The 72,089-nt window shown below is 40.4% G+C and overlaps 1 protein-coding gene across 1 annotated transcript; it reads left to right on the forward strand.

Moving 5' to 3' along the window:
• Positions 1-1,422: 1,422 nt before the first annotated feature.
• Positions 1,423-14,929, forward strand: Mettl11b (methyltransferase like 11B). The gene is made up of 4 exons (XM_041662335.1): positions 1,423-1,576; positions 8,664-8,839; positions 13,675-13,924; positions 14,658-14,929. The coding sequence occupies exons 1-4, from the start codon at positions 1,423-1,425 to the stop codon at positions 14,927-14,929; spliced, it is 852 nt and encodes a 283-aa protein (XP_041518269.1).
• Positions 14,930-72,089: the final 57,160 nt, after the last annotated feature.

The following is a 72,089-nucleotide window of genomic DNA, read 5'->3' on the forward strand; positions in this document are numbered from 1 at the left end:
ACTATGAGAAAGCCCCCCATTCTATGTAATGTTATAGCAGCTGGAAGTAACTAAGACAGAAGTCATCTTATAAGCTGTCTACTTTAATGTGGCCACTCTATATAGGGTTAGTGAGAGCACATGGTATAGATCCAATAGCATATGGAGTATGTATAATATGTATGCATATACATACACACACATAAATGTATGTATTTTTCTGTTAGGGATATACAAAGAGTAAAATAGTAGTCATGGTCTGTGTAGACAACAGGTGCCAGTCACAAGTTGGACTCAGCTGATTTTGAAGGGGACTATTTATAAAAATAAAGGTGAAATTGCAAGGAGTAGGGCTTGCACTAGCCTGACACACCGGTGTCCCTAGGTATCAAGCAATAAGTCAAAGGAGAGATGATGAGGACTAGGAGAGGATATTTAAATGAGAAGACAGATTTTTTTTAAAAGCATTTAGTGATCTTGTGGTATCTCCAGGGACGTGCTGGTGCCAGGAGATAGAATAAATACCTTGACTTCATCATTACTGTTTCTTACAGCTCTCTCTGCTGGCTGAATCAGAGGGTAATGGAGCCTGCTGCTATAGTCAGCATAGGTTGGCCTCTAGAACATATAGTATCATGCAGAAGGCAGAGAAATGAGTTGGAGAGACAATCAAAAGGTAGAACATAACAGAAATGTACTTAAAAGGAAAATCATATTCGTAGTAAACAGAAAGGAACAAACACATTTGCATGAATAGGCATTGCTCAGAATGAGTTAAGTCCAGGAGTTTGCTGATAGAGAAGGGTATTCAATTTCAAAACGGGCTTTCAAATAATTGCCCCTTTGGAAGATCCTTAAACTTTGGAAACACATATCCACCTCTATAAAATGATTTGGGGAAAAACTGTACTGATGAAAGGAATGTGAGTGGCTAAGATGACTTTGAAGGGTCCTTGTAATTTGAGGACTCAGTGTTCCAGGAGCAATGGAAATCAGGGAATAGGATCTCCTGCAAAATATTCACAACTCTTTGAAATGGAAATTAGGCTAGTCCAATTTCAGAACCAAATTAAAGCAAGTATTCAGGGTGTTAGCAGGCAGTGCTTGAGCCTGTTTGAAGCAGTCTATAAAGGAGGGAAGCGTGCTCTTCCCGGGATGAAGCAGGATCTCACTCAGCCTGTTTCCATCTTTACTTTTAGCACCTGCTGGCTTGGAGTAGTGTCGCGCAAGCAATCAGACGGTGGGTGGATGTGCCAAGAGCCTGACCTCCCCATGTCTGCTATCCCTCCCCCTACAACCCATGACAGCCTGTCCTGATATAGATGAACCTGGGACTGGTTTAAAATGACAGTCTCAAGTTCTTTGAGGAAGAGAAGAGTAATTCAAAGAAACAGCCAGACAAGCTTCCTTTCTCTGCAGGAATAATTATCAGCCCCCTTCCCCATGGCCCACCTGGGAGCCCATTTTGCCTTTAGATCCCGCTGGCAGAAGACCGATGATGAACTCTGTCGACATAGCATGTCCTTTATCCTTCACAAGGCCATTCGCAATGACTTCTTTCAGAGCTATCTCTACCTGCTGGAAAAAATTCCCCTGGGTAAGTGAGTCAGAGCTGCTAGACGAGGGAGAAGAAGGAACTGCATGGGTTGTATGAGGTTACAGGGCGCCTAGGAGAGAGGTTAGAGCAAGGGGACTTTTCAGCCATGGAGAATCCAGACCAGTGTCAGCGGGTGAGATGCATGCAATAACTTTCTTTTATGGAGAGGGGAAGATCAAGTGCTGTCTGGCAAGCTTGAGCTTTATTTTAGGGTTTTCACGCCCCCTCAGGCATAGTGACTAGCTGCTCCAGGTGTCAGCTGGGTGAGGCTTAGAGAAACTCAGTTCTTGAGTTGTCACTGGTGTGTTTCCTAACTGCTCAAGTCAGAAAATTAGGTAGCTCATTGTTAAGAACATTAGGTTAATAGTATGTTAAGCAAAAACTGAAAACAGAGATTGCATAAGAAGGGAACAAAGTATGCTTGGGACATGAATGTTTCTGTATGGGTGGTGTGTGTTGTGTGTGTGTGTGTACTATCTGTTCTGGCCTCCCTAACTTCCCTAAGTCACAAGTATCATAAGGGAACTTCAGAAATCGAGGGTAATAGTCTGCCTTCATCCCCCCCGCCACCATAGTTTCAGGGAAGTGGGACAAGAGAGCAATAGAAGCTTATCCTTTAAGCTTTCAGCACTGATTTAACCCGTGTAGAGGTAACAAACTTCGGGACACTCTAACTAGCACTAAAGAGGAAACGACATCTGATTAAAGAGTGAAGTGCCCCCTTCCTGTCTCTTTGATTTATATTTTCTCCAAGTGAAAACAAGAATGCTGTTTCTCAGCCTTGGTCTGTTTGCTTAAGGTTGTCTGAAAGCCCCATTGTGCACTTGAACTGGCCCCCGTTTCCTGCTGTGGAAAGAACGACATAGTTCTTAGTGTTTCATTCAAGAAACTGGATGTTAGCAGCTATCAAAGTCTCATTTCATAATTTACTTCTGAGGTTTCTTTAATTCGAGCCCCACAGATACTTTCATCTTATGTCTATACAGCTTTATATGAAAATGTTTCTCTTCTAAAATTTTGATGCTGATAGTTACACAACAGGTAAATATCACTATTTACCCTTCCAGTTTCCTACTTCTTCCAGACAATTTTAGTTTTTAAGTGAAAGAAAGAAGGTTCAGAGATGTGTTGGTTAATTTAGAGTGTAGCCAAGGCAAGTTGAAGAATTTCCCAGTAAAGCATATGCATCTCCTTTACCCTAAGAAAAAAACTGGGGTGATCTGTGGGAGGGTTATAATGCCCTGGTGGCTCCAGACTGCTGGGGGGGACAGTCTTTGCTCTAGTGCTCAGTATGAATCTTCAGGAACACTGTGTGATTTAGACTAGAGGAAGCTACCAGTGATGACAACTGAGAGGCAAGTCACTAGTGGGCAGATGACCGACAGCCTTTAAAGTGGTAGCCAGACAGAAAAGGGACTCGTTTCTGAACGTAGCTGTAAATCAGTTAGGGATAAAACAATCTTTGATCGAAATCAGATGACAATTAGTTTGAAACACGTTGCCTACAGTTATACTTGGTCATTTCTTAATCTAATGCCATCATTCTGATTTTATGGTGTTTTATTTTATCCATCTTCTCCTTTATGAGTGTGTGAATAGTTGATGAATCATTTGCAAAAATTGATGTTTTTAACAAAATAGTCCATGGAAGCCTAAAGTAAAATGAAGGGGAAGGTACAACTTTTCTGCTTTGGTTCAGAGCAGAGGTCCTGTTTCCAGTCTTTGCTCTTGCCTCACCAAGGGCTTCTAAGAGACTTGGTTCCTTTAGTGAGTGCAACTGGAATAAAGTCAGTCTTCTCCAGGCCAAAGTTGGACTTATCATTACTTAACTTTCCATAAAAGAACACTCTTTACTTTCTCTATCCTGAGAATTCAGCCTGGGCACTAGTTTTCCCCGAGAATCCACAAACCTGCATAACAACAGTAACTAAGAATAGTATCAGCTGGAATGGGTTAGGCTCTGCTGCAGTAACAAATGAATTCTGAAATAGTGTTGGTTGCACCCATGCATCTACCTTTGTTGTCATTTTTTTGAGATGCAATATTTATTATGATGAGGGCAGCTATATTCCTCATAGGCATAAAGGGATCCAGGATGATACAGTCTTCATCAGTCAGATAACACCGGTTGCTAAAGGACCATTTAGTAGCTTCAGGTACTTTAACCCAGAATGACATATATTATAATTCTTTTAGAGTTCATTGGCCAGAAATATAAGATAATGGGTGATATGAGTATATATATAGTCATAAAGTACTTCTTCTGTGAAAAAAATTGCTGCTTAGAGATGATTATTTCATACACTGATTTTCTGATCAAGATGGTCATATTCAGTGCAAGAAACAGTTATGGAATAACATTTGAATAAATATTATGGTCTTATATTACACGAAGAGTAGTAATCTTGCAAGTTATTAATACCTATGATCATCAGTTTCCTCAAAACTGTAACAAGGACCTGGAAGAATTACAAGCAGTATACATGTAAAAAAAAAAAAGTCAGTTTTCAGTAGGTGTTAGATTTTCCTTTACTTCCTCTGTGCCAGGCTTCTTCTAAAGTCACTATTTAAAGTTTTTTAGAGCAGGAATTACCAAAGACGATAAACTTAATATGTATGAGTTTTCAGGCTGTAGCGGATATTATTCCTTTTAGGTTGGAAATAAAACAGCCAGCAGAGACGCTGCCTCCCCAGCCCCACAGAAGTGTTTTAGTGTTTGGCTTCCCTTGTTCTTGATGCCTTTGAGACTTCATAAAAATGAAAATAAAGCCTCTCTTTTTAAAATGTTAGGGAATCCTGCCTGTAGGGTCTGCACAGAGGGCTGGTTGTTTAGGGGTAATTATGGAAGGCACCAGGGTAAACCAGTCTTTGATTCCCTCGTTTCTTTCCCCATCCCCAACCATCTGTGTAAGATGCCCAGCTTTATTCCAGTTCACTCTGTGGTAAGATCCGTGATGGAGAACTTCCCTCAAACATCCCTGACCAGCTCCGAAGATGCATCCAAGCGCTGAGACCCAGAGGACCGAAGTGTACAATGGTAGATGAAGCACTGCTGTTTGCCTTAGGAGATTTTTCAGGAGAGGGGAAACAAGCTCACAACTTTTAGTGTTTTACATTTTTTTAAAAAAACCTCAGCTCATTGTCCCAACATTCTATTGGGCACATTCTTATTCCCCATATCTTATATTTTGAAACTAGGCACAGAGGAACTAGAAGGTTCTGTCAATGGTTTAACAGTGGTGTGTGGCAGGGCAGGATTCCAGCCCAGGTATCCGTATCCCAGAATACTTTAGAACTGTTACATATCCTACCTACCAATGGGAATGGACACTCAGATAAAGTGGGCAACAATGCACAATTTTCCACATGTAATTTCCAGCTTGACAGCAAAAGAAAACATGACCTGTGATGAGAACTGAACCTCTGGGGATCAAGGTGGGTGGGTCACTGAGTAGGTTCATAGAATTCAGTGACATCGGTTCATTTGGAGATTTGGGTTCAAACATTTTCTAAAGGTGATTGTTTATGAACAAATAGGAACTAGTATAGAAAAAGATGTCAGTGTAAGTCTTTAGTCTGTCGGTTCTTAAAGGGCCCTGTAAAATAACACCTTTTCCTATAAGTGGAGATCAGTGACTATCTGTCAGTTGTTTTACTTGGATTCTATGGCTCCTGGACATTGTTACGTAAAAATGGTTTTGGGCGATTTGTTAGAAGAACAAAAACATTGTTCAAATGAACTTGACTTGAGGCCTCCTCTCATACGTCTTTTGCTAAGTAAAACTATACTCGATCCTATTCTCCCTGCACTCATTTGGGAAGTGACACTCTAACTCCAGTCTTCTAAAATATTAAGAACCAAGCTTAAGGGGTTAAAAAGAAGTACTATAAAATGCCTACCACAATGCCAGGCACATAAATACTTAGTAGGTACTATTCCTCTTCTGTCATTGCCTATGAAATGCCTATGACAATCCCAGGCACGTAAGTACTCAGTAGTTACTATTCCTCTTCCGTCGTTGACCCTCCTAGAAGATCAGTCTTTGAGAGGGAGTCAAGAGCAGTGGTAAGCTATTCATTGTACAGTTAAAAATGAGAATTACTAAAAACATTTTCACGAAAACAGTTAGAACTTCCACAACAAACTCACCATACAGTTCCTAACTGTAATTGACTTCAGCATTGCCACACACTTCAGTGTGCAACCTGAAAAAATTATCAAAATACAGTGTATAGAATTCTTGAATTAATAAAAATATTGTATCTAAAAGTTTAGGATACTTGTTACTTTTGTAGTGCAAATGCTACAAGGGCATTTTTTAAAAGAGTGAAGAAAAGATAATTTCTTTCTTTTTTAAAAAACTTATCTCATGCAATTTTGAGTCAAAGTGTATGATGAAGAAGCTATGGGTGTTAGGTTTGCATAGAACTGGGATCAAATCCCAGTTGTGTCATTTGATCTGGATAATTTAACACTTACTTGTTTCTTAACTTTCTTCCTTCTTTCTTCTTCCTTCTATAGACATATATATATATATATATATATATATATATATAACATTTATCTTACATCATCAATGAGACAATGAGATAGGTTCCTTGCATGTATATAGATTTGATCAATTAAAGGTAATATAGGTCAGGAAATAAGTGCATTTTTTTGCTCTTATTTTTTGTTGCAAACAATCTCAAAATTTACAGAGACATTGCAATTCTGTGACAAAATACCACTACATGCATTTCCACTGTAAAAAGATGTGGGCTAGTGACTAGCTGCCTTATTTAAGCCAACACGAACTATGCAGGAGCCATCAAGAAAGCAGAACCTGGGATTGGCCATGACACCTCGTATATCTTTCTTAGAGAAATACATCTGTCAGTGAGGTGAAAATGAGAACTCAAGCCCCTAACCATAAAAGCCCTCCCAGTGAAGCTGAAACCCGCTGAGCTCTGCATTGACTTGAGACCAAAATGTTGCTGATGCAACGAACCATGCCCATTCCTAGATTAAGGCCTTTAATATATGCTACTAACTTGCTGACTTAAGCAGTTGATGATGACTGTGGCTAATTTGTTGCTTTACCTGGATCAGGAACTTTGGGTGGGGGTGTCATTGAGATGGCTACGCAGGTGAGTAAAGATAATAGTTGCCAAGCCCAAGGACCTGAATTTGATTTCTGGGACCCATGTGTTGGAAGGAGAGAACTGATTCTTGTAAAAGTTGTCTTCTGATTTCCATGTGTTGTATCAAATTTCTCGTTAGTTGTGTGTGTGTGTGTGAGAGAGAGAGAGAGAGAGAGAGAGAGAGAGAGAGAGATTGAGCCACTGAGCTGTGGTTAATCCACAATCCCAGAAGAGCATTCAGTCCTGAGAAGACCCTGAATTATGCTTTTCTAGTTTGATGTTTTGAAGACTGCAGAAGAATTTGGAACCATCATAATGTTGGGAGGGTGGTTCCTGAATTTCCTATCTCTGTTGAATTTATAAATATTTGTTCATTTATTTGCAAAGCGATTTAAGTACAGTTGACTCTACGTAGAAAAGTAGGGAAGAGATGAGGTAGGTCAGCGGCGGTCACTATTGCTTTGGATCATAAGGGCCCTACTTTCCATTCATATCATCTCATTCAGTAGTCAGTTGAGCATAAATTGACAAAAGAGCCTATACATAAGCAGCTTGAAAAGATTTGCACTTTAAAACTAACATGCACATATAATAGTTATTATACATTGAGGAGACTGTGTATAATACTACATTGACTTCCAGGAAATAATCTGTTTAGAAACTGACTTCTGTAACTCTTTCAGAAACCCCTGGTCATGTGTGACCCAAACATTAGTTCCAGGGTCTTCAAGTTAGAAAATATTGACTTAATTCTGCTTTGGGAGCGCAGTTCTAGTCACATGCTTTCTATTGTACCTTTAACTTTCAGAATACGATTTTGGAATTATGTAGTTATTGATTTTAGAATCAAGCAGCACCCTGCTTTAATGTCACAATCATAGGAGTTACCTAAAGAAAGGTAAATGTTCCTAGTTAAGGCTAAATACTATTTTTCTTTTGACTCCTACTTAAAATTATGACGTATTTTGGTTTTCATCTCATGATAATAGTAAGTTTGAGCCATTGTATATTTTATCTAGAGCTTTTAACTATATTTTAGTTCTGGTTGCTGTGAACGAAAATGTGTCTTTTTTGGAATTTTACCAATGTATCCTAGATTCTTGGCTACTTTGGCCGAATTCCAACCTATGATTTCTTTGCAGTCTGAACAGTTTTATCCCAGATCTGATCTGATATGTAGTTGTCATTTGCAGATTTCTTTTTACTGGATTCCCATGTTAGTGGCATCGTCTTCTTGTACACATCAGCTCTTGATTTTAACCCTTGCTGGGTTGAAATACAGCTTTGAGAAACTCCTGAAAATGAATCCAAAGGAAATAAAAATTCTCACAGTTAAATGGGTATTAAATTTAGCTTCAAAATAAATTTTCCCCGGAATGCTAATGCCACTCAACCATTACTTCCGGTTGTTCTGGTGAAATCTGTTTTGTTTGCGCAACTTCAGCTCCATGCTTTGTAAAAGATACAAGTTACACTGTATCTGACCTTACCAACAAATAGTTTTTGTTTATAGGTATGTCTCAAGTAGAGTGCAATATCTTAGGCATACTTATACTAATACATTATTGTTTATCTAAAATTCAAATAGGATTTAAATGGTTTTCTCAATGTTATATAGCATGCAAGCCTCTGGGATAGAACTCAAATCCAGACTTTCTGATTTAAAACCATTGTCCATGCTGGGCATGGCAGTGCAAGTCTTTAATCCCAGCATTAGGGAGGGAGAGGCAGGCAGATCTCTGTGAGTTTGTTCCCAGCTTGGTCTACGGAGCAAGTTCTAGGACAGGCATAGTTATACAGTAAGACCTTGTCCAAAAAAAAAAAAAATCAAATCAAATCAAATCAGTGCCCTTTCATCTACAACACAAATTCATGGAATTTTGAGAAAACCGTTACATTGTTTAAAAATGAGCTCGTTACATCCTATACATTTTAATAACTCTCGATAATATTTCCTTTGCAGTAAAACTGTATGCTTTAACAAGCCAAGTCATTGATGGTGAGATGCAGTTCTATGCCAGAGCCAAACTTTTCTACCAAGAGGTACCGGCCACAGAAGAAGGCATGATGGGAAATTTTATTGAACTATCCAACCCAGATATCCAGGCCTCTCGTGAATTTCTTAGGAAATTTGTTGGGGTGAGTTTTTTGACTGATGCTTGATCCTTGCAAATTGAGCTCACATGTTTCTGCATTGTTAAAGCCATGTGACTCAGCTGAGTGGTCAGCCAGAAAGCCTGTTAAGATATTCAGAGAAATGGAGTTCAGCAAGCCCTTGGCTTATCCTACTTGGCTCGTTACCACTGTAGCAGCAGCTAGTCTTGCATGCTTCGGGGGAAGGTGAACTAGTAGCACAGACATGACTGCATTACATGACAGAGAGAGACATCTCCTTCAGTGAATCAGAGGTAAACAGCAGACACCTAGGAGACGGCCGAGAATTCATGCTTCATGGCACTTCAGATTGACTTACGAAGTCTCTAAACTATAAGAAATGTGTGCTTATGAACAGTTTAAAAGCAAAGATGATAGAATCCCTTTATGATTATTATACATAGTCCAGCTTATTACCTGATCAGATGAGATTCTTTTGTAACTCTGGATTTGGTTATGCTTCTTTCTTTTTGCGGACGAAATTCCAAGGTCATACAAGACAGTAGGACACCAGAGCCAAAATTCTACACTTTTTAAAGCATCATGGTTCTTCAACCTAATGTACAAATTCCTTTCTCTGAGCATGATATTTCCATGTATTTAGTTTCAGTTTTCTCATCCATGGCTAGGGACTAACAACAGAATCAGTTTGGTGGAAGAAAGTGAAAATCAAAGAAGACTAGAGATGTTGGGCTCTTGCTTTAGTCAACAAAATGAGCATAAAACAAATCTAATGTGTGGCTATTAGTAATAACACCATGGTGTCTTATCATATACTCAACACATAGCATGCAACATTATTTAGTTTTTAGGCCATTTTAACCCACACAATAAAACTGCCATTGGTCTTATTGAAGAAAAAACTCCTAATTACAAACAAAATTTGTTGCAGGTTAATAAAATGTAATTTGATTAAAATGTGGGTAGTGTTTTATTTTGATAAAGGAAACATAAATATTTAGTTTTAGGGTAAAACTGTCAACCTGCACAAAATAGTGTGAAGACCATATTGGTGCTGAAGTGAAGTTCTATTCATTCTAAGTCCTTCTGTGGCACCCAATATCTGAGACATGTTTTCAGGATGAGATAGTTGTCGGACTCAATGTCTATCTGATGTAAGTCGTAGCCACAAAGCTTTGAAAAGTGTAGGGTTTATGACCATGGATGTTTACATGTCAGAATAATCTGTAATACTTTTAAACAAGTGTTGATGACTGATTTCATGGTATATATATATATATATATATATATATATATATATACATATATACACATATTTATAATTCAGCTGGGCATGGTGGCATATACCTTCAATCCCAGCATCTGGGAAACAGAGGGAGAGGCAGGCTGATCTCTGAGTTTGAGATTAGCGTGATCTACAGAGTTCATTGCATGCTGACCGAAGCTTAGGTCAGTTATTTTGCTGGGTCTTTTAGGAACACCATCTCTTTACTCTTTAGAATCCTTAAGAGTGAAACTGTTGTCAGTTCTTCCTTTGTAGTTGTGGAAATTGAGGTTTAAAGGGATGAAATAAATCCTTTAGATAGCACACACTGAGACGTCAGTCCAGTCAGGTTAGTTTTACACCAAATTCCTTGCTCTCAACCACAACTTATTTTTTTTCCATTTGTTTCATGAAGCAGAAAACTCCGTATTTTTTCCCCCTCACAGACTATAGACCTCAACTCTCTTCTCTTTCCTGGCCTAAGCAGTCCCTCCTGCTTGCCTCATGGTGAGGCCGACTTTGATCCCAAGGCATTTCAGAAGCTTAGCTAGTAATCCAGCTGTCTTGTCACTCTATGAGGAATGCCAAGCTGACCACAGGGATTCTGGTCAGACAGAGCCCAGAGGCACGCCCAGGGACCTGGGAAAGGAAACACTGTATGGTTGCATATTTATGTTGGAAAAGAGGCAGACTGCTCCTTTCAAACAAACACAAGAGTCCTTCTTAGTAGACAAGGCTCATTGTAAAGCTGTGACCTTGAACTAAGAACAAACAGTCTGTTTAAACGAGTGATATTTTAGTGCTTTGACCTCAATAATCTGCTAAATTAGTATCTAGGTCAAGAAACAAGGACTTAGGGGATATGAGTATCTGACATGATTTATTCTTGTGTCAACTGGGAAAAGGCAGGCTGTTTAATTTAAAGCTTTGCTTTCCTTTCAACGCTCAGTGACAGGGGACAGTGGGAAAAGCTGTTTAATCTAGTTGCAAATGTATTTGCTTTAGACAATCCACAAATGTAGAGCGTAAAGTTTACCGATAGGGTAAAGGTGTAGAATTTGGTATTTGATGGATTTGTTTCTTGGCTATTTGTCTACGATTGGATGACTAAAATGATGAGATTTGATTTGCATTTCACAGTTTTTATACAGGACCATGAAGCACTTAGATTTGAGTTTTCAACTTGACTGAATGGGTTTAAGATAATGTTATCCAAAATAAAACAATTAGGCATAATAAGACCAAAAAGCATAATTAAGAGTGTTTTTACTAATTTGTAATGACTCCATAGACACGAAAGTAAGACAACGAATGAAAATGAAATAAAAACCATCTTGTTTTGAAATCGCACATTGTGCGAGACCATATTCACATTTATCAAGGGCATCCGATTTCAATCCAGTCACAGCTTCACCAGACATAGTGTCCAAGAGGAGGGAGCAGCTTCTGAGGGCACCCTTTAAATATCCCTTCTCAGAGGTGCTGCCTGTGAGTGACAGACAGAAAATGACCAGCGCTGCCAGGACAGGGGAGGCAGCGCCAACGGCTTTAGATGAAGCACAACAGAGCAACTAGGGGATGGTCAGAGAGGCTGGAGGGTCACAGCACCCGAGTAAGAGGAATATGTGTGTCTGTTTAAAAACAGTTTCAGGGATAGCTGTAGCCAAACATCAGACACCTGAATTGATAAGTCATCATCGGCGAGGTTGAGAATCTTCCCCGGCAGTGGTTCTCACCAGGGGTCATGACCCTTTAGTGGGGGTCACATATCAGCTATCCTGCATATCAGACATTTATATTATGATTCATAAGAGTAGCAAAATTACAGTTATGAAGTAGCAACAAAATGATTTCATGGTTGGGGTTCACCACAACATGAGGAACTGTATTAAAGGGTCGCAGCATTAAGGAAGGTTGAGAACCATAGTTCCAGGGAGTTCTAATTGGAACATTTCCCCTCCTTGTCTTCAGTCTGTTTGCTGTAGTGTCATTCCTAATGTAGACCGGGTTTGGCTCAGAAGGTTCTTGCTCAAATTCTAGTTCTCCCATTAGCTGTACAATACCAAAAACTGGAGTTTTCTCATCTCCAAAATGGGAATCATCTTAAAATACATACACACATATGCGTGTGTGCATATATGTGTGTGTGTGTGTGTGTGTGTGTGCTCTGTCACCTTCCTGTATATCTGCATGCTAAACGAGGGCATCAGATCTCATTTTAGATGGTTCTGAGCTACCATGTGGTTGCTGAAAATTGAACTAAGGACCTCTGGAAGAACAACCAGTGCTCTTAACCACTGAGCCATCTCTCCAAGCCTAACATCATAATCTTAGGAAAGTTTCTTTGGTTATTGTAATTATTGTGGATATAGGAGCATGTGACATATAAATAGTCATTTATTATGGCCCTTACTGTATTTGGAAAAAAAGATTATCATTGCCTCCTTTCTGCTTTTGTTGTACTTGTACCTTTCTCGCATAAGGAAAGCCTTTTGGCAAATGTTTTGATGTTTCCTCCTGCTCATGTTTACCTTTGATCCTTAGCCAACTGCAGTTTTCATCCTTAGTTCCTGAGAAATCAAGAGGAGGCTCTCGCCGTAAGATCTTGATTGGTAACTCCAAGTATCCTATTACTGTAATTTCTAGCATGAACCTATTACTGTCCCAATCACAACTAAATAATTTAGACCAGCTGAATCTTTCTTCATAACTCCAAAGCCTTTCTTTAATTGTATAGAAGCAAGTTTGAGAATGTTTATATTAGCTAATTTCTCAATAGGCACTACCTCCCCTTTCCCCTTCCTAGTTAATGTATAGCCTTACTTAAAGCTTTTTTCTTTCTGTGAACTTGTAGTTTCTGATTGTGTGTGTGTGTGTGTGTGTGTGTGTGTGTGTGTGTGTATCAGCATTAAAGGAGACAAAGAGTCTGAAGACTACCCAGATGAGTGTTTGTGTGTTGCCTGACCCATATTTACAATGCACTCTTGGTTGAGACACAGTGGGACAATGGCTATTCCTCGGCTCAGGCCTCAAACGTCACCACTCATAGGAAAGGAGTAGATGCTTCTGAGCACTTCTAAACCCAGCTTAGAGGAACTAAAATTTCATTCATCCCAATATGAATCTGAATGTTTCCAAGAAGTGAATGTTTAGAGCAATTTTGAAATTCATGAAAATTCCTGCATAGGCTCCACCCCACCTTCCCATTTTTTCAAAGTAATAACCTATTGTATGTGTCCATTTTGCTGCCATGATCATCAAAGCTATGTCTTCACAGAGCTGTCCATGGCTCATTTCTTGGAGAGACTTAGCCTGTACTGGAACCTAAAAGGATAGTTTGAAATTCTTTTAAAAGAGTTAAATTTGGCAAAAAGAGTTACCCTTTTTGGAAAAAAATGAAATGTTCTATATATTGATGTGATAATAGATAGTTATCCATGTGCAATTGTACTAACACATCAAATCATACACATAAATGAAACATTTTAGAGTACAGAATTGAGCCAAAGCGACTTGATTTGAAGAAGTAACTGCAATACCTGAGACTCGAGGTGAGTCTCTATACTGAAGTGGCCCACAAGGTATCTTTCTGCAGGGGCCAGGGAGAGCGGGCACTGGCTGTGCCTTGGACTGCGGCTCTGGAATAGGCAGGGTCAGCAAGCACGTCCTGTTGCCTGTTTTCAGCAGCGTTGAACTGGTGGACATGATGGAGTCCTTCCTCCTGGAAGCCCAGAGCTACTTGCAGGTCAACGAGGACAAAGTGGAAAGTTACCACTGCTACAGCCTGCAGGAATTCACGCCTCACTTAGCAAGATATGACGTCATCTGGATTCAGTGGGTCTCAGGTCAGTCTTGCAGGGCAGAACTTTTGCCCTTCACCTCTCCCAGCTAGGAAAGATGACACTTGGGACACAAGCAGGAGATGGAGCCCGAGGTGCCCACACCGCTTTTGTTAGCTCTAGCTGTCATGTGATCCCCTGACAACTCTGGTTCCTTAAATTTCTCTAACACTGCTGTACAAGCCTGGCAGTTCCTACTCCTAGGGCTAGAACAAGCGCTTGGGAGCGACCAGCATCTTTGCAGAAATGTAAATAGTTGAAAATACTTAAAATGTGGGCCCATAAATGGTTAATCCTCATTATTTACTGAAAGAACTAAACATTCTGAGACCTAAATCCTTAGGAAATGAAACAGCAATGAATTTTATTGTGGTAACACACACACACACACACACACACACACACACACGCCACAAAAAGTGATTATGTTGCATAAGGACATGCAATGGCTCCTGGGAGGGACAGTAGTGACAGTAGTATCTTGCGTGTATCAGGTACATGGTCCATGCAGCATGATATAAAGGCAAGGAATTAAAACCTCTAAAAGAGGATTTGTTTCTTTTTATTCTTACCTACGTTTCAAAGTCTCTTGTAACTAAAACAATTCAAGCTATAAAATAATTTGTGTGTGGGTAGAGGTGACAGTCTCTTGACTCTTAGCTTTGCTTTTATTCCGACGCACCTCCCTCCTGCCCACGTTTCATCTTGTCTTTTTCTACCAATCTGGCCCTACTTGCAGGATACCTGACTGATAAGGACCTCCTTGCATTTCTTTCCCGCTGCCGAGATGGCCTGAAAGAAAATGGTGTTATCATCCTGAAAGACAATGTAGCACGGGAGGGCTGTATCTTCGACCTGTCTGACAGCAGTGTGACTCGGGACATGGACATCCTCCGAAGCCTCATCAGGAAGAGTGGGCTGGTGGTTCTGGGCCAGGAGAAGCAAGAGGGCTTTCCTGAGCAGTGCGTTCCGGTGTGGATGTTTGCCCTGCATAGTGATAGACGGTCCTGATCGGCAGTGGGAATGAACAGCCAGACCAGACGGTGGGGCTTTGCTTCAGGACTGGGTCTATCTCGAGGTGCCCCTTGTGGTGCGGACAGAGATGGAAAGAAGGAACACGGTGCGTGTCTAGAATGATTGATGATGTAGTATGTACAAACTATTGCTAATATGATGCACACGTTATGATGTGTGCACATTTTCTGAGAGATGGAATAAAACACCAAGAAAGATCTTTAAGGAACTTCCTGCTTACACCTGAACTGCGCAAGCGTGTATGAAGACCTGAAAAAGAAACAGCACTCACAAATGGCAGACTGTGTTGGTCACTGATGATTTGTCTTGCACAACTGATCACAGAATGGGGTAGAAAGTCCAGACCCCTTTTGCTGGCCCTGAGTCAGCTACACTATACTTTCTTCCTCTTTGCTCTTATAGCTCCTCTTGAACAAACATCTCCACCTAATTAAGAAGGTACTAGTCAAATAATCTTATGAAAACAAGTCTATTAATTTTGTCTTAGGCCTTCTTTTGGCAGAAAAAGTATATGGTTTCACTTTCTATTTTGGGACGGTTTTACTACCAATGATGTAATATGGATGTAATCTGATAACAGACGCTTGCATTTCCATGATGAGGAAGTGTCTCCTTTCAGGAGAAATGTTAGACACTGGAGTTTCACCCCAACCATATAAGTAAATGTTGTCAATGATCTAATTTTAGCCACTGGCTTTCAACAGTGCCTGCTTCTTTGCGTCTGCTCCTCATTCCTTGAATGAAATGAACGTACCTTGAAAGAGAATCATCAAAAGAAACAGGCAAATAAAATGAAGATTAAATATTGACTTAGCTGAGTTCAGATAAGGAATTAGTTTAAATAAAATAATCTAAAATCTTTCAAAAAGAGAAATGAAGTTCATTTTTTATTAGCACAATGCTTAAATATAACTATTTTGTCTTTAAAACATTTCAGCACCTTTGTGTTGCAGCACAGTGATGTGTTTTGGCCTTGAAATTCAAAGAACCAATTTAAATGAAGAAAATCTACTGTATGGTTATATACCACCACAAAAAAATCATATATTTAAATTCATAGCTCTAGAATAATAGAAAATAGTTATAATGTATTGTTATAAATGCAGCATTACCAAGATAGTTCTCTTTTTATACCCAGAAAAATACATCGCTTCTGTCCTTGGTACCTTGACCATTCATGCACCTGGAATGATGCAGCAGAAAGTGAGTCAGAGCAAGACAGAGGACAGAATGAAATTAAAGAGTAAACTGTTATAGACAGACAGAGTATGGCAGAACTTGCACTTCACTCTTCATGTGTCTCTGGACAAATTAGAATCTTCTTTTGAAACTGATTTAGGGAAAATGTTGTGGCATTCCATTTGTGTTTTAATAAATAAAGTTTGCCTGAGGATCCGAAAAGTAAAACAGCCACATGGGCCAGCCTTATAGACCAGGCAGTGGTGACATACACCTTTAATCCTAGTAGCCACACTAGCTTGCCATAGAAACCAGGAGGTAGTGATGCACACCTTTAATCCCTGAACTAGAGAGGATTATAAAATTGGAGGAGACAGCTCTCAGGCTCAGTCTCATTCTGATGTTTCCTGGAGGTAGGATCGCCTTTTCAGACTGAGTGACTGGATATTTTGCTTTTCTGATATTCAAGTTGAACCCCAATATCTGTCTCTGAGTTTTTATTAGTCGTGCCTCAGGATTTCCTTTATACCTGCAACTTCAATCCCTTTATCTTTTTTTTTTTTTTTTTTGATTTTCTAGTCAGGGTTTCTCCGTAGCTTTTGGTTCCTGTCTTGGAACTAGCTCTTGAAGACCAGGCTGGCCTCGAACTCACAGAGATCCGCTTGCCTCTGCCTCCCGAGTGCTGCCCTTTATCTTTTTTACTTTTCCATAATTGACACATTTGCCAATCTTCTCTGCTTGCAGTTTCCAGACCTTATTGTATAAATATGATTTCTCATTGGCTACCAGCAGATCAACTTTAACTCTGTTGAGTCTTTTAGATTTTTAATAAAACAGTCCCCTCTCTCTTGTTGAATCAAATCATTAACCACTTTACTTAAGTCTTCAGATTTGTATTATTCTACAAAACCTTCTGAATTCTTAATATGTTTTTAACTAAGCTGAGAAAAAAAATGAAGGTAAACATTGTCACTAGCAGACCTCTGTATTGCTAGTAACCAATACAAGATAAAAACAACTACCACAAAACAAAAACAGGAATGTCGTGAGGGACTACAAACCAGATGAAGTAGCCTTAAGAGGTTATGTTAAATTTTGGGTCTGTTTCTGAAATAAGAAGTATTTTAGAGGTTGCAAGCAAGGAATTTCTTTTGCTGGTCCTGTCGGATGGTGGGAGGGAGACACTCAGAGTGACACCCAGGTCAGCCCCTTCTGTCAAGGGAAGCAATGTAAACAGGCTGCTGTGTTTATCAGCACATCTGGAAACCAGTGGTCTAACTGGTAGTTTACTTTGTTCCCAATACTGCTTCACAGCCCAGCTGCCTCCAAGTCAACGGGAGAGATTCATCAGTGGAGATTTTCAATTTCAGCTCCATCAGAGTTTGTTTCTGTGAGGTGGGATCAGATTATTCGTATCTACTTAATAAGTTATTCAACTGACTCTAGGGACCAGCTTTGTTTGAGAGCACTGGTTGGGAAGGACTCATGAAATTGGAACTTTTTTCTCACCTTGGTGCTAGTTACTCTAATCTGATGGTTTCACGCATAATCTTTCAGTGATACCCCATTCACGCTCAGCATGAATTTCCATGCTCTTGAGAATGCCTTATAATAAAATCACAGTCTTTCCCTGGTTTCCCTCCCTAGCCTGTTTTACCCCCTTCTCACAGCTGCACCGATTTGCCACTCCTGATAGACTCATGATGCATGCTTAGAATATTTACAGATGACACCTTTTAAAATGTTGGCTAGATGGCATTAATTTTATTAATTTTTCATCTGTATCAGAATGCTTAGGTGTGTTGATTTCTATTTTTTTTTTTTAAAAAAAAGCTTTCTCAGGCCTCTCCCAGCTGCTGGGCTGCCTAGTCTGTGCTCTATTCTATTTACCATTGGCATCACTGTTTGCTTAGCCTTTTATCTTAGATTCTGAGCTCTATGAGAGGATATTCATAGCTAGAGTGCCCGCCCATCTTGACCACACATCCACGTTAGTGCACTGCAGGAATGCAAAGCTCTTGGTGAAGGCATGCAAGGTAAGAGTAGGAAGAGTCAAGGCAGGTTTCTGGAAGCAACCAGCAGGAATTAGAAGAAGCAAGGACAACTAAGGGCTCCGGAACTTCCAAAAGCACTGAGGTATAGATGGCAAGTCAAAATATTAAATAATGCATGTGACAAGAACCAGAAAGTGTGCAGAAATATGAAAGCCCTGAGCTCAGAAATCAGGCAAAGGGGAGACTATAACAAGATTAGGTCCCGAGACAAAAACACTGCCCAATTAGGGCAGCATTCCCAGTTCCTATGCGCGTGTCCACAACCATAAGGATGTGTGACCTGGTGAGAAGGAGATGTGTTCAAACGATGCACAGGCTATAACAAAGGAGTTCCTAGTTCCCATTGCATTACCACGAACAACATGTCCAAGACAACAAGGTTCTGGCTGAGGTTAATCAAACTCTGGATAGTGAACGGAAGGAGAAGGTGCTTGCCTGCACTCCACAAACAAATGAATTCTGAGTGAGTCTGCCTTCTGAATGAACTTTGGAGGACCCCACAGGTTGTACCGTGATTCGTGAAAGGGTGTAAATCGTTACCTGCTCCCTGATTTGAGAACTGTTTGAGTACCAGCCTAGAAGGACACCATGTTTTAGGGAACAGCAACATTAATGGTTTCAGACTATCATAAAAACAAAAAAAGGAAATAGGTAAGGTCGCCAGTGAAAAAGGTGATCTGCTTTGTATTATGAACACACTTTGGTCCCATCTTCATTTTCTTTCTCCATCATTTTCTCTAACTGGCCTATTTGAGTGATGTATTGAGGAGAAGCCCTGTGTCCAATATATTCAGCTGCCTGTCATGAGTAATTAAAACCAGTTGTGTTATTGCTTTCCTTAGCTCCAGCTGACCCTTTGATGCTTTGGTGTCCATGCCAAAAAACTACCTCTTATAATCATCACAGACCAGTGTTTCTGCAGAGGTCACTGCAGGCTAATTAAGCAAATATGTGAAAAAATGGTTTCAAATTATCTCAATTAGTGAGTGTTTATATACAGATACTTAGGGTAGAGGTTGATGACTTTTGAAAAAATAACTGATTTGCAGAGCTAGTGATTTGATGTCAGAGAAATCTATGTATTCAGCACCTTTATGCTGGCATGATTTGATCTTTTACTACAAAAAAGACATTATACTTATTTCTGCCAAGAGACACATAAAAATCTGTGAGGAGATACTGGCTCAGGAGTAAGAAAGACTGATACATACGTAAAAATGATTTAGAACAAAAACGTTGGACAAACAGTGTGTATAAAGAGTTAATACAGAGAAAGATGAACTCACTCCATCTCTGAGACTTCAACTACCCTACAAAGACCCACCCAACACATTTTTGAATGCCTACCATGTACAGCCACTGCTCTACAATCTCAGGTTAAAAGAAGGCCCTTAGCTCTGTGGAGCTTAATCTCTAGGTGAGACTGAGAGACAATGAATAATCTGACATACATCGCTTCGATGCTAGAAAGTGTATACTCTTGAGGGGAAAAGAGTAGAAAAAAAAGGAGGATTGGGCACAATAGGGAAAGACTGTAATTCCAAATAGTGTTCTCTTTCAGTGAAGCCCACATTGGCTTGCTGAAGGGTATTTGAGCCAAGAAATAAAGGCAAGGGCACTAGCCCAGGGAAAGGGAATAACTGGAGCAAACGTCCTGTCTTGAGAAATAGCCAGAGAGTCGGTGCAGCTGCAGCAGAGTACAAAAGGGAAAGGGTGTAGCAGGGTACAAAGTTCAAAGTCCAAGGATGTCCCTGGGGTTCCCAAGGTTTTGGTCACCGCACGGGAACAGGAGGTATTGCAGAGTTTTGAGAAGGTGTTTGTAGTGATGTGACTTCTGTTTATCTGGAGGGACTGTCCAGTTGTTGTGCTGAGAAAAGATGACTGGGTAGAGATGGAAGCAAGGAAAAGGGTTTAATGAGGTGGTTGTAAATTGTTAACTCCTGATTCGTATATGTTTTGTTGTGCTTTGTACATAGACTTTGGAACATCATGGCCATTTCCTGAAAGTAATGGAAAGGTGTCAAAATGATTGTATGGTCTAAAAAGTTAAAAAAAATATCTGTGAATGGCTCTCTACAAAACTTTTTATTGACCCCCATATTAAGATATTGTAGCAATTCTGGGGGGAAAAAAGTACAGTATCTTGACCCAGAGACGTGGCAATAAAGCAGTGAGAGGTATTTGGGAAGTGGATATATAAAAATTCTAGCTATATGTAATTCTAGAAATGGCAACACTACAGAGTTAGTGACAAGACAGTGGGTATGAGGAGCTCAGAAAAGAAAGGAGTATGGCTAGATGGGAGTCAGGGGAATTTCAGTGTGGCACAACCATTCTGCATGACAGTGAGAATACAGCATTATGCTAAAGAATTGTCCATAAAGACCTGTTGACCCTCTACTGTTAAAGTTTTGATCTGCTTTTGGTTTGGATCTTCCTTTGTTTATTCTCCGCTATTCAGTCCTGATATAACCACACAGAAACTATATTATTTGCAATACTGTTTGGCCAATAGCTTAAGTGTATTTCTGACTAACTCTTGTTTCCTAAACTAACCCATCTCTATTAATCTATGCATTGCCAAATGGCTGTGGCTTACCGGCAAAATTTTGTCATGTCTGTCTCTGGGGGCAGCTCTATGGCTTCTCCCTGACTCTGCCTTCTTTCTCTCAGTGTTCAGTTTAGTTTTCCCTACCTAGTTCTACTTTGCCCTATCAGGCCAATCCAGTTTCTTTATTCATCAACCAATAAAAGCAACACATATGCAGAAGAACTTAGGACATCATCCCTACTTGCCTTGATGTGGTTTATCTTCTTTCTTCACTAATGTACTATGTTAAGTCATTTCCAAAAACTCTCTATCAAAGAAGTATTTAGGTATTTACTAGAATAGTAAAACTATCATCATTTTCATTGCTTTTTTGAAATCTATAAAATTTCCTTACTTTGTAAATGAAATATATATTAAAAGGAACTTGGGATATTGACTGAGAACCTGGGGTTCCTAGATCCTGCCTGGCCTCTGGTAAAGCCAAAGACATCTTCCAAAGTTGTAGGCTGGAATATGGGGCCCAAGGGAGGGGATGCAGTCTGGGGTTGTTGGATAGGATTAAAGGGATTTAGCAGGCAGTGGGCCTCCAGTACAGCTGTTGAGACTGTGGGCCCTAACGTGGAGCCCAGGGGAGGAAGTCATGGCTTCTTACATGCATGTAGTGAATTTCAGTAGTCTTTATCTCATCCCCTTCTCTTATCTCGTTCCCACTGAAGCTCTTATTTTTCTCAATGTGTTCACCTTCTACTTGGATGTCTTCTTTCCTCCTATGTGTGACATGTGACTCATCACCACTCAGATTTCTACTGTTCTACGCCACTACAACAAAAAGTTTGTTGCTATGTACAAAGCACTTGTGTGAGTGTTCTAAATGCATTAACTTCCTAAGCTCTCACAATACTTTTTTGAGACTGGTACCCTTTTTATTCTCATATTACAAGAGAGGAAACTATAGGATAAACCATATATAGAACACATCTGTGAACATATAGCTAGAGGTGAACATAAACAATGTGAGTCTCTGAGCTCTTTTTAAAAATCTATTTAAAATTAATATATTTTAATATACTTTAAATGTATTTTGATTGTATTCTTTTCCTTCTCCCAACTCCTGTCAGACTCTTCCTACTTCCCTACCTACTCTATTTCATGTCCTTCCCCCTCCCCTCTAAAAACACATACATGAAAAAAACAACAAAAAAGAAAATCAAAACAAACAAACAAAAAACCCCAATAAAACAAAAAACTCCCAAACAGAACAAAAAGCATACAAAAAAATATAGAATCTTTTTTGTGTTTGCTAATAACTTCTGGACATGGGATCTGTCTTAGAGTGTGACTGATATATTCATTGACCCTCCAAAGGAGAAAATGATTTTCACTTTCTCAGTAGGCATCAATTGCAAACAGCTTCCTGGTTAGGAACAGAACTTTATGTCTACTTTCCCTTTTTAGTGCTTGGAGTTTATTGGGTTTGAACCTGTAAAAATCTTGTGTGTGCTGTCACAATTTCTGTGAGTTCATATGTGTATCTGTCCTATTGTATCTGGAACGGGTTGCATCTTGTTGGTTATTGGTCAAAAGCATTCCATAGTCCACCTCAAGTATCACAAGCTATTGCTAAGGCTTTTAGTTACTCTCTATCACCTGATGGTCAGGCCCTATTGCTGAAAACAGAACTTACTTATGTCATCAACCATGAAGAAATGAAACTGACAGCCAAACAGAAGCATCACTCCTACTGAATAAATATTCACCATCCTGGAAGATACTTTGCATGCTACTAGAAGAGAAAAGTAATCATCAGTATCACCCATCTTCAAGCTCTACAACCTGCAACAGTGACATGCCTGTAAGGCATTCCTGGTACAACAGGGCAGAAATGTTATGGGAGTAACCAACCACTGTTTGATTGGATTCAAAATCCCCTCCATGAGCTGGAACCCATACCTGACACTACTAAAGTGACCAAGAACTTGAGACTCCATTGGTCATTGGTCCTAGGGAAAAACCTACTACTACTCTCGTAAAGAAACACAATATTAAATGACTCCTCATGACACATCATTAGACCATAGATTAGCACGTTGATCAAACCTCATCAGAAAAGTTTCTTCTTGGAGTGGATGAGGATTAACACAGAGACCTACAATTGGACAATGTGCAGAAAATGAACTACTTTGGGCATGCAGACCTTAATGGGATGTCTTTACTAAACCCCTCCCCTCAAGGCTCAGAGATATATGTGGAAGAGGAGGTAGAAAGATTGTAAGAGCCAGAAGTGATGGATGAGTCTAAGGACCTCTGACCTCTTTATGCCTAATATAAAAACACTCTACCAAAGATCCCCTTGAAAAAATTACTTTTATGCCCTCTAGCTCTCTGAAGCATGATGCTGTCCCTAGATCCTTCCTCATATTCCCACATTTTGATCTAGGCAGCTCTTTTCATCTTTATAATCTAACCCTATAATACAGAGTTTTAAAAATACATAATGAACACAAACAGGGAAGGCAAATAAATTGTGACAAATTGGATGTCTTTTAGGTCCTATAATTTTCATTCTGGGAAAAGAGTCTCACACCTGTAATATAGAACCCAAGTCTCTTTATTCCTTCTTTATTCCAGAAAAGCACTCTCCTGGATATGAGCAGAAATATCAAGTTGTGATAGAAGAAATCCTTCACACACCTGGAATGAGATACGATTTATCCATGGTGGGATGTAGGAATGCCTTCTCTGATTCATCACACGGTGCCCGGGAAAAATGACAAGTCAGGGCAGCTGTTCTCAGAAACACAGAACTTCTTTGGCTCGTCTTTGTATGGGTCAGGTCCTTTATTCCTCACCATGGGGATTCCATTTCTGTGGTTGCTAATCTAAGGACAGAGTGCAGACAGAGATTAGTGAGGAACTCCACCCCTTTCTGGAATGTGTGCAGAGCCCACAACCTCAAAGGTTGGCTGCAGAAGAAATAGCTTAGGAAGCCAGGATCCCAAGATGTCCAACATCTTGGCTAAGAAGAGATGAGCACTCTTAGCATAGGCCCTGGCATGCAGTTTACCATAAATGTTCAAATCAGTCTCTCACTTCTCATATGCAATGCCATGATGAGCAGAGAGAAAGGTGAGACCAGATGGCTCAGGGCAGAAGTAAAATACCTAAACATTTAAGTTTCCTTGGGAATTTAGGATTGGTTATTTACTTACTTACTTATTTCTTTATTTTAGAATTTATTACCTGGACAGATTAATTTTATTTTTATTTTTTATACATTTCAATTAAATATAATTTCAGGCTGGAGAAATGGTCCGGCTGTTGCAGGCTAGGCTCACAACCAAAATATAATTACATCAATTTCCCCCTTATATTTCTGTCCCCCTGTCCTGCCTAAGTCCCCTCCCCCCAACTACTTCCATTTTTCCCCACTCTCAAACTGATAGCCTCTTTTTCTTTGATTACTAGAGTTACATACACATGTATGTATAAGTATTCATAAATACATAAATATAACCCACTGAGTCCATCTTTGTTTTTTATGTATATATGGTTTCAGGATGACCACTTTGTAAATAGTGTCTTCTATAAATGATTGCACAGACAAGACCAGAATATTCAGGCAGATTTTTAAAAAATTAATCTTTAGAGACTCATATTCTCCTGATTTAAATATTAACCCCATGTTTCAGTCTACCTTCTTATTCTTTGAAAGTCCTGATCATCTAGTAAGGAACTTGTTCCCAACAGCTGTATTTGGCCAGGTGTGGTGGCACAAACTGGAGATAGTAGCATGGTGTGGGGCAGAGTCAGGAGGATTATAGAAAGTTCAGGAGCAGGCTGGTTCACATAGTGAGCTCTAGGCAAGCCTGGGGTCATGAGTTATTTTTAATTCAGATAGTGATGATCATGGCCCTTCCAGCAGAGAAACCCAGGAGAAGGCAAATTCTGATAACAAGAAGAATGAGATTAGTTGTCTCAAATGCTCCTTCAGTGCTATAACCTTATAAATATTCATTTGCTCAGTAATATATGAAAATCACAGTGTTTGGCACTGGAAACATAAGAGACAAGACAGATTTAAATAATGATCAAATCTGGTAAATTTGGACATGAAATGAATATAAATACATAATTTTTATTGTGGTAAATGCCACAAAGTAAACGCATAAGGAAATGGGAATGGTGTGGGAATGTCTATTTTATATACGAGCACTTAGGAAGATCATTCATCTTGTACTTTTTGGTCATTCCATCAAGGCTGGCCTGTGAAGACTACAATCACATTTTCTGTGTGTGATCTCTAGAAAAATCAAGGGATAAAGGTGGACTTAGAAGAAGTAGAAATGTCTTTCCTGCCTGTACCTCCTCCTGTATTATACAAAATCTAGATATGTATCATTTCCATTTTTATTTCCAATATTTAGGCACAGTGGCTAGCATGTACTAGGTGTCCAAAGAGTATTGGTTATATTGGTTACACGAACTGACCGCAGCTATCATGCTGTGGTTTCAGGGAGAGGCTGGTTATATAATTCAGTGGTAGAGTTCTTGCCTAGCTTGTGTAAGCCATGGGTTCAATCTGCAGGTCCCCTCCCCAATGTTTTATTTTTCTATTCTCTTTTAATTGTTCAGGCCAAAGATGAAAGTTAATAGGCTAAATAAACGTTTAGGGAATAAATTCAGTTTGTAAATCCCAAACTGGAATGTGACCTATGGAATATGCGAATAGCTTGTGGAAAACATCACACAAACAACACAAACATCCTGAAATGAAAAATTAGTTACAAGGAAAAGGGATGACCTGTCGCAGAGGTCCTCAAGCAGGACAGTCACTAGCGCTCTGCCTCTCCGCTGTGTGTTCTGCCTTGGTAACAGATCCAGGTTTTACTTCCTCCCCTTCAGCAGTCTTCAACAAAGTTTTAGTCACATGGTTCAAAGAATTCTTGGGGTTTGAGGTACAGCATAAGGAGGATGGTCATCTTGGTTAATTTGAACATGATGATCGTTATCTGGAATATATGTGTACATTTAAAGTCGGTTTGCATACCTTGAATGCACATGACCTATACTTAGAATATGTGCAGTCTGTTAATTGAATACTTGACAAAAAGAAAGAGAAAGAGAAGGTAACCTTTGCAATTTCAGAGAGGCTGTCAAGTCAGGTGACGGTAGGTAGGTGAGGGGTGGGATAGAGGAAGTGCCCAGACTCTCAGGTAGATGGCACTGAATAAAATCTGTTGCTATTTTCTGTTCTTCCTAAGGAGGACATAAGCCTACATCAGTATCACTTAAGATACTACCAGTGGTAGGACTAACTTTCTACCCAGAAGGCAATAGAACATCCCTGTAGGCTCAGGAACAAGGGTGTGGAAAAAGCCACTGCCAGGAGGGGCGCTGGAGTACCGGCGCCGTCTTCGGTTAACTGCGGTGGACAAAGTTCTGCCGTCTTTTCCCTCAGCCTTCTGTCCATCTGTCAGAGGATACTGAAAGCAAAGAAACTGATGCGTCTCTGGCTCACCGTCAGCTCCAGCTGCACAAGTGCAGGCTAAGTGCTACCCCTCTCCACCGCTCTCCGTTACGTCTTCATTTATCTTGAACAGTGGGTATACATATCTTTGGGGTGTGGTATGAGAGATCGTGATACACGTGCACTGTGTGTAAGAATTTGTCTCTAACTTCAGGAAGCTTCAGTGAAGCTTATAAAAGATGATGCTTGGATGAATTTCAATCCAGGGGGGATGATTCTTCTGGCTCAGAATTTGTTTACTGTGCTTTGCTGGTACTAAAGAATAGTGGCAAATATGGAGGAAATTGGGACTTTCTGGGATCCATAGAAACAGTCCTTCTAAACTGTTCTATTAACCTTTATTCCATGGTCTTCAACAGTTTCTCTGGACTTGCTGAAAGAAACTCCAAGTTCAGAAATGAAAAGGAGACCTAAAAAAAAATGGCTCTGTCAGTAAAGTGCTTATTCTAAAAGCCCAAGGACCCGAGTCTGATCCCAGAACCTACATGAAGAACAACTGAGCAAGTGGCATAGTCCTGTAATCCCAGTCTTGGGAAGAAAGTGACACATCCTTGGGGCTTCCCAGGCAGCCATCTAGTCTACCCAGGAAGTTCCAGGCCAATGAGTGACTTTATCACAAGAAAAATACATAGAGACAAATGTAGATGGTGCTCCAGGCTGTCTTTTGGTCTCCACACTCATAAGTGTGCACACATAGTGCGTGCGCACGCACACATACACTTTAAAAAATGATGTGGGATTCCCCTCTGTATGCTATGAATACCATTGGTTAATAAAGAAACTTTCTTGGGCCTGTGCAGGGAATAGAGATAGATGGGAAAAACTAAACTGAAAACTGGGAAAAAGAAGGAAGAGTTACGGAGAAGCCATGTAGCCCCAGAGATAGATGCCGGAATTTAGCTGGAAAGCCACAGCAACGTGATGATACACAGGTTAATAGAAATGGGTTAAATTGATATGTAGGATTTAGCCAAAAAGAAGCTAGAGCTAATGGGTCAAGCAGTGATTCAAATAATACAGTTTCTGTATGATTATTTCGGGGCTGAGCAGCCAGGAACCAAACAAACGGCCCTCCTTATAACAAAAAAAAAAAAAAAATAAGAAAAATAAAAATAATTGGAGGAAAATGAAAAAAAAAAAAGCGCAGGCTAATTTATACCTGCTCCAAGGACATAATTTTGGATTTCTCCTCACAGAAGTTCTGTTGCGTTTTGAAGAAAAACATAAAACTTCAGGCTGAAGAAAGAGCTTCTCTTACCCCACCCTAAACTTTCATAGGCATGGAGCGGGGACGGACCTTTTAGATGTTCAAGAGAGATCTGTTTACTTTGTGGAAAATCACTTTCTTTTTGCCTGCCAGCTTCAGGGTTTCCTGAAGACCTGACAGACTTCTGCCTCTCCAGAGGCAGTCCCAGGGCATTCCTGGCAAGGGCAGAGGCCAGAAGGACTGCTCATTTTATTTCACAACACTTTCTGCCTACTTTTTAAATCAAAGAAGACAAACGGTTCTGATCCGTTCAGCAACCTCTTTGCTTCTGAGTTCCTTTATTGTCCTGAAGTGGCTAAAAAAGTTAAGGCCCAGCCTGGTCTAGAAGTTCCAGGACAGGCTCCAAAAGCCACAGAGAAATCCTGTCTCGAAAAAAAAAAAAAAAAATTAAGGCCATATTTGCAGGCAAATGGATGGATCTAGAAGACATCATTTTGAATGAGGTAACCCAGACCCAGAAAGACAATTATCATATGTACTCATTCATAAGTAGTTTTAAAACATAAAGCAAAAAAAAAAGCCTACAAATCACAGTCCCAGAGAACCTAGACAACAATGAAGACCCTAAGAGAGACATACATGGATCTAATTAATGTATATGGGAAGTAGAAAAAGACAAAATCTCCTGAGTAAATTGGGAGCATGGGGACCTTGGAGGAGAGTTGAAGGAGAGGGGTGAAGAAGTGAGGCAAGCAGAGAAAAATGTAGAGTTCAATAAAATCAATTAAAAAAAGAAACAGAAAATAGAAACAAAACCTGAAACTTACTTAGCAGGACAAACTTTCCCCATTCTCAGCAAATATATTTGAGTCAGGAGGAGGTAGTGTTCCCCTTCCCGTCATTCTCAAGAATGTGACCCAATAATTTCCTTGTTTACTTACTGCACTCATGGTGGGTTGAAGTGAGTGGGTGGCATGAGGTGGGTAGTATTTATTACCCAGTTAGTAACTGAGTAGTATTTAAACTAAATAGTAAATTACTGAATAAATCCTTACGTATATTTTCAACTCTTCATGCTCATATTTGCCTTATGGTGTTCACCTCTAACAAGTAGTCTTCATTTCTTCTTGCCTCACAATGTCCAGCACTGAGATCTCCCACAGCTGTGCTTGTTCTTCTAGTTCTCTGCCATCTCCTTTTCCCTTGGGGGGGGGGTCTCCCTAGTGTTCTAAGTACTCTACTTCTGAAGTGTGGGGTCATCTTCCATCCATCTTTCTCCATCTCTGATTAAGTAGAAATTTGCCCTCCATCTTTACTGAGTTCTAACACCGTACCTGGATTTCCTGGTCACAAACTCCAATACTGAGCTGTGGTAACCTTGTAGGCTCTTGGCTCGGCTACATCTTTACCACTGACTCCTCTGCCAGCTCCTACTGCCCCTCAAACACTGTCTGATTCAGTGGTCCCTTTTCTGTTCACCATTCAGTCTTGCACCAAATCCATCCTTTGTTGCTGTTTCATAGCCCCCGAGTCTAGGCTCCTAGTGCCAATGTGGTCCACTTATTGAGTGATCCTGTCAGTCAATGTTGGCTCATTACAAAGTGAGTGTTGCGCTAACCCACACTTCCATATGGCCTTATGGTATTATTGTAATTGCATTCCCTTCTACAGTAGGCAAAATGAAACACATACTGTGAAATTGGCTGTGCTTTATTTCAATTTCCAAGCCAGACTTTAAAAGAAAATGAATGAGGTCCTTGTAGAATCCTTTCCACCAATGGTTCTTTCTTCAAATGGTACTTACAATTATTTCTTGGTAAGTTTACACAAAAGGGTAGCTTCTGGGTCTTGTCTGTATGTCTTTAGATCTTGTAGGTGACAGACATCAGGTAAAGACTGTAATAACACAGTGTAGAGCATTCTGAAGTTTGTGGGAAATAAAGATATAAAGAAGGGAACAGATGTAGGTGGGTTTTGTTTGTTTATTTCTACTGAGAAACTACTTTTGGTCACGGACTATTTTACATGTGTTCTATTATTATACTTATTTATTTATATGTGTATGTGTGTGTGTGTGCCCCCACGCGCGTGCGTGCACATGCACACATGACACATGGAGACCAGAAAAAAAACTTATAGGATTTGATTCTATCCTACTATGTTGGGGGTATTGAACTCTGGATATCAGGCTTGCCAGCAAGCAGCCTTTCCTGTTGAACCATTTTGCTATCCCGTGTTCTACTATTTAAATAAGGCAATAGATTTTTAACTTATAGTCATTACTAATTCAAACCTTCGAGTTTATTTTCATAGTTACTATTTTTTTTGTATTTGATAGTTAGGGCATGAATTGATAGAACTTGAAAATATGAATTCAAATTGTTCTTTTTCCTGAATGCAAGAAACATCTTTCTGTCATACTTTTCTGGACAACATTGTAATGATAAGATGCTTTTAATGGAGTTGATTGGGGAATCTGATGTGATCTAGATGAGGTGTCCATTGCAGCAAGTATGGACATTCAGTGGATTCTTGTGGGAAACAGATATGCTCAGTCCCTCGGTTATGCTAATGGTTACACACACACACACACACACACACACACACACACACACTTAGTTCTTCAGACTGGACCTTTAACAGTGAACCAGGGTTCACTTACGGAGCTCTTATAACACAGAGCATCTGGTGAACATTTGACAGGGGGAAACACATCCTTCAAGAAAGAGCTTAAGTTCCCTGGAATTCAGGAAGAATAGAAGAAAATGTCATTAACATGAACAGTCAGCAAACCGGAGAGATGCTCGGTGGTGTATTCTTTGTTAAAATTTGCAACCTAGAGGTTTGCATCCGCATGTAGACCTCTGAGCCGAAACACATTCCAGGCTGCAACCTGGAAAACCCAGGTCCACTTGTCCTTTAATCCGAGACTGCTGCAGATCAAGTTACCCCTTTGAAATCGGGTTTTTCCCCCTTTCTGGCCAAGTAAATGAATTGAAATTGATGTACTTAATTGTTTTCTAAATTGCATTTTTTTCCCCCACAGATGTTTTTTATCAGTGTTGAGCCCAATGGGCTCTGTCAGTCACACGGGGAGATGAAGTCATGTGGTAATAAAAGAGAAGGGACTAAGGGAGGAAGGGAAATGCCATACTGTATACTGTCTAATTGAAAAATGTGCCACATAAACGCTGAACTTGGAATCTCTCCTTCCCCGGGGGCTACTCACAACAAACAATGCACACATCTTCAGCGCTGCAAAGATTAGATCTCTCCACTTTCTCCATTAGTAATTCAGGCCAAGGCAATAGTTTCCATCCTCTGCCCTGGGTGAAGTCACCCTACTGGAATTGTAATGCAAAGGAACAAGGTCCCGAAGTTGAAAGTTGAAATGTAGAAGGTAATGACATCAGGCCTAAAGGATGAGGGTTTGGGTAATGTGATGAAGAACTTGAGCACTGTGGAGAGAAGAAGGGGAACTAGCAATCATGTCCGTGGATGAGCCTGAGAAACGGTGGCTAATGATGACACCACTGGAAATGGAGGGGATCTTGTGCAAGCACAGTCATTGGGGAAGTCAGAAACTCTTAGGCTTAAATGCATGCTAATGGAAGCTGGGAACATAAGACATGTAGACCAGGAAGGGAAGGCTGCATGTGTTTCTCATAGCTACGAACATAGGACTGAATCCATGAGATGGGAAGAGAAGAAAAGAGCTACTGCTTACCCTCAAACAAAGCTAAGAAGAAAAAGAATATTGCTTCCTCCAACCCCCACCAGGCCAATTGTGGAAAACAGAAAGGATGGGCTGCAGGAAAGGCAGTGGCCTAGAAAGATCCCTGGGAACTCTTTTCAGTTTACCTATCTTCATCTACATTTCTCTTTAGCCACTCCTGAGTGCATAAATTAGTCTGGTTTTCTTTAGAGAATTCTTATCTGTTGGATAGCAAATAAGAGGCTTCTCAGCCCTTGCTGTCAATAATGCCTTCTTTAAAGAGGAAAAGGCTCTCTTCCCTTGTCTCAGTATCACCAAACAAGAACTCCAGGACCTCAGAGAAGTCCAATAAATCACTTATTTTCATTTTCCATTTGATTAACTTAACCGTGACACATTTGGATAAACATACCTCAGCAACTTCTCCAAGTTTTGTGATTGCAATGGGCTTATAATGAGTCAATCGTTCACTTGAAATACGAGGGTTATGGCCTTTATGAAAGACTCATTTTCTTTGTAGTGATGTCTGGAGTGGCAAGATTCAAGTTGGATGAGAGAGAGAGTCAACCATTTAGAACACGGAAGCTTTGGGCAGGGGAGTCACATTGTGCAGAAGAACAGTTGATAACTTTGTCCTGGATCTCAGATGTAGCTTAAGCTTGTATCTCTCCTCCTTCTCCTCTGAATAACCATCTGTCTCTCTTCCTTCTCCCAGTCATTCCCAGCATCTTCTCTTTCTCTTCCTTATACCCCCTTCTTTCCTTTGCCTCCCAAGGCCTCCTTCTTTTCCTTGCTGGTCTATTTCTTTTTTGTCCTTTGCCGCTTGCCCTCCTCTGGATTTTTTTTATCTTTTCTTTCTCCCATCTTTGATGCTTCTCCTTCACTTCCTCCAGTGCTCCACCCCCACATTTTTGAGACCATACTCTGTGCAAAGGTTCAGTGATGCAGTTTCTTATTTCATGTCTGTAACAGACCAAGATCATGCTGTTTAAGTGAGAAAATGAAGTGTTCTTGAAAAGAGTTTACCTAATCATGTGGCTCGTAAATAGACCCCGAGTCTTTCTGGCCCTGAATTCATGTTTTAAATCAAAATCTCTCTAGGAAGGAATGATAATTATGGGTAACGACATGAAAAAACAAAGCAGAGTTACAATTAAACTTAACTTTGTGATTTCAAAGACTAAAACAAATTTTGCTTGTGAAAATTTGAAGTTAACCAGCGTAGAATAATCATAACATTGAGTAATCAAATAATTTAAAAGAGAATAAAATAAGATTTAGTGGAAGTCTGGTCTGTAAGAAAGAAATAAGATAGGGGGTAATGCTCTGAGATATGGCAAAGTCTTTGCAATAAATCATTGTTTATTAGACACGTTTATTTGACATCACAGGGGCTGTTCAAGGATGAATAAACGTGCTGTTGCAAAGGGCTCTGCATGCCTTGCAAGATGCATATTTGCGTTAGAGTCAGCTATCACATAAAAGAAGATAGACTTACACTAGCGTTATGCTTCACTAAAAAGAAAAAAGACAAAGCAAAGCAAAAACTGGAGGTAGATTGTCCCAGTGAGAAGCAACGGTGACTCGGTGGTGTCATCGAGACTCACATTCTTCCTTTCTGCTCTACCGTTGCCAGCACACTGGCTTCTGCTCCTTAGGCATATGCCACATTATGCTTGAGGCCTGCGGCAATTCTGTCATTGCATCTTCACTGGATTACATTTGGAGACACAGGGGAAAGTTTGTCATTGTGAAATTCTCTGTTTTTCTTTTTTGCTTCTCTTTATTTCTTGATGAGGAAAATAGCTTCCAGAAATTCCTCCCACCTGCTCCTTAGCGGACTTTCTCTTGGGAAAAGTTCATTAGCCAGGGCTGTGTCAGAGGCCTGGCCATTAGTATGCCCACCTCTGATCACTGGTGAAGAGAAGATGCTCGGTTCAGGCTGAACATTGTGGTGGGAAACTCCATTCTACAAGCATCGCTGGACTCCATTCTGAGAGGAAATGTAGAAGCAGGAAGAAGACTCCATACTTGGAGGACACGTCTGCCCAGCACCGCCCAGAAGCACAGACCGAGTGAAACAATAGGTAGGTATACAAGCACATAAATGGTGTCACTAAAGACGGATAAAACATGACATGTGCCACAGAGTTAGCTTACGGTCATGACAAAGGCACGGAATAGGGGCTCCGGAAAGCTCTGAAAGATCCAGACACCACCCAGCTCAGGATGTCAGTGGCCTTGAGGATAGTCTAGTGCTTCAGATATTTAGTACTAGCAGAATAGCAACAATATAATATAACTGTTATATAATATAAAAATCATATAACTCTGTGTGGCACAGCACAGTTCTGGCCATTTTTACCTATACTAATTTACTTAACTACTGTAAGTGCCCAATGACAGGGTCTGTGACCGTTTTACAAGAGAAGAAATTGTGGCACAGACAGTCAAAAACTTCCCCCAAGCTTATAAGGCCAGTGAAAGGCAGTAAGTTTTCTTTTGGTCATTTTTTATATTCTCCTAACATGTTACTTATGCATATCTACTTTATGTACAACTATTGGCCTATTTGAATAATCATGTCAACAGTTCTAATTACATAGTTTACATTAAAGTGGGTTTAATAAATGCAATGGTTAATCCTGATTGCTCATTTGATAGGAGAGGTTCCTGTGAGACCAGTGAAGCACATCTCTAGGTGTGCCTGTGAAGGAGTGTCCAGGGTGAGTTAGTAGGAATCTGACACACTCAGATATACTCCATCTCTGGATTCAAATCTCAAGAACACTTTGGGGAAGGATGTGTTGCTATGGAAAGCAGAGCTTAGTTGGAGAAAGGCTTGCTGGGTATGAATCCGAAGGACACATCTTCTGTTTCCTGGAAGCCCTGAGGTGAGCAAACCTGCTCCCCATATTCTCTTTACCACGATGCTCTCTCACCTCTGGCCCAGAAACAATGGGAGCTAGTGCCTTGAATAGCAACCCCCTGAACTGTGAAGTGGAATAAGTCTTTCTCCTGTTAAACTGTTCTCTGAGTATGTCTCACAGCAACAAACAATCTACTGGGAAGCCTGTCGGAACACGTGGTTTTCATTCTCATATACAAACACTCTTTGTGTATCATTACTGACTTTCTCAAAGAACTGTCTTCTCGAATGCGTGATATGAAGGATCATTACTGACTTTCTCAAAGAACTGTCTTCTCGGATGCGTGATATGAAGGAAGCATAATTAAGTAAATCTGAAATAAATAGGCTGGAATACATGGGAGAGTTCTGAACAATTAACCTGTGTCCTGCTTATAGCAACAATCCCAACAGGAGAGTATTGTGTGTCTTCCACAGATCCCTAATTATATCATAAATTGCTTATAAATATTTACAATGATTTCTAAGCAGACTTGGTCCAGTGGAGGTTTATCCCCTTATTTGCTTCTGTGTCTTCTCTCTCTGGGATCTTTTCTCAACCTGTAGCATGCAGGGTTCACATGATGGTAGGGTCATCTGCATAGGGCCATGTGACTTCCTGGAAAAGGTAGCATCCTGTCAATATTTATGATTTGACATCGGGAGTTTTCAGTCATTTTTCCTTGACCCATCAACTGGACAAATGACCTTGAATCAATTTCAGCACCACAGTCTGGTGTTTTAAATCTGGTAGCTATGAGTTTTCTATTTTCATTCATTTGGATCTATAGTTTCATTGCATTGCTACCAGCTAGAACATTCACCAATGAGGTTTTAACATTTATGAATGTCTTGTCAAAGAGCCTTCTATTGTTTTAATTGTCTAAATGATTGAAAGTCATCTTATGATGGAGAAGGGCCCAATGCAAGAGTTCCTAACTGGGAAGGTATAGGAAACAGTAGATCCAAAAACCACTGGCACTGTCTTATCAGAGTCATAGCTAGAATTCAATCTAAGTATTACAGCTGCAAAGATTATATTCATAGTATCTAGACTGTACTACCCCTCTAGAGTCTGTTTTAACTGTTCTATTGAAGTAGAGCTTTGAAGTCATGGCAGGGCCACACAATTTCAAAGAATAGTTAATAGGAATGGCCAGTCAAGACTGTGCAATAGAGTTGAGGATGGAAGGACACATGTATAGTAGTGATATACGAAAATGAACATCAGTTATATGTTGGAGGGAAGAAGTTTGTAGTTTCTGTTTGACTTCTGTGTTAGCCAGGTTCTCTAGAATTTATAGAATGGATCCCTCTCTCTCTCTCTCTCTCTCTCTCTCTCTCTCTCTCTCTCTCACACACACACACACACACACACACACACACACATATATATATATATATTATATACACAGATAATATACATACATATAACATATACATATTTGTTGACTGAGTTTTCTGTCCTGCCTGGTTCCCTTGTCATTAAGTTCCAAAGAAATCACACAGAGGTCTACACTAGTTATAAACTGATTGGCCCATTAGCTCAGGCTTCTTATTAACTCTTATAACTTATATTAGCCCATTATTCTTGTCTATGTTAGCCACATGGCTCAGTACCTTATTCGATGAAGCAGTCACATTTTGCTTCTTTTGTGACTGGGTCACAACTAGGATTTCCTTCTTCCCAGAATTCTCCTGTTCACACTGACCTGCCTCTACTTCCTGTCTGGTTGTCCCGCCTATACTTCCTGCCTGCCTACTGGCCAATCAGCATTTTATTAAAATACAATTGACAGGGTACAAACCATTGTCCCACAGCAATATATATATATATATATATATATATATATATATATATATATATATATAGGCTTTATTAGAATGACTCACAGGCTATAGTCCAGTTAACCCAACAATGGCTTGTTTATGAATGGAAAGTCCAAGAATCCAGAAGTTACTGAGTTCATGAGGCTCAGATCACAGGGCTGAATGTCTCAACTGGTCTTCAGTAGATGCCAGAGTCCAGGAGAAGGCGGCTCTGATGTTAATGAAGGAATGAGGTCACTATCAAATCAAAAACAAGCAAGCACAGAGCTAAAGTTTTCTTGTTTCCTGTCCTTATATAGGCTTCTAGCAGAAGCTGTGGCCCATATTGAAGGTATGTCTTCCCTCCTCAAGATCTGGGCTAAAACATGTCTCTTCCTAGCTCAAAGGATCAAGATTAAAGACATGCGTTCCTACCTTGAAGACATGGACTAGAAATGGATCTTCCTACTTCAAACTATGCAAAAATCTTTCATAAATGAGCCCCCCATTTTTTAATTCCAGCTAGTTCCAGATGTAGTCAAGTTGACAAGCAAGAATGGCTATCACAGCTTCTCTTAATAGCAACTAAGCTATTAAGTTTTCCCACCTGAAGGAAGAGTGGATTCATGGTGGCTACTGTCCTGGAAGTTCATTGCTTTTTCCTCACTATCTCTGGCCAAGCCTTGCAAGATTGTATAATAGACTGTCTCAATTTATAATGACAACACTCCTCAGCTCTTTAGCGGAGAATATATGGTTCTCCATCGACATGGACAGAAGGCTTTTGATATCTCGGGTTCCCACAATGGAATATGAAAAGTGGAAAACACATTCACTGAGCTTTTATATAATAAGGGATGAACCCTCTGAAAGAATCCTCAAGTTAGTAGATGATTCCTTGGCTATGGAAGTGGCGTTTTCATCCAACGAGACTCCCAGGGCTTAGTTCCCAGTAAAGTAGTTCTACATATGCCATTGGAAGAATGTATTTCCTGAACTTTGTTTTTGTGTTTTGGTTGTGGGTTTGGTGATGAATTCTCATTTTTGTGACAGCAGTCCAGTTATCCGGAATTATGGAATAATCAAGCAGAAGGTAGTTTATATATACATCTCCCCAATGTCAGATGTAAGCATGATAGATCTGCATCCACCCACATGTAACTGATGGCAACTGCATTTTAATAGACTTGGAGAGACCTGTAACTTTATATATTGGTGCTAGGGATTGAACCAAAGGCCATGTGCATGTGTGTTAACTACATACTTTATTACTATCCTCAGTGTAAGGCATTTTAAGGTAACCTGTCTCATTCAAATCTTTTCCTGTACCTGGTGGAAATTAAAAGTCACACGGACCACATGCCTCTTAACTTCTTACCAAGTGAAGAAGGAAATCATGGTGTATCATAGTCCGTTTGGCCTACAATGTAATGTTCCTTCTGATACACCTGCCTGGCTTGGAGCAATAACATTCTCCGTAAACGCAAAAGTGGTTATCACTGGGACAAGCAGCATAGAACCAGACAAGGAGCATAGAATCTGAGCTTTGGAAACTGGCTGGTGCAGAAAGAAATCGGAGCAGAGCAGTTTGATTGAGCGCTTTGAAGCCGAGGTTTACCGGATGTTAAATCACAGAAAGTTCCAGCCATGGCCTGAATTGGCCTTGGGAAATCAATCATTCCATCAGGGTGACAGCAAGGAATTCTTCCCCAAGCATTTAACTAGCACCACTAAGAGAGCCAGAAGAGGTCATTTATTAACCATTTATCACACTTAGCATCCGAGAATTCATTCCTCTAATTGAGGAGTGGCTTAGCTCAGGGGAGGAATTCTGAGGAACTGATGGGTATCCTAAGCTTGAATCATTCGCCTTGTTTCCTGCTTACATCTCTCTAGTGCTCTAAGATTTACTTTGGCTTTGGAAATTAAAAACTAGTCTTGCAGAGGGAAAGATATGACTCAGGAGACACGTAAGGTCGTGCCCTCCTGATTGTTAGGAGAAAGGAGGAAGCCATCAAGGGTTAAAAAGGGTCTTCAGGGAGCAGGGTTATGAAGAGCTCCATGCCTCAACCAGCATGTCTGCCATTCTAGGCTGAGGCCCAGCTTCGCAATACTGTATAATAGACTGTCTCAATTTATAATGATAATAATAATAATAATAATAAAGAACTAGTCTTCAAAAGTAACATAAATTCCTAATTTAAAGTGTTCGAGTGCAAAAAGCATTTGTAGTGACAGAAACATTTCTTTTGAACTTGATCCTCAAGGCCTCTGAGGAAAATCCCTCAAGTGAGCTCTGACGTCCCTATAGTATTTATTTAATTGTATGTACTAATTAGACACCCTTTTTAAATACAGGGTTGCTCCTTCTTTCACCGCATTGAACCGCACTTACTTCTCATAACCCTTGCTCTCGTACTTGTAGTTTCTCCAAGGCTGCTCTATCAGTATATATGCTCACAGTCTTTTCAAGTAGCTTTGCAACGAAAAGATTTTTACAAAATGAATCCTGGTTCATCTTCCCAGTGCCTGTCATGTGGTCAAATCCCAAAAGACAAGTTTAGCACAAAATCATCCCAGTGAAGTCTGCTGCTTCAAGGACAAGAATTCAGGGCCCCCCCCCCCCTCCCCTGCAGGCTTCCCGGGTGAGCGTTCTGTAGTGAAGTCATTGTCAAATCCTGACTCACAGATGACCTCCCCAGTGCAGTTCTAGGAGCCGGCTGAGGGGTCCTGAGAAAGACACTGACCTTGCCTGTCTTCTTGGCAGCTGGATGAGGTAGGGCTACTCTGAGACTTCTCCAGTGGCTTTCCTGGCAGGCAAAGCTTTAGGCTACTCAGCGGACCGTCTCTTCTCCGTCGCCTCAGGAGGAGCCAGCAGGCTAGACTTCCCAGCCAAGGGAAACACTGTTTTAGCTTCAGTGCCTGAGCTTGGTGGGAACTATCTGGCCTGTTTGAGCTCAGAAGCGGGGTCACTTATACTCCTTACTCCCTAGCCCAGTGGTTCTCATCCCTCCTAACGCTGTGACCCTTCAGTACAGTTTCTCATGTTTTGGTGAACCCCCCCAACAATAAAATTATCTCCATTGCTCTTTCATAACTAATTTTGCTATTGCTATGAATCGTATTGTAGATATCTGTTTTCCGACGTTCTTAAGCGGTCGCTGTGACAGGGTCAGTGGTTCAGGCCTCAGATTGAGAACCACCGTACACTAAGCCTCTCTTACCCAGCTAAACGCTGGAGGAAGATGAAGAGGAGACACTAGGAATCCAGGTTCTCCACTAGTACACGGCCACTGCCTGGGTGAAATGTGGTTCATTCCCATTTTGCTGTGGTAAGAACTGCAAATGCCCCCTCTTCCTATCTGGGAAGGAAGCAGAAAGAAGCCAGAGTCCGAATCAGACATTTTAAATCTCAGCAGCCGTCTTGGTCTGTGCTTAGACAAATAATCTCCATGCGACCCAAATCCCCAGTTCATTGTGAAAACAGACAGTGCAGGAGGAAAACAGAATTAAATTGTTTCTCTTTCATGGCAGCTGAAGTGTAAAAACCATTCTATTCCGACCTTGTGGTCAGAATATCCTGACACCTCATAAATTATCTTAAGGGCTGGAGGCCGGGAAGGCTGAGGAAGACTGGGGGGCTCACCACAGCGGCAATCTCCCCAGAAGCCGCGCCCTCGCTGTGTGCCTGAGCCCCAGGCACCAGGCTGGGGGATGTGGGGCAATGAGGTTTCATCCAAGTCTGTGTTTCTGAATCAGGATAAGAGCGTTTTAGAACGTGCACGAGGACTCTCCTGGAGGGTTCAGGAAGCAGAAAATAGTGAGAGACCCAGTGGGACTTTCTCGAGATTGGAATAAAAGAAACACCACCAAAGACGGAGAGCTAGAGGGGAAAAGCTAAGCAAAAATTGGATGTTTGTGGGTGGCACAAATGAGAAGAGAAAACGGTCTCAGTTTGGATTCCCCGTTCTCATCCTCCCTCCCCCCGTCTCTCTCTGTCTCTCTATCTCTCTGTCTCTCTGTCTCTGTCTCCCCCCCACCCCCACAAACTGGCTTCCCCAAAACAGGGGCGTGTCTTCCACAGAGGGAGCTCGCCTTGCTCGGCTCCCTGGTGAGTTTCATTTGGCCCCTACATCCATCTGCCTTACACACAGTAGGTGCTCTATAAATGTTTGCCTAATGCCAAGATCCATAGACTGACCTCCCAGAGAGGAAAACAGATTTATTTGAGTGAAATTCCAAGTGTGTAAAGCAAAGTCATCCAGAACAAACAGCATTCCGATTATCCCAAGCCTCCTTCAGATTGAAAGGGTCCGAGTATTTGTGGGTGTGTCTGGACATAGCGTGTGTGGGAATGTGGGTGGGTGGTCTGGGCTGGTGGGTAATAAGTGACAAGAGGGCCCTTGAAAATATAAAGGGCTCCATAACTACTGTAAAAATAAAACTGGGAACGACGTGCTCAGACCTCCAGCCATGTGGTGACCAAATCTGACCCTGACAGAGATGAATAATACGGTGGGGATGGATTCAAGAATTATTAGTCAATGTTTTTGGCCCCTGTGGGCATCTCTCCCGCTCCTTATTTCAAGATATTATAAAGAATCACTGGGTGGGTTTTTGGCCAGGCAAATGATTACAGCAGACTGTAGAATTCCAGAGCCCTTCCAAGTTCTTTCTAGACTCTCCTATATTAATATTTTTTATTTTTTCTTTTAACGGAATGTTTTATCTGGTTTTCCTTTTAGACATAGGATATGATTTCTGATTCTCCTCTGGTACCTTTCTCCCCCTTTTGGAAAAGATTTCAAGTCTTCCACATAGGTAGATAAACATCCTGAATCCTTCAACCCTGAAGAAACAGAGCAGAAAAACCCAGGCAGCATACAGCTAAAAAACTCGGTTTGAACCTGATCACAGGATCCTATTTTTTTGCAGCTGTCACAGTATACAAATATACATTGTCAGAATGTATATTGTGCAATGATGAAGGGAAACAGGGGAAAAGACATATTTATGGACTGCAGAGAGAAATTCTATACTACCCATACCATACCTGTAGATATGTGTATCTGCCAGCACAGTCTATCTAGCTCCCTGATACTGAATTTAATTCTTTTATTAGGGAAGTAGATCATGACGCATAACCTTGCAATTACTTTGGGTACTTGAGGGTACATCTTAGATGACGGGATTGCATGCTGTGGGATTAAGTATAAAGTATCATGAAACCAAGACTTTCCTTGAGACAGCTCCAATCATGACCTAAATCCTGAATCTCTATTTCCTTTATCCATTCTTTTGAGGTTTATCTCACTTTCCTCCAACGAATCAGTCTAATTCTTGATTCCATAAACTCTCTCTCTCATAATTGCTTTGCACATCTGTATGCATTTATGTTGATTTCATATATTTTATTTCCTTCCCATTAGACCTTAATCTCCTTGAAGATAGGAATAATGGTACTCGTTATTCTGCATCCTCCGAATGCCTGGTATTGTTCTGACTCCTGTGTCTATAAATAAAGAGTTTGTTTCTCTCTCTGAGGAGGTACTGTCATGTGAGGTTAGATTGGAGGACTGATGTCTCCTTCCAGCTCTTTTCCAGTCAGTGAATGTTGAAGAACTGTTCAGGTCAGACATGGGATAAAACAACTAGGGACAAAATATGCTTCTAAAGCCATACAGAATTCTTCAAAGTCAAGAGTAAATTACTTATGGATTTTCCATGATGTTTTGTAGGTAGCAAAGATGGCATTTAAATTATAGGCATACATTCCTGATTGCTAGTCATTACTCATCTTTTTATTAAATATGAACATCCTACTTAGTTGCTAAGTTCCTGAGGCATTTTCTTGGATTTTTTTGGTCTCTTCTCTATGACAACAAGGTTCACCTGGGCAAGCAACTCAATAAAACTGACCCTTTTCTGAACAAGGTTCATTATCTTCTGGTACCATTAAAGAAATCTCATGACTCTGAGTTCCAATCTTTAGAAAATACAGAATTACCTTAGCTCATTATTTCATAATTCTCTCCAGAGAGGTTTACTGAACTGCAGTCTGATTCATGTTCCAGCCCCTTTCCCCTTCCCCCAGCTCTAATATTTGACTAGACAAGGATGCGGTGTATGTCTGTGGTGTTTCTTCTCTTCTCTGCACAGGGCTGAAGCCGGGATGTCATGCTTTACTCAGCACGTTGGCATGCCACTCCTTACTCTTCTCCCACTTCTTCATTTATCCCATTCTTTCCCGAGTCCACCTTCATTTGATTCTGTCCAGTCAGTGGACAGAGATATGTTTTGGAAGGGTGTGATCCTCTGCTTATCATTCAGAATATAGTGTCTTTGTCTTAAAGCTCCAAATAACAGTACCCCATACATTAACCTGGCAGAAAATAATGGTTGCTTCATAAGGAATTCAGGGAAAAATAAAATACCATCTAACACACAAAATAGATGTGGAACAAAATAGTGGGCTCCGGAGCAAGCCAAGCATTGTTGAGAAGCCTTTATCCTGATGCTTTCATGGCTCACTCTAGAATGTGAACAGCTAAGCTTGAAGGGCATGGAGGATGTTCACATAGAGAAGATAATGATTCTCTCTAGGCTAGTGCTGTGGACAATTGGAAGTGGTAAGAGAACTGTTGACTCCTCTTTTAGCTCTAGAGATTGAGAGATGGAGCAGAGAAAACAAAGATGAAGGCCTGTAGAGAAAGATGAGGTAAGAGGAGGAATGAGGCAGGTAGGAGAGAAATTCATATCAGTACAAATCAGATATTTCTTCCCCATATTTGCTATTAGATAAACAGTAAATTCCAGGAAGACACTGTTTGGGTCTTGGAAGGAGCCTGCCTTAAACCATTAGATTTAAGGTCAGGTCACAGTTGGACCAACCAAATAATGCAGTGAGCTCAGATAGAAGCCTCTTGGAGGAGTCTTTTCCTGAGCCACTGCAGATTGCTCTGGAACCATTTGTATAGTTGGCTCCCATGTGTGTAGATTGTAGAAAGTGCTGAAAGTCTCATTAGGAAATGTGATGGGTCACTGTGTGGAGGCAAAATGGTACTGTAGTAAGATGTAAAACATCCCAATTCAACCAGTGCCTGGTAGCAGTCACTGCCAGACCTCAGAGGGGTCTCTACCATCAGTAGAAACAGGGGCAAAGCAGTCATAGCCAAGGGTCATTACAGAGCCCTGGCAAGCTGAATCCAACTAAAAGAAAAGTTACACTGACCACGCACTCACACCAGCTGGTGGATGGGGAGGCAACGCCTGTGTTGACCGGAGAGGTTCCCTAAGTCAGAGGGAGGAGGCCTTGCTTCTAAGAACCCTGCCTGCTCTTTCACATCCCTCAAGGTTATATAAGTCCTAATCTTCCTCCTGCACCTCCTGTTCCTCCTGCTCCTCCTCCCTCTCTTTCTGCTCCTCCTTTTCCTCCTTCTCTTCCTCCTTTTTTTTCCCCACATCTTCCTCCTCCTCTCCTTCCATTCATATATCACTGTCTTTGAACAGATGGGGAGGTTTTCAAGAAATTTGGGAGGTTTCAGCATATAGTATTAAATAATTCTTACATACTGGATTTATGAAATTCTAGTAGATCTTTAGCAAAAATTTCCACCTATCTACTGAGGATCCAGATTGGTTACTGATGAATGCTAGCCGTTACATTTCTTTGCTCTTCTCATTTGCAGCATGGAAGTTAAATTTTATGGTTCCCACTTGGCTGGCGATAACTGATCACTTTACTTTGTCTTTTAAAAGATGTTTTCAACAGATGATTCCAACAGGCCTAATTTTGTAAGATGAAGACCTTGATTTTACACTTTGGAACAAAGGTTGGTAAACTCCAGCACTTGTGGCCCACGGTCTGATTTTATAAGGAGTGTTTTGTTGGAGCACAACCCTAATCCTTTGTTTACATGTCCTGTATGACTCTATTCTTAGGACAATAGTAGAGTGGATGGTTGAAACAAAGACAAATAGTGTATTGAGCCCAAAGTCTTTATTATCTGGCTTTTCATAGAAAGCGACTGTCATGTCCTTGTGTAGAAAAATATAGTTTTGTTTAACATCTTGTTCAGTGTGCTGTTTGATGAATGAAGTTACTGTGATCACAAGAGTTAAGTGAAAAGTCTTAGATAATGCAAAGTCTATAGGGAAGTGTTAAGTTGCCAAGGCATGGAATTCTAAACACTTTTGAGAAGTAAGAAGAGGAATTTTACAGAACTGAGTTACTTTTGAACAATTTCATTGTAAATAACAACACCTTGATTATTATGAAGTAAACATACTGTAAACCCAGGGGGAAAATGAGAACAATAAATGAAAATTCCCTTCAGTATATGAAATCACCTGGGTTTTTACAGCTTGGAAAAGATCCATTTCAACTGAAGTTTCTGATTCTCCAGACACACATGCAGTCTGCTTTTGGAGACATCCATATGTTCTCACTAGAAAATAGACAACTGAATCCCCAAAGAAGGTCCTTAGACAATCTTGCTCAGGTTGGGGATTTGAAATTAACCTTTAAGAAATTGATTACTATAATTCAAAATGTAATTCCAATTTAAAGGATTGTCATCCTGATATATCCTAGCAGACTGAGAGCCAAAGATGAATAACTTAAGTGCCTCTTTCCAGTGTCTTGGATAAATACTGAGATCAGAGCACAGAGAAATGGCTGTGTTCTTATTCTTAGCAGCATCTTCTCTATCTACCCATATTTTATTCCCTTATTTTTACTTCTTGCAGTTAGGAATTGACCCCATATCTCTACTGAACTAGGAAGGTTTCTCAGTCCTTACCTTATTTCCCTCTTCTCTTGACTTCCGTAATGCCTTTCTCCCACAATTCTCTCATCTTGTTGCCTCTCCAAAGCCTCTCTGTCTGTCATTCACCCTTAGTTTGAGCTAACTGTCCCTCAGTTCATCCAGTCTTTATTCTCACTTTATCTTCTACATACGTTCTTCTTAGTGAATGAGAGCACAGGATGTTCTTCCGCAGGACCTGGGATTGATCCATGTGGCAGTTTACAACCATGTGTAATTCCAGTCCCAGGGGATCTTACCCCCCCCCCTCCCGCTTTTTTTTTTTGTTCTTTGCATGTATCAGGCATGTATATGGTTTACAGATTTACATGCAAGCAAAACACCCATATACACCAAAAAAAAAAAAAGAATAAATAAATAAATAAATAAAGCAAAAGGAAAGACCTAAGATAAAATCATAGCCTTACCCGGAAATATGATGCTGCCTTGGCTCTGCCATTTCTTCTGTTCCTTTGCCCTACTTGGAATCACTTTCCCTTTAGTTCAACAAGAATCTACTCAATTTCTATGATTCAGTTCAAGCAATACTTTCCCTTTAACCAGACAAGGAAGTGGAAAAGGAGTGCAAAGGAAGGACCGCCTTCTTACTTTTTTCTCTGCACATCAATAGGATGAGGACACTATGCCATGGTGTCCTGCCTCTTTTAGGCAAGGCTCAGGCTGACTGCAGTTTGGTGAGAAATTTTCAAGTTCTCTTACCCATCCAGGATGATCTAACTAGCTCTGTTTTCATCACTGTAGATCAAATGAGTGGTTTTCTTTCCAGCAATTTAGTCCTAGTGTTTTCCATGAAAACTCTAGGGAAAGTGGTGTGATGATCACAGCTGTGACTGTTTTGCGAGGAAGAGAGTGTGCTGCATTATCAGCCCATGGAAAAGAGGAACAGAGTGAGCCGAGAGATCATTGACTCTGGAGTCAGAGTCCCCGAATATGCCTTCTGCACAGCTACCTGTTCTGTGACTCTGGACAAGTGTCTTCGCTTTCCAGTGTTTCTTCTCTTTTCACGCCTATGAAGTAGATGTGATAATACAAGGATACTCTGAATAAGACTGTGGTGAAGGTACCCGTTCCATAAGCGTATATACACAGACACATGTTACATCAAACGGTGCCTCTCATTTACGAAGTGCTACTCATTACCATTTTTAGCACGTTGGTTAACTAATGAGAAGAAAAAGATCCAGTAGCCATTAGAAGATCATGTTCAACCAGGGAGTCAAGTAGTTTCCCTCTTTACACCAGTAAAAACAAACAGCAAACTCTCAACTCTCTAATTAAACTGTGCACTGAATAATAAGCTTATATATATTGTGTTTGTTTAGCTCTTTACATGAGGCAAATAACTCACTTGCTGTTATATTAGGTAGCAATAAAAACAAGAAAAGAATGAGCAAGCTTTTGAACATGGAGTTTCTTATTTTATGTGCAAATACTTTGATGAACGTCTCCTTAAAAAGCTAGAGCAAGCAATTATAGGAACTTCAAACACTGGGGAGCCCTGTTAACATGAGTCACGGTGCGCCCCACTGTGCACTATTCCTACGTCGTTTGCTTCTCACAACAATGAAATTCTGAGAGGCAGGACGCATGGCTATTATTGATCTCATTTTATAAAGAAGAAGAGATAAAAAAGAAAGAAAAACAATGCAGACATTCTGTGCTTTTTGATTTCCTGTTGTATGGGCCTTCTAGTAGGTTCATTTCATTTTAAACTTTATTTTCCTTCCATTTTTATTTTTATGTTAGGCTGTTATTAACTAATTCACACAGAAGAGACTTAGTGTAGGGGACTTAAATGCCTTTTCAATAACTAAGCAAATTCAAGAAACTTTGTGATGAATCTTGAGACACAGCCCAGTCCCTCATCTAGTGTTGGGAGCCTTTGTACCGCGTGGTTGTACCTGCTTCTGGCAGTGACTGCAAGCTCTCTACTGAAATCCATTCCTCTTGTTCATGGGGGAACAGATGGTTTGCATTGCTCAGATTCTTTTACTGTTAAAGATGCCCACATGACTGGGTTGAGTTATCAAAATGCGAGCTAAAGTGATTCTGTGTCATTTGAAGGTCTGGTCCATGGATAGCTGTAGTATGTGTTAACCATTTGCTACCAGATAACTGGTATGGTGACACCCATAATAACCTTGAGAGCTATGTGATGACAGAGAGGTATCATCATGAATCTCTCTCTGCTAGAGCATCCCACAAGGTCTCCCCTCCCCATCTGCTAGAGGTGGGTGTGGTCAGGGTGCATCTTTAACAAGTTTATGCATGTTTTGGGAGCTTGAGCCTTAGTGTGGGATGCTGAGGTGGTTGGGCTCTAAGAGGAGGGACTCTATGGAAGGTGTTAGGACTTGGGCCACTGTCATCAGCAGCGTTTATGTTCTTATGAGAGCAAATATCTATAAAGCAAGCTCTTTATACCTGTTCTCTTCTGTACTGACACTTTTCTATGTTGTTGTTACATAGCTGAGGGACCAGGGACAGGATACACCCTGTAGAGATATGGTCTCAGATTCACTGCCTCCAAAAGTGCCCTGACTTCCACAACCAACCCCACAGCCCATTCAGTTATGAATATATCAGTGGATTGACTCCAATAAAGAGACGAGAGACCCATGATCTGTTTCCCACCATCTGGGGACCATGAGCCTTGGAGAAAGGGAAGATGAAGTCCATTTCACACCATAGTGTTGGTTCTCTGAAATCCAAGTGTAACCTGGTATTCTGTGTTTTACAACTGCGTGTAGCAGTAGGCTGCTTGTTCATCTCGGCTGCCCAGAACTGAAATAATCACACAGAAACTATATTAATTAAACCACTGCTTGGCCCATCAGCTCTAGTTTCTTATTGGCTAACTCTTACATATTAATTTAACCCATCTCTATTAATCTGTGTTTCGCCAGGAGGCTGTGGCTTTCCAGGTAAAGTTCCCAGCGTCTGTCTCTGGCTGGCTACATGCCTTCCCTCAGACTCCCTTCTCCTAGCATTCAGTTTAGTTTTCCCTGCCTACCTAAGTTCTGCTCTGCTACAGGTCCAAAGCAGTTTCTTTATTCATTAATGGTATTCACGGCATACATAGGGAAATCCTACATCTATTGTGTTTGTCTGTTAAAGGTGGCAACAATATTTCTAATTCTGCCACTTTCCAGATCCCACACTTTAAAAAAAACTTTGAAAGACTCGAATAAGGTAAAGTGTTTGAAATAATTAACAATATATGTTGACATTTGAGATCCCCTAGATATTTATTCTTTATTAGATTCCCCATATAAACAAGACCACTCATTTCACTCTCTGTGTTTGGCTTATTACACTTAGCACAATGTCTTCTAGCTTCATCTTTGTAATCACACAAAAACATGAACCCAGAAAACTGAATGGAGGCTGGTGAAGAGTTAGGTGATGAAGAAAGGGAAGATGCTAGTGAAAGATTCAAAAGTTGAAAGGAAAAATTTTAGTTATCTAATGTATGATATGGTGAAGAAGATTCTAATATCGTGTATATTTAAAACTGCAATAAATAGATATTAAATGTTCTTTACCACATAAGAAGGGTAAGTATATGATGTTATCCATGGATAAACTACATAGGTTTAATCACTCCACAATGGTATGTATTCATATAGTAATTATACATGTATATTTAGTCAGAGCAGATATAAAATAAAATGAGTAGATTCTAATAAAAATATAAAAATGAACAATCATTCTCATTGTTAATATGTGTTCCTAAAAACTACTATTTGTATAATGAAATATTTTAGGATTTGTAGAGGTAACCATTTATTATATATGCTTAACCATCAATAAGAACTGCTATTTATTATAGCTATTGTTTATTGCAATATCATGTTGTATTCCAGGTACTGTTTTCAACTTTTCTCATAGATTATTTTACTTCTTTATTTCAGTGATCCCATGAAAGAAGCATTACATTGTCCCTGCTCTGCAAAGAGTTGGGGTCACTGTCTTGGGTCCTGCCTTTCTGTTGGGCACACCAGCATCACACTTAGCTGTTGACTCCAGGGCTGGCTCTTGGTCAACACGCCACCAGGGCTGCACATTGCAAATGAGGGTTCCTGGTAGAGGAGGGCGCTTTCATATTTAACAAGGCCACTTTCTTTAGCTCCTCTCTAGCCCCAGGGAGTTGATTTTCTGTGCACCTGGTAAATCAGCCATCCCTTTTGCACCCAGGGCTGATTTTATAGAAACCTAAATACAATTTACTAGCTTTACATGTTAGCACTGAAGGAGGAAAAAAAAGCCCCCTGTTTGCCTTTTAGCTCAGGCAACCCTTTGGTTTTATAGGCTGGTTTTAGTAAGTAATTATTCTGGTAATGCCAAGGCCTCCTTTATGGGGCTGTAAATGCATCCTGGACAACTCCAAATAACAAGGAGGCTAGCATGCGGCCATGGTGCACTCTAGCTGAGAGCTGGCTCCTCAGCCTAGGCAGGTCTCTCTCTCTCTCTGGAAACCTCCTCCGAAATCATGTGACGCAGGGGAAAGAGGATCAGATAATTGGGATCTTTATGATGGTTATTACGAAAAATGTTCTGGAACCAATTCAAATACCAATCAGAAACCACATTGTTCAACTAAATCACTTTCAGATGCCATATAAGATACAAAATACAATTATTTCCAGTTTAAAAATATATTGTTCTTTAAAAAAAACCTGTATTTTATTTTATTATTATTTTTTATAAAAATATAAAAAAAAATCTGCCTTGGATGGAGTTCAGGCCCCGTCATAGACAATGTACAGACAGGGTTTGCCATGCTCCCTTCTGATTCTGGACCTGTAGAATGCGCTGTAATGGATTTAAAAGTCCCTTAAAATGGATGTGACGGCTGTTTTCTTTGTGTATTACAGAAATATACAGAGTTCAGAGGCTCCATGGCTATACTTTGAGCATGTATGTCATTAAAAGAATGAAAAAAGATGATGGCCAAACGCTGTATTAAAATCCCATTAGAAACGCTGCGAGGAATTTATGGCTCCAGTCTCTTTTATCTGACAGGCATCAGTTTGGTGAAAGAGCTCTCTCTTCCCCTCTTCCTCTCTGTGTCTCCCTCTCTCCCTCCCTTCTTCTTATTTCTCTTCTCCCTACTCCTCCTGTTCCTCTTTTTTCTTCCCTCCCTCCCTCCCTCCCTCTTTCTCTCCTCCCTCTCCTTTCCTCTTCATTCCCTCCCTCTTTCCTTTCCTCAATTCTCCCCTCCCCACTTACTTCATCCTCAGGCTCTTTTTGTGCACAGAACATCTGGGAGCTGTCTTTACCAAGGGAAAGGCAAATATTATCAGGTTTCTGTCAATATTTGCTCCTTCTACCAGTCCCCTGCATTAGTCACTTTCGGGAGTGATCACTCATGTCTCTTCCAGATAGACTTCTCCCCGAGCTGAGGATTCATTACATCTGGGCTTGTTTATCCAAGTCGTCATCACTGCGTTGAGAAGTAGAGGGGTTAACACACCGTGTGACCTGAGAGATGACTCCAATGACTGCAGCTCCCACATGGACCTGCCAGACTCGAAGCATGAATTTTAATGGACTCAGCTCTGAGGCTCTAGCTGGAGGTCACCAGCTCTCAGAGCTAATCTTCCACAAACTGACATGAGGCCTGAAGAAGAAGTGGTTTGTTCTGTGAAGAGGGGTATGGATCCCTGTCTCCAGATCTCCAGGTCACGCTGTCATCCTCCATGGATTGGGAGAAAAATACTAAACCATCACAGAGTGTCAAGATACTCAAGGACCAATGTGGAAAAAAATTGGCCCACGAAGAGTTGCTATGAGATCTGATGAGAGAGGCAGTAGTAGTCGGAAGGCTGGGCCTGATTCAGCTTTGGCACAAGTCATGTGAATACAGGGCAAGGGGCCTTATCTCTCTAGGTCTAGTTCACTTATCCGCAGAAGGGGGCCAGCTCTAAAAAAATCTATGATTCTGTGAGGCCACCTGGGGGCGCGGTATGGAGAAATAAAAAGGTTGCTATGAATCTGATAACCACAGATACACAGCAGTATCTACTGGTGAGAAAGGCATAACTGCTTATTTTGGGGAACTCAGAGTCACAAGAAACATGAGTTCATTGTCACTCATGTTTGTGCACCACTGTTTATCAGTCTAAAAGTCACTTGGGGACAAACACAGTAGCACTTGTCTCTGAAACCTTGCCTCTGTGGCTACTTGTTGCCCTTGGGGTAAAAGGTACGAATCTTAGATGCTACTCATATTGAGAAAGATGGAGGAAGAGATGGAGGATCAGGAAGGGGGAAAGGAGAAGGAAGAGAAGGGGAGGAAGAGACGGAGAATTCTGAAAGATGGTTTGGAAGCATAGCATACTTTTTAATTGTTTTTATTGAGCTAAATATTTTTCTTTGCTTTCCTCCCTTCCTCTCCCCTTCCCTTCTACCCTCTCCCATGATCCCCATCCTCCCAATTTACTCAAGAGATCTACTTGTCTTTTTTCTACTTCCCATGTAGATTAGATCCATGTATGTCTCTCTTAGGGTCCTCTTTGTTGTCTAGGTTCTCTGGGTTTGTGAATTGTAGAATGGCTTTGCTTTGCTTTAGGACACATAACATATTGTTATAGAACTCAAGATGATGACCAGTTCTGAAGAGGGTCGTGTGGTCACCATGCAAAATGTGCTCTAGTGCCCCTTCATCATTCAACCATTTACTGAAAGTGTCATCAGATGGGCTTTTCTGACTTAACATGCTGGAAAGCTAAATAAAAGTACTTATGTATCTTGTGGCTTTGCTTCATGCTATACAGTACCCCCAGGCCAATTCAGAAAGAGCAAACTTTATAAGTCAAGCTCATTTCAAAGATTTAATTCACTAGTAATGTTTGTTCATTTTCAGTGTGAACAGGACAATTTTTAACCCCCCCTCCCACAATCTATATACACATATGTATTGTGCAGTGACTACAACACTCAAATAGCCATTCCATTTATTGATACTTAAAATTTGCTCTTTTATCAAATTTCAAGTAAGCAATCATGAATTTAAAGCATGCTACTGGTTTAATGTGGAATTGACATAATGTTGAGGACATAATTTTCAGTAAATACTACACTGTAATAAAAGATGTATCTGATCTTGTAGTTCTCCCTTGTTCTAGACTGTCCTGCATACTTCATACCACATGAAAAGGAATTACTGAGTGAAAAGGGACAGATTGACTTAGAAGCTGGCAAGAAAATGCATCAAGACTCAGAAGAAAGACAGCACTCTGGCTTGAGTTTAATTTCAGTGGCACCTTTGAATGAAGTGAAATGAAGAATTAGAACTACTTGGTAGCAAAGAATGAAAACTCAGCCGGAGATTAAAGTCAGTAGTAAGTGAGAAATGGGAAATACACACACACACACACACACACACACACACACACACACACGGCTATTCAACAAACAATTCTGTCTCTTTAAAGACGAGCTTAAACAAAGCTATTATTCTGGAATTAAATACTAACCTCAAATTAGAGACTCATCCCCCAAACATGGCAAGGAAGTGGTTTTAAATAGCACCATTTAGATAACTTGAAAGTCATTGGAGGATTAGCAAACACACCATGAGAAAAAAACCCAAACCACTCAAAGGAAAAAACCGTAAGCCATAAGTATGCTCTTCTATAGGAAAAAAATGTGCCAGGAAAGTAAGATTTCTTTTTGAGAATAAATTTATAATTTTGTTGGGAAAATAAACTAAAATAAAATAAGCTATATATTGTGAATTATCCTCATTCTACTTTCTTTATATAGGAAATTACAACACAGCTAGTTTTTTAAGAAAATAAAGTATCTTTTCATTATTACTTAACAATCTCATACATGATCACATGTACCCTAGATCATCCCTTCTATTTCTCCCAGGAACCCCAACTCTCCTTTCTTACTCTCTCCAGATATCCCTCACATGTTCCCCTCCTCACTTCATGTCTTTTTTGCTTGGGAGCTACCCACTGAGTCCAACTGGTGTGGCCTATTGGAATGTTGACTTGATCTTATGACACAGTTAATTCTAAGGGTGCCATGAGTACTGTCACGTGACCTTCCTGTGTAATGATGCTGCTGCATGCAATTATTATTAAGCACTTACTGAACCCTAGAGACTCCTGCATCTTCTTGTATGCATCCACTCATTGGATGCCCACAGCAGTCCTCAATCACCTTCGTCCCATTTTATGAGCAAAGAAACTGTAACTCCGAGCGTTTAAGTAACTTGCCAAGCTCGTACAAAGAGTGGCTGAGATTCAACCTCAGACAGTCTGACTCCTTTGTTCATACCTGGGAACTATTATGGTTATTACTACAACTACTAGGCTGAGCTGAAATTGCAGCGGTAGGAATTTAAATTTCAACATGAATTTCTTAAATATAAAGATTATAGAAAAATGGAATAGAAGTTTTTCAAATATAAAGATCTTTCTAGATGTATGGGCACATTCCAGGCGTCAGTCAGGGTCCCACTCTCCTATGCAGATTTAAACCAATTGAGTCTAAACTCTAATGTGGTCCCCAATGGAGTTGTTTCTGGAATGTTTTTGAATTCTCAATGGCTCTCTTTCCTGTGGGGTTCTCTGCTTAGTCTTGTATCCATCTTCTAGGGTGTAGGCTTGGGTTTCACTTTCCTCAAACGTCGTCAGTTTGGGGGTCTTACTGAAGATCTGAGAGACTATGGCAGATATCATGGCATGTGTTCCTTTACTCACTCCTGGCATCATCACACCGTCCTCATTTCACACAAGGACATATATGTGTGTGGCCTCTGGGCAAACATGCCAGTGTGAAGCATCCATGGAATGGGGGAGCCAGTACTCCAGGCAGGATCCTGCTGATGGATAGGCTCTATCCAGCCACTATGCACAAGCAAAGAAAGCTCTTCCCCCATTTAACCTTCCTCTTAAGCACTGCATTTTGTCTATGTTAACAAAAAAAAAAAAAAGAAAAGAAAGGAAAAAGAGTCACCAAAACTAATATAAACCAATCTTCCAGACAAATTCTTCTTAAAATGCTAAGAAACCAAACTTCAAAGCAATAAAATTACATTAAGAGCTATAAATGTTTCTGGAACGTATGCGTGTATAGACTATAGCAAAAAGATCCCTTGCCATCTGACTCTGGCTGTGTTGGGTTCACGGAAAGCCTTGGCAGGAGACTGGAAAGACAGAAAAGGTGCCAGATTGTTTGTTTAGGTGCCTTTTAGGACAAGTCATGATCGTTAGCCTGAGGCTAGCAGCAGGGCCAAGGCCAAGAAGGAAACTGGTAGGAAGAGGGGTCTTCCCACTGCTTTGTACTGTGGTGCATTCATAAGTACTTGGCAATAGTTCAATAAGCAGGTTCTACAGGCCTTGAGATGCATGTTATTCCTATTTTGAAAACAATACTGTGGTGAAAGAATTCTTAAAAATTATTCAACTTTTCCTCCTCCTTCTCTTTCTCCTGAGAATTATCTTTGCCATAGCCCTCTCTACTGTAGGAAATCTACAAAAAGCAAAGAACATCACATTCCATGATAAGAGATAAACCTGTCTTCCAATTCAAGAGGTGTGACTCTGGATTGAGTGAAAGAAGGGCTGACAATGGACAAATACATTCTCATCAGTGCAACTGACTACTTAGTGGAGGATGATTGACACCAGCTTGTTAGCATCAGGCACCAGGGACATGGCAGTAGACAGCGGTGACACTCTGGCCCTTGTGGTACACATACTTTAGTAGAAACAAGAATTTGTGTATTATGAGAATAACACAGGGAAAGAGGACACAGGGTCAGGGGGTGTTATAGCTTGACTCTCAAAATGCTCATTTATCAAGATCTTGGTCCTCATCTCTCTGGCTCTTTTGGAGATTCTGGGAATGTTCCAGATAGGGAGACCTATCTGGAAGAAGTCCGTTGCTGGAGACATGTCCTTAGACCCTGCTTTGTCTCAATATCCTTCTCTATCCCTCCTCCGTTTTCTGGCTGCCATTAGGGGAGTAGCCTTTGCCTATGCTCTTGGAATCATGGACCCATGAACAACAGAGGAGGCCATGATGGAATAAAGCCCCTGAAACTGAGAGCCAAAAATCATTTTTCCTTTCAAGTTGTTAATAATAAAGATAACAGAAACAAGGAGGAAAGCCTTGGGAGAAGGGAACCCTGAACAGAGATGTAAACAGTGGGAGAAAGTCGGCTTGGTGGAACCCTAGCGGAAGAGCATCCCTAGTGGAAGGGACAGGCAAGCCCAGAGTGCTGAAGCTGGAGTATGCTTTGTGAACTTACAGGTCAGGCGCCAGCACGGAAAGAGCCCATTGCTGTAGAGGAAAGGGAAAAGGTTGTGAGAAATAGTTTGCTCTTCTGGCAAACAAATTCTGTCTGTATTTCTTAGATTTTGGAGAGTAAATTTCAGAGCCCTACAAGGCGATTGACAGGGTTTTCAACAATGTGACTGACATGGGGCAGGGGTTAGAAACCTTTCAAACTCCTCCAGACCCTCTTCCAACCTTTGAAGACCCATCAAATATTTGCCTCCTGCCAAAGGATGGAGCCATGTTTTTCTAATCAGGGTTTAGTTGGACCTTATTTCTTGTCTCCAGTAGAAGACATCTTTCTGGACTTTGGGATTAGTTTCCAGCCTTCCATGTTTTTTTTTTTTTCCCAGTTTGCTTGTGTGGCCATGGTTCTTTGCACTGATCGTCCACTGTTCCTCTGGATCTGTGTTTTTAGACAGGACCATTCTGCATGCAGTATAACATAAAGAACTCTTGCAGATTTTTAAGGACATTTTCCTCTTATGAAAAGTAATAAAAGTATTAATTTCCTTTTCAGATTATTTAAATGGGTCATAAAGCAGCCTCATTTACTAAACTTACCTTTTCTTTACGGTGTTACTAAACAAGTGAGGGTTATGGTCTATGTACTAAAGCATTGATACACTCTGGTGGTCCGAGAGGTTTAATGTCTCTTCCTGGAGTGCTTAATTTAAAGCAGGGAGACTGGCTCAACATTATTATTTCATCTTAAGTGCATCTGGAAATGCCGAGAGCGAAGCCCTGTTCAACTCTGTTCAGAGAAAAAGAAATACATGCTCAAAGTGTTTGCACACCACTGAAACCATTCTTCATTCCCCTGCTGAAGAAGCAAAGCTCACAGTATGGAGGAGGAGGCGGAAGATCCATGAATCACTGCTGTCTCTCTGTCAGGCGTTGGCTTAGGAAGCAGAGAATCATTGAATGTCGTAAGGCTTAAAGCCTGGATAGCTTCAAGAGTTAAGAACGCCACCCTAAGAATCTAGAGATTTAGATTTAAGAGAAAAGAAACTCATTAAATAACAACTAAAAAAAATCTGACCAATGCTAAACCAAAACAATATTTAAGTGTGCCATAGATACCATAAAATTTTTTTCAATCTTTTCGATTGTGTGCTCTTTCTTTAAGTCACTTGTCTCGTTCCTGTAATAAAATGTTCTGATAGAAAACAGCTCAGGGGACAGGATGTAATTCTGCTCACATTTTGAGAGACAGCTATCAAGGGGCAGAAGTGGTGGCTGGCAGGACCTGGAGGCAGCTGGTGACATCTGTGGCTAGACAGCAGTGAGTGACGGATGCTGGTGCACAAGCTGCCTTTTCCTTCTCATTTGGTTTGGGAGCTAAGGTGGGCATCCCTAATCTAGCAAATTCATTACACACTGCCCAGAGATTTATTTCCAAGATGAGTCTACATCCCGTTGAGTATAAAATCATAACATCCTTTGATGGCTTTCTCATATTAAAATTGTTTTATGAGGTTTTTCACGAAGAATTGAAGATATTTCAGTCTTTTCTTTAGCATAGCTGATCCTAACTTATTTTTCATCACTCTTAGTTTTGGTGAGTTAGAATGGTAGCTTGGACACAGCTACACTTTGCTGGGTTTAATATTGTATCTGGTTCCTGCTACAAAATACAGGAGTTCAGATGATTGTTGTAGTCTACAGTGATTTCCATCAACTGGAAAAAAATAATACACATTTTGCTTATTACTTAACCTGCTACATTTAGTTCTGGTCAGATGAGACCATATCTCAAGCAGACAATGTGTGAGAAGAGGATTGCGGAGGAAAAAGAAAAGATTTATACATTGATGACTGGAAGAACTTCCTTCAGACTGACATGGGGTTTTACACATTTCATGCTCCTTTCTTCCTCCCTCCCCATGGACGGGTTCCGAGGACAGCTAGTCTTGGGCTTTTGTGTAACAACCTAAGAAGAACACATAGATGGCAGTGGGAGTCATCCTGGGTGTTATTTCTCTACAAATGAGGACACCAATAACTTTCTGCCCTCACATCTGACCCTGACCCTACTGAATCCAAGCCAAATTCTCCTTGCAATTTCTCCTTGATATCATCTTCCAAATGCTATTGCTTCCCCTTTACAAACTATGCCCAGGAAAAGAGTTATGTGGGAGGGAGAATCAGAAAGGAGGGAGTGGTCTTAGTAACTCTGGAGTTAAATTATCTTATGTTCAGGAGCTTTACCAAAATGAGTAAGAGAGCCTTTGATGGAGCCCATATATCTGAATAAGTCACCCAGATGTGTTTAGACTATGGATTTCACACAGGTCTTCTTTCAGAGGCAGAATGTAAAGAATAGGGTTTTATTTCTTCTCTTTATCCCAAGTTTTGTTTTCGATTTTCTCTTAGTTGCACAAGTGAAGAGCTTTCTGTGTCATAGATTCTGAGCCTAAACCATCGCCGAAAAAGGAACTGGAATGAGGACATGGGACAGTGAAGGGAAAGGGGGAAAGTTGAAAACTGAGAAACAGTCAGACAAAGTAAAATTAAAATCGTATTATATTAATTATCACACCATACTTATTTAGTGATAATACAGTCTCTGTGGAAAGAAATCCTATCAGTTGGGTAAGCCCAAAGAAGGTTGATTTTAGCCTTGCCCATCATTAATTCTGTTTCGCCATTCAACACTAGTCTCAACAAATGTGAGGACCATCCATTGAGTTCTCTGGAATAAACCAATAGAAGGGGGTTGCCAACTGCTCTCCTTAGATCATTGACGGTACTACCAATTAGAATATTATTAATAAAGAACTAGCTCTTTTTGAGCAAATCAAGCAGATTGGGGCATGCTGTGATTTGGAAAACCTTACACTGCAGCAGTGTAGTGGGTAAGTACTCTACAACACACACACACACACACACACACACACACACACGGGTGGGGCGCGGGTGTCTCATAAGGTCTTGGGTCTTTGTATTGTTTAACTGGATCACCTGCTTGACTGCTTTTTGTATTTTATTCCTTCTTTCCAATTCAGGTTTGTCTGGGGCTATGTATTCTTAATGGATTACATTTAAGTACAATGTTAGTACCTGTCACTAGGTGTTTTACTTTGTTGGCTATGGGCATATAGTTGAGCCTATGGGAAACATAAGGTTAATACACTTTTGGAATAGTAGAAGCCATTTTTGAGAGAAGAGTCAGCTATGGAGAGTTACACTCATTGTCATTTCAGGAATTTAGCTCTAGATAGACAATAAGTAAATAAGCCACTTTGATCAACCCCCCACTCCCTGTAGGAGCCAGGTCATGACACAGAACCTGCACTGTGTAGCACTTACTCCGCTGCTGGAGTTCTCTGGCAAGAGTATGAGCCTCTGAGGTAGAGAGGGTCATCCTTGCTTCTCTGATATGCCATAAGAAAATCTGACAAATTCTTTCTTTTTTTTCATCTTCGATTTGACAATGAAAATGATTAATTAGAAGCTTGCACCATTACAAGACTATTGTTTTTGTACATTTAAATTGAAATTTCAAAGCAGAAGTGTCCCTTCATTTTTAAATGAATCGATAACAATATCATACCTACTTATCATTTGTTTTTAAAGGGATGCATATTTCCTAAACAGCTAAATGACTTTTAATAATTTAATTTGTTTATGAATTATGTTTCCCTTCAGCTTGTATCCTAGAATAAGAATGTAATGTATTTTCTTTGGCTGTCTGAGTTTTGATTTCCTTTTCACATACCTGTGCAATAACAACTAAAAATATTAGATCCCAGTGATTCATTTTATAATCTCTAGACTCAAGTTTTATGTTTAAATAGAATCCCTTTAGTACAATTTCAGATCATCTCAGTGGTTGTAAGAAAAAGTTTTGTAGCCCTAGAGTTTTAAGATATACACATTTCTTTTGTGTTATCTTTAAAATTCTTCTCCATGTACAAGTAATCAGAACATAAATTTTAACTATTATTATTAAATATCAAAAGCCTAAAATGTCTTGGGGAAGTACTTTTACTATAGCATATGTAAGGATTTGTGTGGCTTGGATAAAATGAGATGACACAGATACTTTAAATTGCTCCTTTATTTGTGTTGCTGGAAAGTGTAGCATCTCAGGACATTGGACTGATCCCACAGGGAGGGAGTCATGATTGACATTTTGTTTGTTGAGAGGAAGAAGGCTACCTGTGTGAAAAGAAGAATGAAAAGGGGGAGGGCTTGAAGACTGTGAAAGGCACAAACCTGGGTAATTGCTTTTGAGGAAAATAAATGCATATGGAAGTTTAGAAATCACTTTTTTTTTGAAACCGTGTTTGGTAATCTTTGGAAATGCTTTGAATGCTCGAAAGGAAGTAGAATTGTTTGAAGATCCAGCTTGATGGAGGTGTTAAGACAGTCCACAGACATTCTCATGGGAGTAGTACGAGACAAGAGCACAATCAGAGATGAGAGATGGTAGGATGGCTTGCAGGCAGTAGGATGGCTCGCAGGCTGTAGGATGGCTCACAGGCTGTAGCATGACTTGCAGACTGTATCATGGCTCACAGACTGTAGGATGGCTCGCAGAGACCTCTGGGACTCTGGCCATGGTGAGATCATGTGGGAGAGGTTTTTGGTATGTTTTAATCATTGCGAATCCTTACTTAAAAAATATTTGGCTACTCTGTAAACTTTATTGCCATTGCCAAATAGTCTTTGTTTGTGAAGAGTAAGATGCCTTTTAACTAGCCAATATAAATTTATTAGAGATAAATTATTTACTAACCTTAATTACTTCTACTTTATGCTCCATGAGAGACTCTAATTAGGAAATGTCACAGACTATCACAAACAAGAGAAGGAACATGATGGGACACCTCAGATAAAAGGTGTTGCTTTAATTTATATTGTCAGATGTCAAGCCTAGAGCATTGCTCCTGACATTGCTCACTACTCACTTCCAAATGACAAATAATTTGATTTATTTAGAAAGCAAACCCTACTATGAAAAGTTACATTTTGATCAGTATTCCAGAAAATTACAAAATAGCAACAGGTAATTATGAACTGATTTGTTTTTTAATTATCTGACTTGAAGTGCTATGTAGTTTTAATCTGAAACAACAACAGTAAAAAACAAAAAAACACACATTCTTTCCAAACACCCTGCAGCAGAAATTTTGGAAGATTATGAGACCGTTGTCCTTGGAGGACACTAACACCCAGAACTTTACTCCGCGGCAACACCTAATGTCTTTCCAGGTTTTAATCAAATGTGGAAGCTTCTTTTGTCTTTGGATGAGGTGCAGTAGCCTTGCCTAAGCAAGGCTGGTGTAGCCAGAGGCTGGGCAAGGCCCCAGCAGTGATGGTAGGAAACGTGAGTGTGGAGGAAACATTGAAAGAAGAAGGGGAGTGGGAAGGAGAAGGAGATGCCAAGAGAACAAGAAATGGAGCTGCGTGGTTAGGAACACGGGGCTCTGCTCCTCGGACTGCGTGCTGGTGCTATCGTAACCTAAGTCTATTTAGGGAACTTTCCAAAACACAGGGCAGTTCTGCGGGTCTGGCTTTCAGAACTTATGTAACCAATTGTTTGGGGACCAGGCTGGAAAATTCACAAGAGAACTGAATTTTTCAAGAGAATGACAGTTTGATCAAAAGATCAAAGGTTTGGTGCATAGGGGCTAATTTTCAGAAAGCCTTCTAAATTGTGAAGATTTTCCTCCTTGTTATAGCAGTCAAGACATACGAAAATAGTAATTTGAGGCACTTAGCAACAGCTTTCTTCTTGGTTCACAGTGTTCCATGAATGCCACTGCCCTCCAAACCCATGAAAACCATGTTGGCAGCTGGGATGGTTGTCTCGCAGTCCATGGTGTAGGGATGTGCAGCGACTGAGTTGTGCTATCAGAAAACCATTGCTGTGTTTATTATGACTATTGCTTTTGAAGCTGACAAGTTGCACAAATGGTGTGGAAATGGGGAGGCCTTGCAAGAACATGGGGATAGGGAAGAGGATGGGCAGGGGCATCTCAGCAGCATTCAGAGCACCCCCAATACTGTATTAAACCAGCGATCGGATCTAAGGCTCAAAAAGTAAAACCATATCGGGAAAGTCTATGATAAAACAAATTAGTAGAGTCCATTGCCGTTGCAGATACAGTCTGATGAGGAACAGCAACTCCTTGTGTTTAAATCTCTTTAATTAACAGAAGGCAATACAGAAAATTCAAGTAGTGGTTAGTCATCTTTAATAGTCAGATATTTATTTTGTTATTGAAGTCTGGAACCAAAGAAAAACTTTCCCCAGATTTTATAAATCATTCTTACTATGATACTCTTATAATCATAAATTATTCTGGGGAAGAATTCCGACAGGTACCTATAGGAAGCATCTTCCTACACACCGGGGCTTGCAGGTTCATTGTTACTGCCATTTGGATCAGGCTTCACCACTGTGCCTGAGACTTATTAGAACACCAAGGTCAAGAGTTTACATGGGTTTTGATTAGAGTTAACTTACCTGGATTTAAAAACCATCAGCTATTTTCTGACTTCTTTCCACTCCTCGAATTATATTAGTTCCTTCTCAGTGCTGTGGTGAAACACCACAATCAAGGCAACTTACAAAGTGTTTTGTTCCCGGAGGTTTAGAGTCCATGAGGGTAGAGCAGAGGCCACTCAGCAAGGACAGCCAAGAGCTCAACAACACAAAGGGGACCCAGAGAACACACTGTGAAGGGGATAAGTCTTTTGAAACCTCAAAGGTCACCCCCAGTGGCATACTTCCTCCAGCAAGGCCACAACTCCTAATTCTTCCCAAGTAACTGCCAACTGGGGACCAAGTATCCAAATGCCTGATACACATGGGTGATCTCATTTAAACCACCACAGGAATCTTTACATTAGATATTATACTCGAAAGTGTTCAAATACATTGATTACCTGTGAAGATCCATTTTCAATACTCTGAATATTCACAAACAGAATGTCCTTAAAACGGGATTTTTAGACCTGTGAGCCCAGGATTTACTGCTTTGAACCTCAGCCATCTATTGCTCAGTTATCCATAAAACTGCTAAATCCTAGTTTTCTCCTGTGCTTTGTGGATAAAATCATCTCCATTCAAGTTGGTGAAAATAGAAATTGAAATTATCTGCATAGAAATTCGTCTGGTACAACTTGGTTCCTTCCCACTATAATTTAAGAAGCCTACCCTTGATACGCCAAACACATTCTGAGGATGATTGACCAAACACAGTCGAAGGGTTTGGGTAACAACAGAACAACGTAGGAAAAGGTCAGGTAATTGTCTTTGTCTAAATTTCACTGTAAAAAACGACATGATGATTGCTCACCCTGCAATTAAATTAAGATGGTTTCTCCAGGAGAAGGGGACGTTCAGACGCAGTAAATTTACAAGGGAGGGCTTCCAAAACCGGCATATGTTTCTCCTCACTCCGCCCATAATTTCAATTAGGAACACGCTGATTAACCCCAGAACACAGTTCTTTCAGGGGGAGACTCTTAACTTCTATTATCCTAATTTCATGAACTCAGAGGAAAAGGGAGACACTTACAACTCATTATAGCAAATTATGCAAAGCTAAACCTCTGACAGGCTGTGTCTATAAAAAGATACGAGACTGGATTTGGATTTCCCCTGGAAGGATGCGGAGCTCTGACAGAAGTTCTTTGAATGAACTGAATGCGTCAGGACTGTCTCGTCCACTCACGTAAAGGAAAGGCGACATAGCTGGTTGAATGTTGTCAGCATGGTAAGGAAGTCATTACAGAAGGCTTCAAGGACAGTGGCCACAGTTCAGCAGAGAACACGCCTGAGAGTGATATGTTACCAGGGTGTTGCAAACTCAATGAAATGGGAAGAATAAGAGCACGAGTTGTATTCCAGTGCCCATCCATTTGGAATCTATTCATTCTTACTTAGTGTCTACTGGCTGCGGCCAAATCACCTCCCTGACCTCTGTAGTTCTCTTCTGTGCCCTCTGTAGTCTACACAAGGCTGCTGGTGTGAGTTCTAAAAGGCAGACTATATTACCCTCCCCATGAACATAAAATTCATCAAACTCTTGCTGCATGCTGGACACAATATATAGTCCCTATTTCTTTTTCTTTTTTTTATTGAGAAAAGGAAAAAAAAAGTTTCCGCCTCCTCCCAGCCTCCCATTTCCCTCCCCCTCCTCCCAACCTTCTCCCCCTCCCCCCACTCCTCTCCAGTCCAAAGAGCAGTCAGGGTTCCCTGCCCTGTGGAAAGTCCAAGGTCCTCCCCGCTCCATCCATATCTAGGAAGGTGAACATCCAAACTGGCTAGGCTCCCACAAAGCCAGAACGTTAAGTAGAATCAAAACCCTGTGCCATTGTCCTTGGCTTCTCATCCGCCCTCATTGTTCGCCATGTTCAGAGAGTCCGGTTTTATCCCATGCTGTTTCAGTCACAGTCCAGCTGGCCTTGGTGAGCTCCCAATAGATCAGCCACACTGTCTCAGTGGGTGGGTGCACCCCTCGTGGTCCTGACTTCCTTGCTCATGTTCTCCCACCTTCTACTCCTCATTGGGACCTTGGGAGCTCAGTCCAGTGCTCCAGTGTGGGTCTCTGTCTCTATCTCCACCCATCACCAGATGAAGGTTCTATGGTGATATGCAAGATATTCGTCAGTATTGCTATAGGATAGGGTCATTTCAGGTTCCCTATCCTCATCTGCCCAAGGAACTAACTGGGGACCTCGGCTTGGGCTCCTGGGAGCCACTCTAGGTTCAAGTCTCTTGCCAACCCTAAGGTGGCTCCCTTAACTAAGAATTGTGCTTCCATGCCCCCCTATCCAACCTTCCTTTATCCCAAACATTCTTTTCCCCCAAGTTCCCCCCATCCTCCCCTTCTCCCTTTTCTCTCCCCATCTCCTCTTACACCCATCCCACCTCCACCTCCAAGATCCCAACTTTCTCCCCAGCAATTTTGTCTACTTCCCATAGCCAAGAGGAAAACTATATGTTTTTCCTTGGGTTCACCTTCTTATTTAGCTTCTTTAGGTTCACCAATTGTAGACTCTGTGACCCTTATTTATGGCTAGAAACCAATTATGAGTGAGTACATCCCATGTTCATCTTTTTGGGTCTGGGTTACCTCACTCAGTATAGTGTTTTCTATTTCCATCCATTTGCATGCAAAATTCGAGAAGTCATTGTTTTTACCGCTGAGTAGTACTCTAATATGTATATATTCCACACTTTCTTCATCCATTCTTCCATTGAAGGGCATCTAGGTTATTTCCAGGTTCTGGCTATTACAAATAATACTGCTATGAACATAGTTGAACAAATGCTCTTGTCATATAATAGGGCATCTCTTGGGTATATTCCCAGGAGTGGTATTGCTGGGTCCAGGGGTAGGTTGATCCCGAATTTCCTGAGAAACCGCCACACTGATTTCCAAAGTGGTTGCACAAGTTTGCATTCCCACCAGCAATGGATGAGGGTACCCCTTCCTCCACAGCCTCTCCAGCAAAGGCTATCATTGGAGTTTTTGATTTTAGCCATTCTGACAGGTGTAAGATGATATCTCAAAGTTGTTTTGATTTGCATTTCCCTGATCGCTAAGGAGGTTGAGCATGACCTTAAGTGTCTTTTAGCCATTTGAACTTCTTCTGTTGAGAATTCTCTGTTCAGTTCAGTGCTCCATTTTTTAATTGGGTTAATTAGCGTTTTAAAGTCTAGTTTCTTGAGTTCTTTATATATTTTGGAGATTAGACCTTTGTCTGTTGCGGGGTTGGTGAAGATCTTCTCCCAGTCAGTAGGTTGCCTTTGTGTCTTAGTGACAGTGTGCTTTGCTTTACAGAAGCTTCTCAGTTTTAGTAGGTCCCATTTATTCAATGTTGCCCTTAATGTCTGTGCTGCTGGGGTTATACATAGGAAGCGATCTCCTGTGCCCATCTGTTGTAGGGTACTTCCCACTTTCTCTTCTATCAGGTTCAGTGTGTTTGGACTGAATCCCTATTTCTTATCAACTCATTCTGAATCCCTTCACTCCAGAACATTTGCTGTTCTATAAAAAAATAATAAATATCCCAAGGCCCCTACCTGGAGATCTGTTCCCCACACATGACCTGGCTGTCTACTGGCCATCAAGGCCCATCTATGGATGATCATTTAATTGCTAATTTTCAGCACTTTGAGCAGTTGGGAGTCTCTGCATTCACTGTTATCAACTGTAATGAGAAGCTTCTCTGACTAAGATTGAGTGTTGTGCAAAACGATGGGTATAAACACAAATATTTGGAAGACAATTTGATAATGTGTCTACTTGGCAAAACAACAGTAGTAAATTTCTTGCTAAGGCCTATGACCTTCTGAGCTATGAGTGTTTGACCAAGTGCTTACAGTATCAGGGATGAATTCCTTCCTGTGGAGCAGCCTTTAAATCTGATTTGACTGCAATTGGTTATTTGCACAACAGGAATTCCCCTCTTCCATCCATGGACACATCGTTCCTGGAAGATTAGCAGTGTAGCAGCATATAGAGTCCACTGCTGAGTAAGATCACTGATGTCTTCTCTGCTCTGGAAGACTCCACAGCACCCTCTAACTCCATGAAAGCTAGCTAGCAGTGGGAGAGTTTCCTGGTTGGCTCAAGACTGATTACATTATAGGTCACAAGGAAGTTTTGTGGTGTGTAACAATACGCTGTGATCATCTATTATTAGTGGGCAACCCAAAGCATTGCCAATAGTCTGTGTTACTTCGAGTGCTTCTAAGGTTTCTCTGATCCATAACTTGTAGGGAGATAACTGTGCCTGACACTGAGATTTTCATTTCATAGTCCATCTTTGGGGAACCCCATTGTCCACTCATGCAAGGTACTCCTGTTAAAATGCCTTTTAAGGCTAGAGTAAAACTAATAAGTTTCCAAGGATTCTTCACACATCCCTAATTTTAATTAAACTGCCCCCACTTTATTTATACGTATAATGCCTTTCTTCTTGGTTAGAATGGAATCTCAACTGTCAGGAAACTCGTCTGTCCTTTTCACTATTGTACTGAACGAATTTTGAAGAATGCCTATCACATATTAAGTTCTCAGTGACTGAGTGTCAGCTCCCGTGTCTGTCTTTGTTTAGTCCACAAGTTAAGAATACTGTGATGTCTCTTACAAGAACCAAATGCTCCCAGGGTTTTGTACAGTTGCAGTCTTTGGTTTGGAAATCATTCTACAACTGAAACAAAATTGCAAAGTTCACCTTTGCTTTTCAAAAACCTGTTAGGTAGGGATTCGTGTAACCCTCATTTTAGAGGCAAGTAGGGTGAAGGAATTGGAAGTAAGGATTAAAACAGTGTTTTTAATGATCATTATGCTTTACATACGTGGTAGGCACTCAACGTGTTTAAAGAAGACGTGTTTCACATGACTTCGACTTTTTGCAGGGTGATTATGATTGAAACTGTGTGATTAAGTCCGTACAAAGCCAGGTGGGATGAGGCACTGGTAGGGTGCAGGTGGTAAGATCATGAGAGGTGTGGCACTGGAGAAAGAACGGGAGCCTCAAGTTTAATTCCCAGTCGTGGTCATATTTCCAGACGTGTGACCATGATTGAGGTTTATTCTTCTTATTTATAAGATGTAGGAAGCAAACAATATTTACAAATAACCATTTTACAATATTTAGAAAATTAAGTGGCATATGATATGTAAAATGAATAGGTCTTCTGTCTTCTACAATTCAGGAAGAAGTAAGTATTGTGGCAGACATTATTAATCACCATTTCACTTTCTTTTTCTTGGATAACAAAGCCCTGATTTTTCCAGGTTGTTAATTGATCTAAGAAAATTGTGTGAACTCTTCCAATAATTCCATCTTCCTTTGTAACTTCAAGTGGTTGATTTCAAATAATGATACTAATAGGAACTTTTCTCTCTGGTTGCCCTCTCCCCTCCCCCTCCTCTCCCACTCTTTTTTCTTTTACCACTTCTTCCATTCTTACTACCTTTCTTCTTCCTCTCTGTCTTCATCTACCTCTCCCTTTCTTTCTGTGTGTTTTTCGTCTAAGATAACTTTGGAAACAAGAATTTATGATCCTGGAGTCCCTTGCATCTTAAGGAGAAAGAATTGCAATTTTTGACTTCCTAAAGCAAAATCAGAAGACACTTACTTGCAGACAATCCATATATACTTAGGAATTTGTTATGTTATTTGCAACTGGAAGCATTTCTAGACAGTGTTGGTAAGTGTGTGTGTGTGTGTGTGTGTGTGTGTGTGTGCATGTGTGTGCATAATATGAGGTTAGACCAATGAAGCATTTAACGATGTTGGCAGTGGAGTATAAATTCCTTCAAAAGAAAGCCAGTCATTAAACATAACCTATATACTTACCAAAAGAAGCCAAGGACACACTGCCAATTTATTTAAGGTCACATGTTAAATATAGTAGAAATTTGGATTCTTAGTCGCATCAGATCTAATGTCCAGAATACTATTCTTGGTTGTACTTTATTGTGGAAAAGAATAATGTGTGTATTTGCCAAAGCCAAGTTTAAAAAGAAATCTGCTTTTCATTTTTAAAGTTAACTTCACTGTCTTTCCTTTTATAAAGACTAAATACATTCTGTTTATATTGTTGGATATTTGAGTAAAATATAAACAGCATTTACAAAGAGCTACACTAAAATATATTTAACACACTTAATATTGTTAAGAGGGGGGGGCAAGAGAGAGAGAGAGTCTGGCATGGTGGTACATGTCTGTAGATGTCTGTAATCCTAGCATTTGAGAGGCTGAGGTGAAAAGATCACTTCAACTCAGAAGTTTGAGAGTAGTCTCAGCAAGATAAGTGAGGTCTCTTTCCCAAAACAAAACAAAAAGTACACATGAGAAAAATGGCTAAAAATAGAACGGATGCTTTCAATGAAAAGGTTTCATTTTGTTAGGTACTGTGGAAAATATACTATGCTATATGAAATTTAGTCTTATAAATTTAAAATAATACTACTAAACTGAATTGTTTTAAGGATTCAATTTACAGAAAATTTCAAACAAACAGCAAACTGTTTGTTTTATCAAGACAGGGTTTCTCTATGCAGCTCTGGAGCCTGGAACTCACTATATAGGCCAGGCCGGCCTTGAATTCACAGAGATTACCTGCCTCTCTGCATCCCCCAGAGCTGGGGTTAATGGAGTGCATCACCACTGCCCAGCCAAAACACATCAATCTTAAGTATAAAGAACAAAGCCGCAGGCATTATACTTTCTGACTTTAGAGTATGCAACAAGACTCTCAGAATCAATATACTTAATATGCTGGCACAAAGCAAGAATAGAGAACAATGCAATAGATTAAATAGCCCAGCAATAAATCCACACCTAACTGATTAGATTAAGGTGCCAAGAATATAGGAGAAGAAAGGGGTCTCTTCAAAAAGCTGTTAAGAAAAGCAGATGTCCATGTGAAGAATGATTTATCTCCTACCACATACAAAAGTCAACCTCAAATGTGTTAAATACTGATGTGGAAAGATTTGAAACTATGAATTTACCAAAAGACATGAGAGGAAAGTTCCAGGCCACTCTTTTGGACAATTCCTTCCTCCTTTTCTGCCTGTGTCCAGATGAGATTTGGAGCCAATCTATGTATCTGTTGCGGTCTAAATGAGAAATGCCCCCACAGGCTCTGTGTTTCAAAACTTGGTCTCCAGATCATAGAACTATTTGGGAAGACTGCAAAGCCCTGGCAGGGGACGTGTGTTATTGGACCGGGCCTTGGAGTTTTAGAGTCTAGCCCTGCTTCTTGTCCACTCATTTCCAGTCTCTCTGTGTCTCTGCCTCTCTCTGTGTTCCTGTCTTTCTCTGTCTCTCTTCTTTCTCCCCCCCCTCTCTTTCTGACCTCCATCCCTTCCTATCCATCTCCTGACTATGAATACAATGTGGCCAGATAGTTAGTCTTCTGATTCTGTGCCCACCATAATGAAATACATCCCTTAAACTTTTTTTTTTCTGAGACATTCAAAGAAATTTAATACTGACTAGCTAATACAAATTATTGAGGAGTTAACATTTTCATACACGGTGGTGGTATGATAGGGCTTATAAGTTCTATGAGTGAAATATTGTGATGTCAAGGAATTACTTCTGGACAGTTTAGCATGGGGGAGTGTGCGGTAGGGACATAAACAAAACCTTGGCCCAGAGCTGATCCTTGTGGAAGCTGGATGATGTCACACAGCGATTCACCATACCATTCAAACTAATTGTATTCATGTGTGTAAAATTCTGTAAGGTAAAAAAGATTTAATAGAAGGTTATTTGAACTGAGCAAAAAGATGTATCTGTCCTAATTTTAAAAATTCAAATAAAAGTAATTAGAGAATTGCTTTTAAGCTTAATAAATGGGGAATGGAAATGGAAACACAGTGTTACAAAAACTGGCCTCACCTTTCAGCCCCGGTCCACTATGCAACTTCAGAGTAGAAATCTGGTTTTGGAAGGCTTGGTGTTTACCTCAGAGCCTTGCTTGGTCCAGAAACTGACCATGTTTAATGGCATAGTGATTACATGGAACAGCATCATATCTACCCCACACTCCCATGTCAGTAACACCATCCTGGCAAGCAGTTGAACAGTCCAGGGCTAGCTCAAAGTGCCACTTTTTTCTTATTTGTCTACATGTCAATACCTTATCATTCTGTGTCTATTTATTATAAAAATAAAGACAAAATAAAGTGACGTTTGTTAAGACTGCTAATCTCATCTGTAAAAGCTGAATACATACAATAGTGAACTGAACAGGGAATTAAATATGGTCGATATAAATATTCAGGGAAAATATGTTAGCTAAAGGACATTAGATAGGATTGATCTTTTAGCCTATAAATAGTTTATAAAAATTTAAATAAAATATAAACAAGACTAAGAGAGATGACATTGCAATTCTGGTTAGTGCAGAACATTAAAATAGATTTTAAGAGCTTTATTTAATTCCGTTTAAGCCCTGAGTCTTTTAAGGAAATTCTACTGAGGAATTATTTGTGTCTTAAAAAGAAAAAAATAGAAACCCCTTTTCCCTTTTTACTGAAAATAGCTCCCTTTTATCCTGATTATAGTACTCCTTTAAAAAAAGTATCCTGATTATAGTTTGCCTTAACTCCTCCCAGCCCCCTCCCCCCGCCACTCCACATCCGGATCCACCTCCTTCCTGTCTCTCATTAGAAAACAAACAGGCACTACCCTCTAGGCCATAGTCATGGAATCATATCCTATTTCTTCCCCTCACCCCCTGAAGCCCCAGTTCCCCACAGCATGAGACCACCAGAGTCTTGGCCCCGCACCCACAAAGAGAGGGGAGTATCTGACTCCCAGGCTAGAAGGCCCTTCTCTCTAAGCCATAGTACCTAAAGGCACATCCTGTGCCCCACTCACACCCACCAGAGTCCCAGGCATTCAGGAGCAGCCTCCCCACATTCCCAAAGACCCCCTAAGGCTTCTGAGATCATCAGAGCCTTGGCTCCTCCTACACTTGGAGATCTGGGAGAGACATCCTGTGCTGCACACACCCATACACAGTGAAGCCCCAGAAAACTGAGAGCAGCTTCTCCAGACACCCAACCATCACATGTGACATTTGTGCCCACCAGAGCCTAGGCCCCAAATGCACCTGGAGAGATGAGTGTTCCCTGCTAGAGGATCCTCCTCTTCAGGCCCTAATCCCTGGTACATCCTGCACCCTACCTCCACCCAGCAAAGCCCTAGAGACCTGGGATGAACTCCTCACACTCCCAATGGTCCCTCACAGCATTTGCATCCACCAGACCCTTGGCCCCACCTTTACCTGGAGGAGCTTAAGAACCTTACCTGCATTCACCAGAGGCATGGCCCACCTGCATCTGGAGGAAGAGGAACTACCTAAGTCACAGGCCCTATCTGCACCAATTGAAGGAAGAGGGATGCCCTGAAGCATAGACTCTACCTGCACTCATTGGAGGAAGAGAGGGGCAGATGACAGTGTAAGAACACATTCAAAAACATGAAGAGCAATATGGCATCACCAGAAACTAATAGTTCTACACCAGCAAGACCTGAATGTCCAAACACAGACAAAACAAAACAAAACAAAAAAAAAAAACAATTTTAAAAACAACTTTATGAAAATGATAGAGGCCTTTAAGAAAAAATGAAAAATTCCCTTAAAGAACTGGAGGAAAAGACAAATAAAAAAATGAAAGAAAAAACAAATCCCTTAATAAAAAAACAAAAAGCCAAGAAAACATGTTAAACAGGTGAAGGAAACAATTCAAGACTTGAAAACTGAAATAGAGGCAACAAAGAAAACACAAGCCGATGGAATTCTGAAAATGGAAAATATGGGCAAATGATCAGGAACTACAGAAACAAGCATAACCAACAGAATATAAGAGAGGGAAGAGAGAATCTCAAATGTTGAATATATGATAGAGGAAATAGATTCATTGGTCAAAGAAAATGTTAAATCCATTTTTTGTTAAACAAAACATCTAAAAAATTTGGCACACCATGAATAAACCAAACCTAAGAATAACAGAGATAGAAAAAGGAGAACTCCAACTTAAAGGTACAAAAAAACTATATTCAACAAAATCATAGGAGAAAGCCTTCCCAACCTAAAGAAGGACATACCTCTGAAACTACAAGAAGCTTACAAAACACCAAATAGACTGGATCAAAAAAAAGTCCCCTTGCCAAATAATAACCAAAACACAAAACATAGACAATAAAGAACATAAAGAGCTGCAAAGGAAAAAGGTCAAGTAACATATAAAGACAGACCTATTAGAATTACACCTGACTTCACAATGGAAACTATGAAATCCAGAAGGTCATGGATAGATGTTCTGCAGACAGTAAGAGACTATGCATGCTAGCTGAGACTACTATACTTTGCAAAGATTTCAATCACATAGATGGAGAAAACAGGATATTTGATGACAAAACAAGATTTAAACAATACCTATGTATAAATTCAGCCCTACAGAAAGTACTAGAAGAAAAACTCCAACCCAAGGAAGCTATCTATACCCACAAAAATACAGGCAATAGATAATCCCACACCAGCAAAACCCAAAGAAGGAAAACA

This window comes from Microtus oregoni, unplaced genomic scaffold (genome assembly GCF_018167655.1).
Source record: "Microtus oregoni isolate MIOR12 unplaced genomic scaffold, Mior012 000013F_ref0000133, whole genome shotgun sequence".
Taxonomy (NCBI): Eukaryota; Metazoa; Chordata; class Mammalia; order Rodentia; family Cricetidae; genus Microtus; species Microtus oregoni.

What these genes read in the sequence shown, in the direction of transcription:
- Mettl11b (XM_041662335.1), top strand. Translation starts at nt 1,423, where the DNA reads ATGGCCCACCTGGGAGCCCATTTTGCCTTTAGATCCCGCTGGCAGAAG. An exon ending in GCTGGAAAAAATTCCCCTGG is followed by an intron (nt 1,577 to 8,663) that starts GTAAGTGAGTCA and finishes TTTCCTTTGCAG; the next exon opens with TAAAACTGTATGCTTTAACA. An exon ending in TTCTTAGGAAATTTGTTGGG is followed by an intron (nt 8,840 to 13,674) that starts GTGAGTTTTTTG and finishes ATCTTTCTGCAG; the next exon opens with GGGCCAGGGAGAGCGGGCAC.